Source organism: Neolamprologus multifasciatus, chromosome 3 (genome assembly GCF_963576455.1).
Source record: "Neolamprologus multifasciatus chromosome 3, fNeoMul1.2, whole genome shotgun sequence".
Taxonomy (NCBI): domain Eukaryota; kingdom Metazoa; phylum Chordata; class Actinopteri; order Cichliformes; family Cichlidae; genus Neolamprologus; species Neolamprologus multifasciatus.
In genome coordinates this window covers 35,277,876-35,347,425 of record NC_140441.1, presented here as the reverse complement: position 1 = coordinate 35,347,425, position 69,550 = coordinate 35,277,876, and the positions used below count along the sequence as shown (strand labels likewise).

The following is a 69,550-nucleotide window of genomic DNA, read 5'->3' as shown; positions in this document are numbered from 1 at the left end:
GTTCTTTTGACTAGGTAAGCTGTATTTACTCCTGAGATAGGTTACCTTTTGTTGTTTTGGCCTTGGGTTCACCCCGAAGTTATAATTCTCTCCCTTCCTTTGTTTAAATTCACTCATTGTAAATAAATCACTGTCACAAAGTATTAATTGTGTGAAGTGCTGCTTGGGGTTGGACGGGGATGGATCACCCTTTATGTTGTGGTCTGGCCGCGCCTAGACGCCATAACTCTCTCTCTCTCTCTCTCCCTCTCTCTCTCTCTCTATATATATAGACATATATATGTCTATGTATCTCTCTCTCTCTCTCTCTCTTTTATATATTTCCCTTCAGAAAATGCTGCGTTTTCCTTCAGGGAAATATATAAAATTTAAAAAAAAAAAAAAAAATAAAAAAAAAAATATATATATATATTTATATATTTCCCTGAAGGAAAACACAGCATTTTCTGAAGGCTGATCTGAAGGCAGTTTGGACCACAGTCACTAACAACACCATTGGTAACACACTACACTGTAATGTATTAAAACACTGCCGCTAAAGAAGGCACATGTTCAGGTCCGCCTCGAGTTTGTCAGTGAACGTCTAAATGATTCAGAGAAGGCTTGGGAGAAAGTGCCGAGGTCAGACCAAACTAAAATCAATAAATGTAACATACATAAGCATAAATACATAAAACAGGAAGCAATGAGAAATAATAATAAACTGAACAATGTAGAACCAACCGAACCCACACTCCGTGGCACATGATGAGTGTACCTAACCACACTTTTTAAGCAAGCCAGGAAAAATGGAACTCCCTGACAACATCTGTGCCGCCACCGAGAAGATGTAAATTCACAAAAGGGCTCTTGCCACATCTGAAGGGAATTACTAAACCACCATAAAGGTGAAAAAGAAAACAGTAAATGCTGAAGTACAACGTAATCACAAAAAGGTGTGCAAGTTTTAAATTCCAACACGTTGTCCAATCAGTGTTGAGTTTCAGCTTCAGAAATAATCCATGTTGTTTCAATTTTTAAAAAAAGACAACATTCATGTAATGAAATTAAAAACACGAGTTCAGCCACTACTGTAGGTCACTTATCTAAAATAAGAAATATTATATAAAGTATTTAAAACTATACATTTTCAGAAGTTCACTGAAGGAGTTCCAGCAGGAACGCATCAGATCAACTCGAGTTCAGAATCTTCCCCAAGAATATTTTAGCATGTAGACTGGAGCAGCCAGGGATCGAGTGCTTGTCCTGATTAACCACTGATTAAATGTAGAGTGATGTATAAACACATAGGCTATCTGACATGACCAGTTGGGGATGACTGGATTTTACATGTGAATATAATGTATTCACTTATAAAATATATAAATGTGAAAGTGTATAATTAACACACGTTAATAGAAGAGATATTACAGTTGTAGTCATACATTTGCATACATTTGTCATGGAAATGAATGTCATGGTAATTTGGTGCTTTCTTTGAACTTTATTTTTCAGGGCCATATGCTTGTACAGCGTACATCTTTAATGACCTTTAAACCAAAAGAAATTCATTTTCAGAGTTCTCTTTCCAGTCCCTGAAGAATGATAACCAACAATATCACCATATGTAAACATAGATGGGTTTTTGATGACCTGGACCAGTTTCTTTCTTTGTAACCTGAGAGCAAAACTCTTAATCTCTCACCCACTTAGACTACATTGCCCCTCTGTTCAGCACTTTGGTTGACACTTGATATCTTTTAAACGTACTGTACAAATAAAGCTGACTTGACTTGATTGTTGTGCCTTTGCTAATGTGGGCAGCATGTTTATCAGCAAATGAGAAAAACCACAGACTCAAAACCTTTCTGTTCAACAACTGTGAACTGTTTAAAACTATTTAAGCATTAAAAACTTAACCTTAAGAAGATCCAACAATAAAATACTTTGTATGTAAGCTACAAACCTCAGATATATCAGTCTCAGAGGAGGACATATCTGAGCTGCATGATATAACTTTGCAGGGGTGTAAAGTGGGGTCATGCTAACAGTGTGTTAAAATTTGACTTACATCCACCTTAAGGCTACATCCTTAAGGCTAACTTAATACTTTATTGGCGAAAAGTTGACAAAAAGCCTTAGAATTTAGAAACTATGACTCTTCCAGGTGTGGTGTCTGAAGAGTTGCCAGATGTACAGACACTCTTCATTTAAGTATGAATGCAGATATTGTGTTTAAAAAAAATAACCTAGTGAAGGCTGATGAATTGGAGCAATTTATTTACTTGAGCAAAAGTGAAAATGTACAGACTGTGAAATCGACTCAAAGTATGAAAGTGAAAAGTAGCTCAATGAAGGAAAAATTCTACCATTGATTTTTATGCAAAGGTAACCGGACCTTTTTATTAGGATTCATCTCTTTCATAAACAGGAAAAGATTCTTCTTGGATGATTTTAATAGGAGAAGTGCAATAGCTGCTGATGTATGGGTGAAATACATTTATATCTATACATAAAAAAAGACCTCATTACTGTCAGGGGTTGCTGAGTGGATGAGAGAAGGAGGACCGAAACGCTGGACTCACAGGTAGGTGAAGCCTGGTGATTTATTGTCGATAAAGCGTGAACACACAGAACAGAGGTAGGAAATGGCTGGCTGGCTGGACGACTGACTGAATGAAGGACGGACTGACTGACTGAACACAGGCGGAAGCAACAACATAACATCAATGACACGACAAAGAACTGGTGGAACCGAGGAACTTAAATACACAGGTTGAATGATGACAATGATTGGAAACAGGTGAGTACAGGGCTGAACATAATCTGACTAATGACACAAGCTGACACGGGGAACAAACAGGAAGTGAAACAGGCAGTGGCAAAATAAACTGAACCAGAGTCCAGTTTCAGAGTCCAAAACAGAAACAGTTCAGGTGGGCGGCCACGTGGCTGGCGGCCGAGAGGAGACAGTTCAGGTGGGCGGCCGCGAGGAAGACGGCGGCGGCTGCGAGGAAGACAGCGGCGGCCGCTGAGCTGGTCCGGTGGGCGGCCGCAAGGAAGACGGCGGCGGCCGCGAGGAAGGCTGCGGCGGCCGCTGAGCAGGTCCGGTGGGCGGCCGCGAGGAAGACGGTGGGCGGCCGCGAGGAAGGCGGCGGCGGCGGCCGCGAGGAAGGCGCTGAGCAGGTCCGGTGGGCGGCCGCGAGGAAGGCGGCGGGGGCCGCTGAGCCGGTCCGGTGGGCGGCCGCGAGGAAGGCGGCGGCGGCCGCTGAGCCGGTCCGGTGGGCGGCCGCGAGGAAGGCGGCGGCGGCCGCTGAGCCGGTCCGGTGGGCGGCCGCGCCGGCGATGACGTCCAGAACGTAGCTGGGGCGACGGCGCGGCAGCCGCAGGACCAGGCGAAGCAGAGGCTGACGCTGAGGCTGAGTCTGGACCAGGCGACGGCACGGGAGCCGGGGGTGACGGAGCCACAGCTTTAGGGCCAGCGGGCGCGGAGGCCCCTGGCTGAAGAGCGGGAGGGCTCACAGCTGGCTCTGGGTGCTGTGGCTGCAGGTCCGGGAACTGAACAGGGTGGTGGATGAGTGACTGAACTACAGAAGACTGGACAACAGACTGGAGGACGGGCGACCGGGAGGCAGGAGGCGACTGGACTGACTGGAGAACAGGACACTGAGCTACAGGGGACGACTGGATCGACTGGACTACAGGGGACTGGAGTGAACGCTGAACAGCAGGTGAGGGAACTGACTGGAGTGGGGAAGCTAATGGCTGAGCTAATGACTGGGTTACTGAAGGGGACAAAACTGCAGCCTGGGCTAATAAAGCTGGTGCCTGAGCAGGGGACACCTCAGCTAGCCTAACCAGGGACAGTGCGAGGGCGTGAAAAGCTGGATCAGGAGGTGGATGAAGAGGTGAAGTAGTAGGTGGACCGGTTAGCTCTTCCAAGCCTCTAGGGAGGTCAGGCTGGATTGAGGCTGCCCTCAGCCTGGGCGCTGGGACAGGCACGGGAGGTGGCTGGACACCAGTCACCCCCACCCGGGAAACAAGAGCGGATGTGGAGGTAGGCTGCATCGCAGCTGCCTTCCTCCTGGGAGCTGGCACTGGTGTGGGTGTAGGCCGGGCCCTAGTCATCTGAGGTGGTGAAATGGCTGAGGAGGAAGGCCGAATCTGGGCTGCCGTGCTGGTGGGAAATGGCTGAGTGATGGGTGTGGAAATAGTGACAGGGTGTGTGATACTGGCAGGTTTATCAGGGATTGGTCTGGTTTTTCTGCCACCACGATTTACAGTCTTTGCGGGAGCAGAGCAGAAAAAAATCTTCCCAGTCTACATCCTCCAGGAGGGAAACTCCCCATGAATCGGTGGTGAATCTGTTATGTGTTTTAAGTGAGTCCGATGACGAGTGCGAAAAACAGTTAGTGGAACTCACCACCGGGAGTTGTTGAAAATAGTCCAATTCCTGACGGCGTGTGCGCCGCTTTCTCCGGGAAGAGGAAGCTGGCGGGGTAAACCACTGAGACTCTGGCGCGGGAACCTCCGTTGAGCCGAGGTTGGAGGCATAGCCGCTGTGCCGTGGCGAAGTGAAAGGTCCGGCGAATGAGGCGGCGGGGGTGTATGAGCGAGGAGCGGAGCGGCGAGAGAGGGAGCGGCCGAAGCGCGGCGTGAAACGCCCACTCTCCGCGGCAAATGCTCTGGTACAGGTGAGGCAGCAGGTGGGGGAACGCGGCGTCTCCGAGGCCCGCCCAGAGCCAGGCGAGTGCCCTCGAAGACGTGATCTCGCTCCGCGAAGAGCCGCTGTCTCTCCTTGAGCTTTTCTGCCCACAAGGAGAGCGCTGCCTCCTGCCGCTCAAAAAGGTCCGAGTCCGCTGGGTCCACAACGCGGGGTCGTGTCATTCTGTCAGGGGTTGCTGAGTGGATGAGAGAAGGAGGACCCAAACGCTGGACTCACAGGTAGGTGAAGCCTGGTGATTTATTGTCGATGGAGTGAACACACAGAACAGAGGTAGGAAATGGCTGGCTGGACGACTGACTGAATGTATGAAGGACGGACTGACTGACTGAACAGGCGGAAGCAACAACATAACATCAATGACACGACAAAGAACTGGTGGAACCGAGGAACTTAAATACACAGGTTGAATGATGACAATGATTGGAAACAGGTGAGTACAGGGCTGAACATAATCTGACTAATGACACAAGCTGACACGGGGAACAAACAGGAAGTGAAACAGGCAGTGGCAAAATAAACTGAACATGAACAAAACTGAAAGCACTGGGTCGATGACCCAGGAACCCTGACAATTACTTACCTACCTGAGCTCAGATAGATTTTCCTACAGCAAACCTCACCCTCTCCTTTACATACGACCTTACTGACAATGCCCTGAACCTTTTAAGCCCTGAAGCACAAAACAAAGTAATAAAAAAAATATCTATCTGATTGAGAAACCACTCATCTTTGGAAAAGAGAGTTTATTACACAGAAATGTCTCTTTCCAAAATAAAAGCTATACTATATGCTTCTTCTGGGCTATATTCTCAGCAGCATATTAAACATATCAGATCCCCATAAGGAGAATCATGTGCTAACGGCTGTCTAAATGACTCGGGTAAAGTTTGTAGCATGCGTGCTTGTTGTTTTTGTCTGCTTCCACTTGTCTTTGCACTAGGATGATGTCGGAGTAAACCTCACCCTCTCCTTTACATACGACCTTACTGACAATGCCCTGATCCTTTTAAGCCCTGAAGCTTAAAAAATACAAAAAGCCAACATTTGAGTGACACTCAAGATACAGAGAATGTGGTAGCTGTTGAAATATTCTTGTTGTTGGAACGTGGACCTGCTGCTGGAAGTTTTACCAGTGAGTAACTGGAGCTCTCTAAATGCATGGACTTTTCAGCGTCACTCTGAGACAGGATATTTCAGATTTTAGAGATTTTGCACAAATGGAAGAAAGCAGTCTTACACATTTGTTTAATATGTGCATTGAAGGACATGTCTTGGTCAAAAATGACTCCAAGGTTCCTCACAGCGTTACTGGAGGCCAAGGTAATGCCATCCATAGTAAGAATCTGGTTAGATACCATATTTCTAAGATTTTCAGGGCCGAATACAATAACCTGAATTAAGAAGCAGAAAGTTAGCGGCCATCCAAGTCTTTATGTCTTTAAGACATTCCTGCAGTTTAACTAATTGGTGTGTGTTATCTGTGACATGGGGTTAGATGAGTAATTTTTTTGATAATTTTATTAAATTCATGAAATTTTATTCAGTTAATTAATTTATAAAGCAACAAACTATTTCTCCAGGCTAAATGATGACATACTAAATTTCCAATATGCCATGTCCTCTCCAGCTTATGAGTTATCTGCTGTTCATAAAGTCTGCAGCACGGTGTGGTCAAGCTTTTTAATTACTGCAGGCAGAAATGGAAACAGACATCAAATGTCACAGTTATAAAGTGAGGAGAGCACTCCCCTTGGGATGTCTCAGCTCCTCTTTTATACCCTCAAGCACAACTCAATCCTCTCAGTTACAATACGTGCTTTCCCAGCAACAGCCCGAGGCCTCCCTGGGAATTTTCATACAGTCAGCAGATAACATAGTTAAGCAGGCTCCACCAGTTCATATTGACCCATACGTCCTTCACCTAAGAAATAAAAAGGCTATGTAAAATTCTAACCACCTAAATCTTAGTTTGAAAAAAAAACTAGAATTTTGCCATCACACTGCTTTAGGGTACGTGTTTGAGAATTATACCACAGAGTCAGGTACTCCCGATTTGAGGCCTTAGTTTTCACAGGAGCTACAGTATCCAGAGTCGTACGTAGTGAGGAGGTAAAATTATTAACAAGATAGTCAAAGGAGCTTGCAAAGAAAAGCGTCTGGACTTCTTTAAGTTACTTGAAGACGTTTCACCTCTCATCCGAGAGGCTTCTTCAGTTCTAAGGTCAAATGGTGGAGAGTCCCAGATATAAACCTAGTGGGAGTGTCCCCCCACAGAGGGACAAAAGGACCCCCTGATGATCCTCTAATCGCCTGAGCCAAGGTGTGGAACTGGGTGTGGGTCCCAATCAGCCAGAGTTTCGGGTGAGTTCATTGTGAAACCTGGCCCCACCTTATCATGCGAATTCCTGAGGTCAGATGGTCCAGGGTGTGAGTGGGCGTTAAGGCGTCTGGGAAGGGATCTCAAAACTGGATTATAGATGGCAGAGAGTTGGTGTCGTAAACCACCGCCTCTGTTCAAAGATGGTCGCTCACAGTGGACATAGATGGCTTCTTTCACTCCTCTTTCAAACCATCTGTCCTCTCTGTCCAAAATGTGAACATTGGCATCCTCGAAAGAGTGACCTTTATCCTTAAGATGTAGATGGACAGCTGAGTCTTGTCCTGTGGAGGTGGCTCTTCTGTGTTGTGCCATGCGCTTGTGAAGTGGCTGTTTGGTCTCTCCAATGTAGAGGTCTGGGCATTCCTCGCTGCACTGTACGGCATACACCACATTGTTAAGTCTGTGTTTTGGCGTTTTGTCTTTCGGGTGAACCAGTTTTTGTCTGAGTGTGTTGCTGGGTCTGAAGTACACCGGGATGTCATGCTTGGAGAAAACCCTCCTGAGTTTCTCTGATACACCGGCTACATAGGGGATGACAATGTTGTTGCGCCTGTCCTTCTTATCCTCCCTCGCTGGTGTCTGATCTTCTTTTCTGTGCCTCTTTGCTGACTTTAAAAACGCCCATTTAGGATAGCCGCACGTTTTGAGTGCTTCCTTTACATGTGTGTGTTCCTTCTTTTTCCCTTCAGGCTTAGAGGGAACATGTTCTGCCCGGTGGTGTAGGGTCCTGATTACTCCAAGTTTGTGTTCCAGAGGGTGATGGGAGTCAAACAGGAGGTACTGGTCTGTGTGTGTGGGCTTCCGGTAAACTTCGATGTTGAGGTTGCCATTCTCTTCAATGTGCACAGCGCAGTCCAGGAAAGGCAAACAGTCATCCTTCGTGTCTTCCCTGGTGAACTTGATGTTTTTATCCACAGCGTTGATGTGCGCAGTGAAGGATTCCACTTCTTGTGTCTTGATTTTGACCCAGGTGTCGTCTACATATCTGTACCAAGATATGTATCAAATACAACGAAGGCTATTACAGACAAAAACATGGCTGTGCCATGGGCTCCCCCGTGTCACCTATTGTAGCCAACCTTTACATGAGGAAGTGGAAAGGAAGGCTCTTGGCTCTTTCAAAGGAAGAGTACCCAGCCACTGGTACAGATATGTAGACGACACCTGGGTCAAAATCAAGACACAAGAAGTGGAATCCTTCACTGCGCACATCAACAGTGAAGGATAAAAACATCAAGTTCACCAGGGAAGACACGAAGGATGACTGTTTGCCTTTCCTGGACTGCGCTGTGCACATTGAAGAGAATGGCAACCTCAACATCGAAGTTTACCGGAAGCCCACACACACGGACCAGTACCTCCTGTTTGACTCCCATCACCCTCTGGAACACAAACTTGGAGTAATTAGGACCCTACACCACCGGGCAGAACATGTTCCCTCTAAGCCTGAAGGGAAAAAGAAGGAACACACACATGTAAAGGAAGCACTCAAAACGTGCGGCTATCCTAAATGGGCGTTTTTAAAGTCAGCAAAGAGGCACAGAAAAGAAGATCAGACACCAGCGAGGGAGGATAAGAAGGACAGGCGCAACAACATTGTCATCCCCTATGTAGCCGGTGTATCAGAGAAACTCAGGAGGGTTTTCTCCAAGCATGACATCCCGGTGTACTTCAGACCCAGCAACACACTCAGACAAAAACTGGTTCACCCGAAAGACAAAACGCCAAAACACAGACTTAACAATGTGGTGTATGCTGTACAGTGCAGCGAGGAATGCCCAGACCTCTACATTGGAGAGACCAAACAGCCACTTCACAAGCGCATGGCACAACACAGAAGAGCCACCTCCACAGGACAAGATTCAGCTGTCCATCTGCATCTTAAGGACAAAGGTCACTCTTTCGAGGATGCCAATGTTCACATTTTGGACAGAGAGGACAGATGGTTTGAAAGAGGAGTGAAAGAAGCATCTATGTCCACTGTGAGCGACCATCTTTGAACAGAGGCGGTGGTTTACGACACCAACTCTCTGCCATCTATAATCCAGTTTTGAGATCCCTTCCCAGACGCCTTAAGGCCCACTCACACCCTGGGCCATCTGACCTCAGGAATTCGCATGATAAGGTGGGGCCAGGTTTCACAATGAACTCACCCGAAGCTCTGGCTGATTGGGACCCACACCCAGTTCCACACCTTGGCTCAGGCGATTAGAGGATCATCAGGGGGTCCTTTTGTCCCTCTGTGGGGGGACACTCCCACTAGGGTTATATCTGGGACTCTCCACCATTTGACCTTAGAACTGAAGAAGCCTCTCGGATGAGAGGTGAAACGTCTTCAAGTAACTTAAAGAAGTCCAGACGCTTTTCTTTGCAAGCTCCTTTGACTACGATGACCTGGATGACTGAGAACCTTCACAGACATATTAACAAGATAATCGACCTCTGTTGGGGTAGCGTTCAGATAGCTGCTCTGCTCTGTGTTGGTACAGGGCATTGAAGATGATAACAGTGGGTGGATTATATTCTTAAACATAGTTACAGCGCTTTCAGAGAGACATCTACTGTGATAAAGACTACTCTCCACTGCTGTGTAATCAATTATTGTAAATGTAAATGTTATCAGGAAATGATCAGACAGGAGAGGGTTTTCAGGAAACACTGTTAAATGTTCAGTTTCTATGCCATATGTTAAAACAAGATCTAGAGTGTGATTAAAGTGGTGATGTGGCTCGGCTGCAGGGGATGGGTAGAGCAGCGGGTTCAGGTTGTGGTGCCAGGGAAGGCTGGTTTTCACAGCCGGGCTGGAGAGGAGAGAGAGAGCTGCTGGAGCAGAGAGCCATGTGCAGAGCGTGGACCATTGTGCTCTGCAAAGTGCTGAAGTGCAGAGTTAACCATGAAAAACAACACAGAACACTGTGAATAAAACAAAAGGAAAACGCGAGAATCGGAGTCGCATTGGGTCCTTTGGGTCTACAGGTGATTAGAAAGAAGAGGTAGAAGGTATGTTTTGTGACTATTTGACTGCAGGCCTTATTTGCAGACTCCACGAGACACGGAGGTGGGAAGAATCAGCCTCAAGTGAAACAAAACAACAAAACAAAATGTGCAATCACAATGTGAATTTTTGAAAAAGGCCCCTTCATAGTAAAATATGAAATTTTAAAAACCAAAATAACAGAGACCCAGTCAAGACAATGACACGTTTCAGAAGCATCCAGAAACTTTTCTCCTCACCGTGGAGCGAGTTTTCAAAATAAAAGACCTCATGCAGGCTGAATGTGTCACGGCCCAGTGGATCAGCAGGGGCAGGACTCATTGCGGGTTCAAGCCCCCGGCCCACGCACCTGTGAAGAGTAAACACCTGAGCCTCATTTGCACTGTCAGCATTTAACCTGAGGGATGGCAGGTATTCATTACAGGATCGTTGTGTGACTCGCGTCAGTGTAGCTTGGCTCTCAAAGTATATAGCACTTGTTCCTTCTGTGCCTTTGTTAGCGTGTACGTTCTGCATATAGAGTCCCTGAACCCGTCCCTGTGTTCCCTGAGAGGATTCCTTGTTGTGAGTGATTGGAGAGTGGCTGGCAGCGAGCAGTGAGTGATCGAAGAAGAGCGAGGGTTTTCCCCTTGTCCTCCCCACCTTGGGTCCACTGGAGCCCATACTCCTGTCACCATTGTATACAGCAGTATTTCCTGCTATTAAATCCAGTTCTTTGTATTCTTCACGGCAAAGAAAGAGTCAAGGCTCAAAGTGGTCAAACTCAAAAAATTATCGTTAATTTTACATATTTCAGAATATGGAGACTTAGCACACCCAGCAACGCCAGCTGAAGTCTGAAGCAAAAACAGTAAGCTTGGTCATTTATATTCTTCCTTTTGACCAGCTGTCCCCAACTTTTTTTGCGCCATGGACCGGTTTATGCCTGACAATATTTTCATGGACCGGCCTTTAAGGTGTCGCGGATAAATACAACAAAATAAAACTAGTACCGGTACCGAAAAAAAGAACATTTATTCATAACACACGTGAAAAGACCAAGGAAAACCGAGCAAACGATAAAAACGATAACAAAATAACACTGAAAAATGATAAAAACCCTGAAAACTAAACATTTCACACCCGAGCCTCAACTGTCGCGGCCCGGTACCAAACGACTTACGGACTGGTACCGGTCCGAGGCCCGGGGGTTGGGGACTGCTGCTCTAGACGTCCCACACACTTTAGGTTTTGATCAAACACTCTGCTTAGTCTCACTTTCTGGCTGCAGCTCCTATTTTCCCTGCAAAAGCATGCAGTTTCCTGTCAGTACTTTTTGGCACACACTGTACTCAGAGTTGGGCCTCTCTTATACATAAAACAATATAATCAGCAAATAAGCGCTAAGAATATATATTAAATACATGACAGTTCAGCCCCTTTTCGTCTTTTTTAAAAGATGACATAAACCCTAATTTATCCCATTAAGTTTTACTTTCATGTGACAATAATAGCTAAAATATAACAAACATCAAGCTGTTAGACAGCACCTCACGTTTGCGCCGGGCTGTGAACTGTCCTCCCTTAATTATTACCCCCTTTTTAAGTAAAATCCCACTTCTAAACCCACTGCCTGTACATACACCTGGTGAAACATGTAAAAAATTCCACTGTTATCATCACAAGCTCCAGAGTGCTGCGTGTGAGTCCTCAGCGAACCGTGACAGAATGCTTATGAAACACTCCTGGTGTGATCTGAAGCTGTGAAGAGATGGAAGAAAACAGATGTCAAAGACACACCTGTTTTTTTTTTTGCAAACTTACACTTAACTTAGAAGGCATTGGAATGAAAAATAAAACAACTGGAAAAAAGTAGAGACAATAATAGAGAAATAGCAAGACAACATTTTACTCTGTCCATGAAAATGAAAACTCAGTGAACTCCGGCATTGATGTCCAGTTTAGATATTTCTTCCCTTGCGGGTCCTGTTGAACCAACTTTACTTCTGTTTTAATGTTGACGTAAACGTTTTGACCTCTTTGTGAAGGTTTTTGGGTTGAATCGTCTTTTATAAATAAATTTCTTCCTTCTTCTGATGTTAAATCTAACCTTAAAATTCTAATTTGAGTTTAATGACTCGTGAATTAATGCTGATGTTATTCTTATAATATATATGCTCTTGTGATAGTGGATAGTGACTACTGAATAATGTCTCAAAGTGAAGAGTAACATCACTGATGTTTAAGCAGAAGAAAGACAACAAAATAAGAACAATGAGAAAAGAGGGACGAGGAGGAAGAGGTCAGTGGAGAAGTCTGCAAGATCCTGGAGGGAGGCGGCCACAGCTGGTGTACATCCTGGTAGTGTGTGGTTGGGGTGATGGGAGGTCTTAATCCCATAGAAAACCTCACACTAGAAGAGAAATCTTAAAACAGAGTAATAAGAGTAATAATCATCAAATTCTATGACGTTAAAGTGCAGAGAGACTTTATTGTAAGTGTTCCCTTTTGATGTATCCATAAAAAGGTGACAGAGTGTTTCAAATCCACCATAAAGTTGTTGCCAAACATACGGCCCGGGGTCCAGAACGGTCTCATCAAAGGGTCCAATCCAGCCTGCGGGATGGCTGTGGAGTATTGCCGAGTAGGAGGGTTTAAATTTGGAATTTTTTGGTTATATTTTGACCTTAAGAATGGATCACATCATGAGAGCCTGAACTGTTAATTTCTGTCTGAATTGCCGTCAGCCTTACAGCCTTCCTTCAACCAACAACACCTGCACCAAAGTAAGCACAACATAAATCATTAAGTCATTTTAAATGAGCTGATTTTTCTTTTTTCAGAACGTGGAAAAACTGAGACATATTTTTCATAAAGTATTTCAGACTATTTGTTACTTTCATACATATCAACATTTTAATAATTGATGAAACGGTGTAGTAGTAAAATAGTAGTAATAGTTGTGGTCTGGCATATGGGCTGAGTGGGAAATTATATATGCGGGCAGTTTGCATTCCTTTTGCACCAATTCATGGCGGATGGTGAAAATGAATTTAAATAAATGCTTTTTTAATGTTTTGAATGAATACAAATTAAGATTACGTGTTTTTGAGTATATAGTGTTGTCATAAGTATTGTCACGTTAATACATTAATCCTTAAAACAGACGGTATTTGAACCTTTGCACACGGCACAGTGACATGAATCTGTTTAGATTTGTTGTTCACACAAAAGACAATCTTGTTTTCTTATTTAGATCTAGAAGGTTTATATACAGCACGCTGTGCACCTGCAGGGTCCACCTAATGCAGATAAATCAGCTTTAAATTGACCACAGACCCCTCTGAGGTAATCATCTAAAATATATTTATTTTTATGAGGAGTACTTATGTGTTTAATATTTGTTTATTTTTGAAAGTTACGATGCAGAAGTTAAAGTACTGTGCTGTACACAGAGTCACATATGCACTGTTTTGTCACAGATTGTTAATCCAGCAGCTCTACATGCTCTGGATCTACATCCCTCCCCCCTCTTCCTCCACATCCTGGAGCCCCGGATCACTCTTTCATCCTCAGAGTTTCCAGGAGCACTTTATTCACCCAGCTGTGGGCTGAAGTATTTTAAATGGTTTTCCCACAACAGCTGAACTGACAGGACAAGAAGATCTGTGCAAGCTGAAGAAGAAGAAGGAGCTTGCTGTTGTTTTAAAGGCATCCTGAAAGTTAGTGCTCTGACAAGGTAAGGATAAAAGTCACTACTGCTCCATTCATCCATTCACATGTGAACTCTTTCCTAGGAGGATGTACAAACAGACAAGGCTGCTTAAAAATGGGAAAAAATGTATCAAAGGAGCAAAAAAGAAAAAAAAAAGCAAGAAATAAACCTTGTGTGCTTCTGTAAGGATTTATTGAGTTTTATTGGTTTAAATAAAAAGTATAACTGATGTAATTTTCTCATAGCCTGATATATTCAGACTCTACATTCATATTTTTCTTTTGGAATTTTGTCATCCATCCATTCATTCATCCTCTTCCACTTATCCTTTTCAGGATCGTGGGGCAGCTGCAGCCTATCCCAGCTGTCTTAGGGTGAGAGGCAGGGTGCACCCTGGACAGGTTGACAGTCTGTTGCAGGGCTACAGCTAAAATGATATATTAGCTATATTTGTTCATATTCATTTTTTTTTAGTTTTCTATTTTGATGAACAGCCTTTTAAGATTTTTGCGTCACTTGTTTTGGGACTTTTCCTCTCATGTTGGTGTGTTTCATGCTTTACATCAGCGGTCCCCAACCCCCGGGCCTCACCGGTCCGTGAGTCATTTTGTACCGGGCCGCGAGAGTTGAGGCTCAGGTGTGAAATGTTTAGTTTTCAGGGTTTTTATCGGTTTTCAGCGTTATTTTGTTATCGTTTTTATCATTTTCCTTGGTCTTTTCACGTGTGTTATGGATAAATTTTCTTTGTTTTGGTACCGGTACTGGTTTTATTTTGTTGTAATATCCGCGACACCTTAAAGGCCGGTCCGTGAAAATATTGTCGGGCATAAACCGGTCCGTGGCGCAAAAAAGGTTGGGGACCGCTGCTTTACATGTTTTTGCACATCATCATTGATTTTTTTTTTTTGCATTAATTTGAATAATTTTGGGACTCTAAATAGTCAGCACCTCTTTACAGTCATGTTTCTTTTTTAACAGAGCTACTGTGTCTATTTTTGTTGACTTTGCATGTCTTTGTCCTCTTTTTTGCATCTTATTTCATGTTTACATTTGTGGTGGTTGGTTTGCTTCTGTTTGGCTGTTTTATTTTTTAGGTTTTTGTTGTAGTTGTTTCGTGCCTCACCGTATTTTTTCTTCTGTGTTTTTCATGTGAAGTCATGTCATGTTGTGTGTTTCTAAAGTGTTTCAATTTGATCTCTGTAGTTTTTTCTTTGTTTGCCTCTTTTGCGTCTAATTTGGTTTATTTGCTTCTCTTTTGCCATGTTCAGTAATTTTATAGCTCATTATGCATGTTCATGTGTAATAATAGGTTGATTGGCTCATACGCATTATACTTGTCTTTTTACTTTATCTCTTTATTGTCTTTTGTAATATTTGCACTATATTTGAGCTCTGTATGGGTTTTATGTTGCATTTTTCCAACTTTATTTTGCAGTATCCAGTCTCAGTTTCTGCTAAGCAAAATCTTGTTTGCATCATCTCTCAGTCCATCAAGTGAATTGGTTGAGCTATATAAACTTTGTATTTACCTTTAGCGATGCTGTCCACCCTACACTGTTTGGGTGTGTGTGCGGTCTTATTCTTACTGGCCCCGCCCACCACATCGTTCTCCGGTGGTGCAAGCCACGCCTCTTGTCAGGAAATGATTCCCAGCCACATCCGTGCTCACTCTCAGGACTCGCAGCACAGACAGGTCACCATACGCACGTCTGCCTCTTCCTACCTCCCTGGACAGTTTATAACAGGTACTATCAGCATAATGGGCGACGCTTAACAAACCAACTAAAAACCAACAAACCTGCTGTGATAGTTATTCAAATGTAGTTATTTTAATGTGGTATGTGAGCTGAATGACATTAAAACACCTTCATGATCTGTTTATGTTGGCTACCTTTTGTTTTTTTGACTGTTCAGTAATGGTACGGAGCTCTCGGGACTTCATGGGTTTCCTGCTCCAGGCACGCTGTGCAGAGGGTACCTTCAGCAAATTTGGAGGAAGCTATGGGGTCACGCCGTGGCCCAAAACCAGAGCTGGAAGTGGTGTCAGGAAGTCCAGGAGACGGGGCCCGTTGCTGGTGGGCGGCTCCTGGATCCTCACACCTCCTGGCACCCACACTCTGTGCTGCCTCTCGGAGGGTGACACTGTCACACACTCGGACAAACAGCTGAAGAGAAACCTCTCGTTTGTATGGAGGGCTCCTGATTCACCAGTGGGAGACATACGGTTCTAGTAAGCCTACAAATAATAACAGATTAGTTTTCACAGAATTTCAAGTTTTGTATAAGAAAACACAAAACTGAGTATCCTCTGTTTTCCAGCATCACGGTGGTACAGTCCTACTTTGTTTACTGGGCAGGTATTGAGTCTGGACTGGTGCGTGACGCGGGTCGTAGGCTTTGGAATGGGAGTAACACTACTAGAGTGAATGGAGTGAGTGCAATTTCCGCACTATTGCAAGACAAAGTTACAGCCCTGCCAAGTAAGCTGATTTACATAGTTATTATGTGATGGTAAATTTGGGACAAAATGCAAGCTAGGTGCTTTGAAACAGAACAATTGTCACCTCTCTATTCACTCTTTTCTCTCACCTTGTTGTCTTGCAGCTCTCAGAGCCTTTAAAGCATCAAAGAAAGAAACAAATGCGACAAATAGACCAGATACTACTCTACAACTTATTACGAGAGCAAGAAGTGGACCTTACAACTACAAATCTATGAAAACAACAACAGAAACAACTCATCCAGCCTTGGACAGGAGCAGCTCTGTGACTCTGGCATCCTTTGAAGTCAGTAAAAAGAAGAATATGACTTTAGAATATCATCAAACTGGTTCTCAAACACCTTTAAGATCATTTTCAGGTGTGACTGAAGAGGCACAAATTGACCCCGTTCCTCAACCGAACGACCCCAAGAGCTCAAGTCCTTTGACAGCATCTTTCTTCTCTGCTGAGGCTACAGGGATAAAAACTGCCACCATTTCTTCATTAAACAACACAGTGCAAGCCTCAAGTAGTCCTCTTCCCCTCCTTGTTCCTGTCATCCCTCTGAAGGAAAAGGAACTTCCAAAATTACATTTACCAGATCCAAAAGCGCCTAACAAACCTGAAATAGAAGATGTGACCACCAGAAATCACTCAACTAATCACAGTTTTCATAATATAAAGCTCCCAAGACCCACAACCCAGAATCCAAAAACAGCAATCCAGGAAGAAGAAGGTTCAGCAAAGTTCAAGACCCAGAGTGGTTCAGTCCAGCCTCACAGGACTAGTGTAACTGAGTCCCAAACCAATGCAGTTAAATCAGAAATAGGTATCGGGTCTCAAAATCCTCACTCCCAAACTTCTTCACCCAAGCCTATTAGTTATTTTGAAACTTCCATACTTCTTCTACGGTCCCAAACTAGTAGGAGTTATATTTATCCATTTCCCCCAGCATCTTCATCCAAATTCCTTTCTCGTTCCCAAACCTCGTCTCCACACTCCATTCCACCATCCAAATCTCCCACCATTAAGTCCTTTCTCACACTATCGTCCCTTAGCCAATCTGAAAACAGCCCTTTAGAAACCAAAAGTAGCCCAAAGCAAACCAGTACACCTTTCTCTAAGCTTCAAACTACAGCTACTGTCCTGAGTAGCTCTCCTCACAGTGAGCATATCAGAACATTTCTCCAAGACATGCCAGAAACTACTACAACTAAAAGTCAGGGTAAAACTAGCATTCCTTGGACAGATTACTCCCAGTCTGAGATATCACCTGAAGTTTCAAACAACTCTCCTCAACCACAGAAACAGAAACAAACTCCATCCTCAGAGTCTCTCTTTAACCCACTGCTCTTTACACTGAGGACTGACCAAACTCCCATACTGGAAAAGAGTCACGTGGCTCTTAAGTCTGACGCAAAGATCAGAACTACGCACCCAGTCTTTGCTCTGCCCTCAGCCACTCCTTCCCTTTCCGCTTCATCTTTCTCCTTCTCCAATACTTTGCCCCCTACAGTTAACGATAGGTCTACCAATTCTCCTCATTCTTCTGGAGGTTTACCCCTTGTAACTACGCGTCCATCCATTAGGTCTACATTTGTCATCCCTTCTTCCTTCACGAGAAACCAACTGACAACGTCATCAGCTCGTTTTGCTCTCCCCTCCCCTTCTCCAATCTCCAACCCCCCTTATTTGTCATCTTCTCAACCTACCCCCACTTCCCCACAGCCATCTTCCTTTGCCTCATCTACTATACCCTATTTATATACTTCTAACCATCCATCATCAGATCTCTTGTTTACTCCAGCTCCCTTGCCTACCTTTACCTCTTCCCAGTGCATCACAAATTCAACAAATTCTTCCATTTCTTTTGTTTCTTCTACCACTTCATCAAGCTCAACCTCAGCAACTTCTTCCTCCTATCAAGGTACCTCTTCTGTTTATATCCCATCTGTAACCTCCCCGCCTGCTGCCCAGGCTACCTCCCTTCACTCAGGACCCTCTCCAGCTCCCCGCCGCTCTCTGTACAACCTCTCCATGCCCTCACCTTCCCAGAAACATACTGAAGGTCACACTGCATCATCTGATCCTGATCCAAGTATACACCCACCAACACCAAGAACAGACATTCATCCAAACCCCAAACCCCACCCTAACATCGAGGAAAATCTTGGCCACGAGTTGAAACCAAAGCTTCCAAATAGTGATGCTAAACATCCCTCCAGTCCTCCTGCAACTCCAGACAAGGAAGGGAAATATCCAGACATACGCAGACACAGTGCCTGGGAGCTGGGCATGCTGCTGGGCAGCTCAGCTGGTTTGGGTATGGTACTGGTGGTTGGAATAAGGTACTTGTACCGCCAGGCTTGTGGAAAACGGACAGCGGTGACCCTGAACGATCGGGAGAGAGAGTATGGGAGAGGAGAGATAGGACTGATCCACGTCCAGGAGTGTGGAGATTTGGTTAGAGTCCGAAAAATCAGAGAGAACAGCTTAGTGCTTCTGGCAGAGTATGATGTACTGTCACCACCTGGAGAGAGAAATGCCGGCTGCCAACAAAGATGCTAGATACCAAAACCTTTTAAGGACAAGAAAAAAAATCTTGATTAACTCCTCCAATGTTCGGATTGATTTTTTTCCCTACAACAAACATCAGTGCATAAAGTGCATTGGGGAGACAGGTCAGGCTAGGTAGTAAAAGGAAAAACAGTGAAATGTGTAACACAAAAGGGGTAATTCAGGAGAAAAAGGATGCACAGATATCGTCACACCATAACACAATAAAACACAGACAAGCAACATGGGGGCATATTCCAGTGTGTACAGCTGGGACCGCTGCAATCTTCGATCGTGCCTCCAGCTGATCCGCTGTCCACATCGGATGCGAGCCGAGTTCTGAAATTTTCTTCCTCCTTCCAGATTTTCAGTAACTATTGTTTGAAATTCATTCGCTCAAAAACCAGCAGAACTTTCACTTGTGACAGCACAGCAATGCAGATGGATGCAAACACTGTCGTCTACTGCAGTGCAGGCTCCACCGGGATGACTATGAGAGGATTAAACTGTGGTCAGTCAGTCTGTTGCTGAAAGAGATATTCTGACAGCTTTTTCCGCTTCTTCATTAGTTTTAAACAAGCAGGGTCTCCAGAGGACCTTTCAGGTCCCGTGGAGCCGCGGTCCCTGACAAAACGGAGCTTGGCAGGCTGTCACAAGATTCGCTGTAAATGTTCACGATCATCCACAGATTATTTAAGCCAGCAGAGCACATTAATAGACTCCATAGACAAAAGCACACACTGGTGCACTTTCTAAGAAGAATCAGCAAGAGCAGAAGAAAATATTCCTGGCTAAATCTTTCTGTCTCCAACATAAGTAGAAGAATAAAGCTACAATCTGAGTAGTGAGTTAACAGAGAAGAGTAGGTATGTTTTCTGCATGCATGTCTAAATATACCACAGTATATAGACAATGACAGGAGGGCTGTAAGTCCAGCTCTGATTAGGTTTTATAGGCTGATTTTAACAAGCAGAGTTTTTTGCATCTGTGGAGAAAGAGACTACACTGCTGATCACTAACATCCATATTAAATTGTTAAGTCATGTGAATGCACTAAAAAATAAAAAGTATATTTTCAGTATCATACACTTTTCATTTCTTTATTCAGCTCCTGGAGTTTGAGGCTAAATGCTGGTTTTTAAATTAGGTTTGATTGAGGGTTAAAAACAGCACAAAGCATCTGCGGTCTGCTGGCAGTGCTTTTATTGGTTTATTTTACGACTACTCCTTCCAAATGATGTGACAGAAGAGCCATCTGTCCAGAAAAGGATGGGTCAGTGAAATTAATGAGCTGCCAATACGGCCCATTTGGTCAGAGAACAAATACCAGAATTTATTCTAAAGTGCTTGTGGCTTCAGAGGACGAAGCACTCATTAGGGCTGTTAAGACTTCGTTAAAGAAGTAAGAGAAACACATTCCAGGTACTTCTAACAGCTAGTAGGCTATCGGTGTGTAGAAAATAGTCTCTGCTCAAAATGTGGTACTGTGTTACAAAGAGAAAGCCTTTTTGTGTTTAATTTCCAAAACTTCTTTAATAAAACAAACACAAAATCAGACACATACATATCCCACTCATTGTTTTCTCCCCACAATAAATTACAATGACAAAACAACCACACTGCAAATAGACTGAACAGAGACTCACTGTAAGCTGGACGACATAAGAAATGACATTTGTGCTGTAAAGGCTTCAGAATTGAAGTGAATGTGGTAACATTCTCCGTCAGCGACGCCAAAATGTTCATACAGTATTTTCAACACTATGTTAACATCTTTTTGAAAGGGCAACAATCATGTGAAAGGAGACTGGAGGCTTTACAGTCTTAGGTGGATACAAAAGCTAATTTCTGCTACTGGAAAAAGAAAAAGAAATGCCATCCATAGCTCAAAGTTTTGACTTTCTAACTTCAACTTTCAAACATCTGAGCTAATACTTTGACATGTCAACTTTGCAATCTGTTTCATAGGTGGAGAAGACCAAAACAAGAGATAAAAGAACTTGGTGTCACATGGCGGACATGAGCTCCACTCCAACTAAATATTGGTGTTGTCTGCTGTTAAATCAAGCAACACTTTGCTTAGAAATTTTAATGACACCGACTTGGATTGTGTCACTTTTGTGAAAACAACTTTGTTTGTACTGTTTTCAAGTGGTTTAAAAATATGTATTGCAGGTTTTTGGTCCATCACTTCAACAATATAAGACAGAAACACCATGCTATAATTCATTGTAGGATATTTCCCATTAATGTTGTTATTGCGACTCCACAGGCTATGTTTGCATCCCTGGTGACAATGTAAGCCAGAAGTAACAGGAGTCTCCTGGATATAGATCCCCAACAGATCTATATTCAGGAGTGTGTTTGGAATAAGTTCAAAGGATGGACAATGTGTGGTTTCTTCTTTTTCCAGTGTAAGGTTAGGTACACATGACGACTACAGACTAAAAAAATAGTGTAATGTGGGACTGAAACTGAATACAATCTGCTCACTACTTGATTGGGATTGAGCAGCATGGTGGTGAAAAACAACGGGCATCTGTAGTGACGTACCAACAAAGCAGAGTAGGATTAAAACCTCATGATGCTGCTATCTGTAATTCATCGTTAGAAAGGATAGTGATGGTAATTTAACATGCTAGCACTACTTTAAGCTACAACAGATAAAGAGTTAGCTGTGCACAGAGCTATTGTAAGGCCCTCCAGTGTGTCCTCTGAGGCTTGATGGAGTTGTGCTATTATGTAGCGTGAAAGCCCTTAAAGAAAAATGGAAGTCAGAGTTGTCATAATTTACCAGAAGGATGTAAGGCTAAGTCGTTAGAGCAAAGAACAAAATACTACCAAAGTTCCCCTGAGCAAATTCCCACCCTTTTTCCTCACTGGTGTGCATTTCGGTTTGGTCCACAGAACGAGATGGACTAGAACAACGTTTTAGTGACTAACATGTGCTGCTGTTCTAACTGAGATAACTCATTCGCTGTCATACCCCTGAATAAGGTAAAGCAGCTCCAGACCTCATGTCACAAAATTTTGTTATGCAAATCTAGATTCTAGAGGTCTGAAATCTATTGTTGTATAAATTGCAGCTCTGGAGCTCAGCACTCTAGAGTGTGGAGGAACCTGGACTCTAAGACTCTAGAGTTCTAGAGTTTTCTTCCCAAAAAACATTTACGTGTTTGCTGTAGACTTTGGTTGGTGTGATATACAGATATAAACAACTATATTATTTCCTTAGATAATACCATATTCTACAGCTATGTTCAGAGGTTTATTTAGATCTTTATTCCAGAGCTTGAGTGATGCAGGATTTCTGAGACTGATACTGATATTTGGTGGTTTAAAACTCTGATATTCCACTTTCGCTTTCTTTAACATTTCTTATATCTGGTGATTTATTTACTTGTTCACGGTCTGTCTGCTCCATTGTTTGTGGAATTCTGAGCGCGTGTCAACAGGAACGTTGCAGAGTGCCCCCCAGGAAAAAATCTGCAATGTCAAGACATTGTAAGAAAATTGTCCCCCATCTCTTTACTTTTTAAATTTTGCAATATTAAATGCCAATAACAACAGACTGGCAGGTATCTCGTACCAAACAATAATATCAGCTTTACCCATTCCTGCTTTTTTGTGCTTTGTTACTATTTAACAGGATCCTTACTGAGAGCCCAAAGCTCTCCTTATTGGTCCGAGACATAAATGCCCTTATGGGTGACAGATTTGGTTAGAATCTGAGGGAAGCAGGCCAGGAATTAAACTGAGACAGCCATATAAAAACAAGTGAACCATGTCATTAAATATTAAAAAAAAAAAAAAAAAAAAAAAAAAATTTGACCTGTAAACTTGGACTCACTACTCCAGTATTAATGTAAAAACTACTTGTAAGACAAACGGCATTTTAGAAAGTGTCGTAAATCCAATTGGTTGTTACAATACTGTCTATTAAGTATCAGATAATCCAGATAGTCCATGTAACAAACACTGACGCAGGCAGCGACCGCTAGTGGGAAGGTAGAAAAATGTTGAAAACAACAGAAAAGAGAAAAGACTGGTCCAAATAACTTCATCCTTCTGGCTCCAAAATCCATATAAAAATAGAACTCGCACTTAGTTTAATATAAAACAATATATATGCTGGAAAGAGGAGTCTTTCCTCATCATAGAAAGAAAATGACTGAGGCACGCGGTTCCTCTCGTTCTTTCCGCTAGGCTGAGGTCTTCGTTGATTGGTAGCAATAAGGCACGTGTGACTACTGCAATCCTCCACCATAGTTCCCTTTTGTATGAGACACCAGTAACTTCACAAAAGCCAACATTTTATCCTCGTCAGATGGGCTGCAGCGCTGACAGCTTCACCGCCTGAACAGAGACAAGAGCCATGAGAAAGAAAAGATTGAGAAGAAAAAACATTAGACAAAAGACGAGTCATTTAACAGGACAAAGAAAACTCTGGAATTATTTAATGACCAACAAGATGAAGCCAATTACTCATTTTCCCCATCCTAGCAGCACACTTATAACAGGCAGCTGAAGCTTGTACAAACACAACGTTGAACCGCTCGTCAAACCTGGCTTCATAAACAGAGTGAAGTGAAGCAAAAAGGTCCATTTCCCACCAACAACACAACATCAGTTTGACACCAGAGGGCGCTGTTGCACCCAGAGCGCAGAATTAAAGAGAACATACAAAAGAATTATTCATCTGATAGTGGCACACCAAAGTGTTCAATATTAAATAACTAGATATGTGGATAAAACAGACAATATAACATGGGATAATGTGAATATAATGGAGTTTAATAGAGCTCATTCTTATGGAAGTAGCATGATGACAAACAAAATGCAAGCTATGCATAAAATTTTTTGTAAAAAACAAAACAAAAAAACCCCCAATCATTTAGTTATTAAATAAATTAAATGAACAGAATTCAAAATTGTAGAAACAATGAAAACAATAACTAAAAATAAACAAAAAAGCCCACATTTTTAGATCTAATGACACTTTGATGCTTTATTTTCTTTTTGTTTCTAATGAATTGAATAAAACATGTTTAAAAACATAATTTGTATTTGAATTAGATTTTTAATGACACAGATCTCTTTTTTTTCTCTTGTTTGTTCTTTAGTGACTCATATTCAACAGAGACTATATAATTATTTAGATGCAGTATATTGTTAAATTTAACGGGACTTACACAGCTGACTTTTTTAAATGCCCAAACGAACAATAAACAAAGTAAAAAGACAAAATTTCAAGCTGAAAAAGTTAAAATTGTACAAAATTTATGAAAGGAAAATTGTTTGTCAGTGTGTCAGTAAAGGGCTTTCATAAATCAGAGTATTACTAAGAAAACAACATACCATATTCATGGTTCAGTCACACTTGAATATATTATTATTATTGTTATAATTCATTTTTCTTTAATGTATTTAATATTGAACACTTTGGGCTTCCATATTTTAAATAAAAAGAAAACCCAGGGAAGCCACAGTTGAGATTTTTTTGGAAATTACAGAAAATAACTGAATTTGCTCTTCCATCTGTTCTTACTCACTCGGGTCAGACAGAAGTGTTGGCATGCAGCCTTATCGCAATAACAGACTAGACTGTAAGGGGACAAGGTGTAGAGGTTAGTGTTGGCATGGAGCCGCCACGTCGAGGAGCAGGAGAGTTTGATTTAACATCGTCCTCAAAGTGCGTGTGTGTGTGTGTGTACCTTCTGCCGGCTGGTCATCCAGCTGCGGATGGTCGGCACGAGGACGGAGCCGAGCAGGATCTGAGCCGGATGGTAGATCAGGAGAGGGACTGAGATCAGAGACAGGTGCTCATAGCCTTCAAACACGATCTTCAACATGGGGATACCTGTGATTAAATAAATAAGGAAGACCTCGTGGAGTTAAAGCTAACCCAGCATTTAAAATTAGACTACAGAATGAGATGCAGCGTAGACGAGATGACTTTGTTCACTTCATGCCAGCTCCGACCTGCAGCAGAGCTCACGACCGAGCTCAGAGCTTCACAGGCCTCAGAAGCTCTTTCTAACGCCTCCAGATTTCTCTTCTCTTTACTTTCAAACTTAAAACTCCACAGAGTTCTCAGGAGACACCCGACACTTTATACAGGTTTTTGCGCGCATTCAGGAGCTCTCTTCAAACACAACTTTGATGTGAAGTTTCTCTCTAACACAAAATCTGAGCGTCTAATCTGGCTGTCAGACGCAGCGTGCTAGCATACATGCACCCACCCAGGGTTAGAGACTTGTGTGTGGAGCAGAACATGATGGCAACGGTGTCCGCGGGGCTGAACCTGGAGCCTGGCCTGCAGAGACAAACAGGAAGTTAAAATGTGTCATCCGTTACCCTCCAGACGGTTTGCAGGTGGTGACCTTTAAACCCAGAGAAAAATGTTGGAGCAGTTCTTATTGTTTTAGGGAGCCAATACATGGAATGATAAGAATATGATGAATAAATGAAATGTATAAAAATAAAATGTGTAAATACCAAACTGTGAAAAAAAAGAAATGAAATCTTAAAATTTAAGATATGATCAAAGTTGTTGTTTTTTTGTTTTTTCTTAATTTTGACATTAAGGGTTTAATACCGATTCTTCTGGAAGTAACTTGATGACAAAACCTACAAGAAATAAATGATGAAAGCCACTTAATGCTACTAAGAAAATTAAATAAAAAAATATATATTTAGAAAAACATTTCATTACATTTCTGGGCAGAGCTATGTAAAAATAATCAATATAATGAATATTAAAAAAGGACAGGTTGAGAAGGAGGAAGCTTACCTGGTGGAAAAGGCAAATGTGAGCAGCATGAAGCTGATCTGGATGGAGAAAACTGCAGAGCAAGAAAAAAAGAGGCAAATTTAACTTCTCATTTCATATTAAGCTAAAATCACATTTAGATGGACTTTTAGCAGTTTTTCTTTTTAACATATTATTTTAGATCTTATAATAATAAGAACAATAAAAAACAGTCCATTCATTACTCCAACAGTCTGTGGAGTGACCTCTGTGGTGGAAATCTTCAGTAACTCCTTCAGTAACGATTGATTTGATTAGTTTAGTATTGAGTTCTTCGATTAGCCCTTTTTTGGATTGATTCACCAATATCTGTTCTTCTACACTGCAGCTGCTTTGCAGCTGTTGTGGTTTGTACTAAGCATCTGTAAAAGACGTTGTGTGAGTCATTTGTGATTTATCATGGATTTTTATTCTAAATTAATAAAAATGTATGGATACTGAGATGTATTAGTTCTACACATTGTCTCTGAAAGTTTTCATTTTTAGACCAGCTAGCCCGAGGGGTAAAATGAAACACCACACTGTTTGTGAGGGAATAGTTATACACGTTAATAGTCTATAAATACTGTTTCTATGCTTGTGTTCAGTCAAAACACTGTTTATTTTATCTCAATGTATTTGTGTCCATATTCAGCGATTACTGTATTCTTTCCTTTTAAGTTAGCTTGGCTAGTTACCAAGGTAGAATTTTAGGATTAAATCCAGTTAATGTTGATTTGGAGAAGAGCTGTAGAGATTTTATGGTCATTTGGCGCCCTCTAGTGGCTGATACAAACTAGAGCAGTCAACTGGGAAACATTGACTACTGTTTATTCATTTCTGATATTTTTATTTGTTGATCACACTTAGTCGGATTGTAAATAAAGGGAACCTCAAGTCTTTTTTTAAATCCTTTACCAGATGCTTGCAGTGGCTGTAATTACTTAAACATTCAAAGAAATCAGGTTCTGATGATTATACTCAGTCCTGGCCCCGGGGTCGACAGTGAGCAACATGAACTAACATCATTTTAGAAACTGAGCCTGCTTATCGCTAGCCTCAATAAACAACCTGCTGTGAGCAGGAACACAGAGAGTATAAAAACACTGGACGTGACTTCCAGGTCTGAAAGGTGGGCTTCCTGAAATCTGCATTATTTTTAATGACTAGTAGAAGGAAACACTGGCAAACCTGGCAAACTGCTATATTAACCAACACAATCATTAGGAGTTTTTTGTTTTGCCACTGATTTTAACGAGAGCCAGAAACTTCAAGAAACCAATTACAACCAATCAGGAAGTGCACGTTTCCCTAGCAACCAGAGGTTAAATCATGTCCAACATGGCAAACAACTCTTGAACAATCTTTTGAGATCAGTTGGGTCAGCTTAACGTATGTTTATGGGAAAACGGTCTTTGCAGACAGTTTCCTTTATGGGAAACATAAAAGAACAACTTTACGGCCTCATGGCTGCGAGACATAAAGAAAAGGAAGATTAGTCAGGACTTCGGTCATAAGTCCTGTGGTTGGCTGTTTAAGGATCTGATCAGGATCTCTTCTGGATGCCTCACTTCAGAAAGTGGACGTCAGGGTATATACCCAGAACTCTCTGTAGGGGTTATACATCTCATGTGGCTTAATTACACCAGGGGATGGCTAATGGCTAATGGAAGTGAAGGATTTCATTGGGTGGTGGCCGGTATGCTGGAGCATTTGAAAAAATGTCATCTGAACAGATAGGGGTAGTTTTTGGATGTGAAAAGTGAAGCCAGTGTAGAAGTGTCTTCAACCTGCATTATTTTTAATGACCAGCAGGGGAAGATCGCTGATTTAGCAAAAACTGGCAAACTGCTAGCTTAACCAACACAATCATTGGGTATTTTTGGTGCAGCACATTCTCTGCCACTGATTTTAACGAGAGCCAGAAACGTCCAGAAACCAGTGCCAACCAATCAGGAAGTGTACGCTTCCCTAGCAACCAGAGGTTAAATCGTGGTCAACATAGCAAACAACTCTTGAACAATCTATTGAGATCAGTTGGGTCAGCTCAATGCACGTTGGTGGGAAAACAGCCCTTATCTGCCTTGATCTATGTGCTTAGCAGTTTCCTTGACAACTTTATGAGCTCATGGCTACGGGTCATAAAGAAAAGGAAGATTCAGAACTTCAGTTATAAATTCGGTAGTCGGCAGTTTAAGGACAGGACGATACCTGTGGTTGCAAATCAGCTTCCAGTGTTATAGAAGTCTGTGGGAAAACAGCTGTCTGACCTCGGTAACACTTTCCAGATGAGCTCCTATTCTCAGTCACTGGTTTCAGTTTACAGTGAATATAACATGAAGTCCACTTGAACTTTTGGTAGTTCTCAGAGTAACCGAGGAGAAATGTATTCAGGATGCTTAAAAAGTTGAACTTTACTCAGCTTTTCAGCGCTAAAACACTTCCTCTGATAGTTTAGTTCAAATTTACAATTTACATTTGATTTCCATTAATCTGCCATTGATGACACGCAGAAGGTGTACTGACTGATAAGGCCGACCAGCAGCAGGCTGGTGGGGTCCAGCTCGATGCTAGGGTTACTGAAGGTTTCGCAGAAGGTGGTGTAGATGATCATGAGGAGGACGGCGCTGCTGATGGTGCCGAACGGGGGCTTTTTCCTTTCCAGAAACTCCCTGAGGAAACCGCGACACACCTGCGCACAACCGAGCAAAGCAGCTGATTTAGAGTTCAGACTTTAGACCAAGGCTTCAGGATGTGCGCCGCTTCATACCTGACCCAGGATCAGAGGCACCACCACCGTCATGAAGAGCTGAGAGAAGATGGAGGAGAAGGGAACGGAGGACGAGGAGCCGAGCTGGAGGAGGAAGAGGAAAAAATAAATAAATACAAATATTATCACAAGAAATACACAAATTATTGATCATTTAAAAAAAATTATTAAAAAAAAAAACAAAAAAATGGCCTGATTACTCCCCAATAATCATTAAAAAAAATTGTGCTTAATTTTAGTTCTTTTATGACTACTTTTCATTTTTTATGACCCTTGGTTGCGTAGTGTCTTTTTTTCTTTTAAAAGTAAGGTAAATAAAAACTCTCATCAGTTACTGTGTGTGTTATTTAATTATTCGTACATCTTTTAAAGCTCTTCTGGTTCTAATTTTATTCTGATTTTCATTTTTATTGTTTTGTGACTGTTCGGTTGTGTTTAATGTCCTCGCGGTCATTTCAAATCTCTTTATGGTTGCTTTGTGTGATTATTTTAGCTCATTTGTGGTTTTTCGAGCTCTTTTTGTGTTTAGAGATATTTACTTTGCATGCATACTTATTTATATTCTTATCTGGACATCAAACAAATCGAAAACAAAGTTTAAATTTATCCATTTTTCACTTTCTTCATATTTGGAGCAGGACTGGTTGCCGTTTGGTAACTTGCTTGTAGCGTGTCTGTAATTTAAAAGTGATCATTTTGCTTGTTTTATGTCTCGGTTTGGTTGCCATGGATCTGTTTATGATTGTTTTATGTTCATAACCCGACCAGGACGTCCGCACAAACGTCTAAGCCTCGTAAGGCGTCATGTGGCAGGCGAGACTTACAAAGAGCAGCAGCAGCAGAGGAGTGACGACGATTCCCTGCAGGGAAAAAAAAAAAGGAAAAGAGAAATCAGGATTACAGCTTTGACTCTTTGTTCATTACTGCGGGATCCCTTCATTACAGTCACAATCCTCCAAGGAACGTGAAACAGAAAAAAAACTGTCTTACCAAGAAGCTTCCAAAAGCAGAGTTGAAGATGGCGGCGGCCTGCACAAACACGCACTCAGTTTATCACTTTGGTGACACTGCAGGTTTAATCTGACCTGCTAATCTTTGTGTTTGTGTTACCTCGTTGCCTCCGACAGCCTTGGTGAGAATAACGGCGGAAGAGACCGGAGGGGGCATGCAGCTCACCGTCTGTAACCTAGGCAACCACAACAACCACAGGGTGAAGAAGAAAGAGGAGGATGAGGATGAAACAGATCTGAGTCACTGCCTGCCTCCTCAGAGGAAATTGTGAGGATGGAGGAATGTTTTTCACAAATGAGAAAACAAAACAATGCAATACGATGTCACGCAAACAGGTCTGCAGGTGGGAGGGGCTTGTGTGAGGCTGAGATGACCATATTAGGAATATGTCCCCTCTGTGATGTCATAAAGATCAGAAAAAACTGCCTGAAACATAAAGACTTTAGAGCCGTCTGAAGTCTGGAATTGCTTCCACATAGAAAAAATGTTTACAGATCTTATAAATCTATATTTTATTTACAACTGATGATACAAAATGCACCACATCATCTCTCTCTCCAAGGGCACCTCCTCCATCTCATGCGGGAGGTAGTCCTGATCCCACAGACGAATGGGAACCATGAAGCGGCCGCTAGGAAAGCTGCAACCACCAAATACCTGCAGAGGGTCAGGCAAGTCCTGAGCTGGGTGTTATATATATATATATATATATATATATATATATATATATATATATATATATATATATATATATATATATATATATATATTTATTTATTTTAATTTTATTTTATTTTTTAATTTGATGACTTCACTTGGACGGACCTCAAAACAAAACTGTGAAAGAAAATAAAATATCCTGTTCCTGGTGTTTCTCTGGGTAGCTGGAAAGAGGGAAGTCTCACATTATACACAAACACATGGAACCGGGTCTGTAGTAATCTGTGAATGTGTGTCTGTATGCCAGCCCTCCAGGTACTGTGAGAATAAAGAACAACATTCTCTCTCTCTCTCTCACACACACACACACACACAGGGTCCTACCCTCTCAGCAGCCATTGGTCGATGGCGGTCAGTGCGAGCACCTTGAGCAGCAGCCAAATGGCAAGTGGGAAGAAGATGAGGGTGAAGGACTGAACAAAGAGGTGGAGCCGCACGTGAAGCAGCGCACTGGTCAGCTCCTGCACACAGAGACGGAGACTTTTCCAAACTGCACCTGAATGCAACACTGCATCTTCCATACCTGAGGACAGAAGCAGGATGGGAGCAGCTCACCTCCGTTTTTAGCGACAGGCCGCTGTTGAAGAAGATGAGCGAGACGGCGATGTACGCTACGGTGACCTCCGGCTTTAAAGGACCTGACAGAGAGAAACAGATCAAATTTTCAAATGTGACATAGTCTGTGTAATACAGCAGGGAGAGGAAGCAGTCATCTGCTCTCTGTAGCTCTGCGTGGAGACCTGTTTTTACTGAGTATGGAATAAAAGGGTTTTCACAGAGCAACGTGCATTGAGTGGGATAAATATTAATAATAATATATATTCTATTTATAGTATGTTATTATTATCATTATTATTATGTTTGAACAAAGTTTTTGCAACATCTCCTAATGTGGGAATAGAGGTAATGATCTTCTAATGGCATCCGATGCAGTTTCACCTCAGTGCTGCCTTTGTGACGTTGACATAATAGTTTCCTTAATAAGATCTAGCTTTCGGTCGGTTGGTTCAGCTCTTGACTTGTTTTCCTCTTATTTATCTGTAAGGACCTTCTCTGTTAGGGTGTACAAATTTTCCTCTTACGTTGCTTGTATGACCTGTGAGGTTCCACAAGGTTCACTCCCGGGTTCATTATTTTCTTTTTACCAGCTTCTTTTAGCTAATCATTCAATCTTTTTATGGCATTTCATATCATTTCTGGATAACCAGCTGGAGGCTAGTTAACTGATCATCCCAGATTACGCACTGACTCTTCAATAACTACCTTGTTTTAAACTTCATATATAACCGAACAAAGACTGATTGCACCACAACTTCTGTCTCCAAGTCAGCTGTGTCATCCATGCTCGCAGTTTACAAAAGATGAGAGGTGCATGTCTTTTAGCCGAAACAAGACTAAGGTGCAACTGTTTTCAACACAACAGCAGCAAAGAAACAAAAACACACCACACCTGTGCTGATGTCATACTTCCAAAGCATCAACATTCCATGTTGGGATTTTCCCAACATGCAAATTGGCTGAAAAAACACTGTAGTAATCTGTGAATGTGTTATGAAGTTGAGACTTCAAAATGCATGACGTCACAATGGATTTGACCATCTTTTATATACAGTCAATGGTAACACGTTAAAATAAGAGTCCAGCAAATACGAGCAAGAAAACCCACTGATATTTGAAGCCGGCGTTTACGAGCAGCGCCTAAAGGCACCACACCGATAGTGGCGTCTTATCTAATCCACAGGAAAAATGAGCGGAGGGGTTATCAGCTCCGGTGGCGGCTGATTTGTAGTTATCAATGCTTATGCTTTCTCCTCACTTAGTTTACTGGGAGTACTTAAAGATGCCGATAACGTGCTCGTGGACGCGCACACATGAGCGCGGAGCACGGAGTTGGGTTGACGTGTTGACATTACCTACTGAATGCAACGTGTCACTACAGCGGCACTTCAGGTACGGAGGGAGACACACACAAACACAAGGAACCACTGTGACGTAGAGCCTGGCTGTCCCAGCATGCAGGGGGACCACTGAAAAAAAATCCTGAAATGTACACTTTGTTATAGTCTGACCAAACCTCCATTCATTACATCACTACGTTATAAATAAATAAAACCAACAGTATTTGCACTTTGTTTCGGCTTAGGTCATATTCACAGAATAATGCAACGTTAAGTTGATAGTCCACACTTTTCTTCAAATTTCGGGGAAACAGCGCTAAATAAAGTCTAGAAGTTGTTCATTTATGGAAGATCAAATGTTGCCAGGTAAATCAGCCTTGTGGCGATTTATTTTGTGAATCCTAACGATTGATTTAAGGTGTTAAGTCTTTACCTGAAAGAACACCTTTGGCCCTGAGAGAAAAGTAAAAGGATGGCAAACTCTTTCACAGCCTGGCAGTAAAATGCCCCAAACTGACCACTTAATAAACTGAATATTTGTTAATTTAGAGTCATTCAAAGAGTGAACACATTTGAAAGCCATTGAACTTCAGTGATGAACTTCCGACCCTCTCACCTCCTTTCACTCCGATGCTGGGCTGCAGCTTGGCCGATAAGATGACCAGCACGATCCCGACGATGAACCACTCCTTTCGTATCCTCGCCACGAGGCCCATGTTTCAGCTCGCCGGTGGTCCACCGGCTCTCCCCGCCTGCCCCCCACGGTCACAGCAGCCGGGACAGAAGTTCCCACAACTCCGGCGCTTCTTCTACGAAGCTTTTACTGTCACAAAACACAGGCAGAGGAAGCCGAGGCTGCTTCCGGACACATGGGCCCAAACTAGCCGTAAAAACCAGATTAGAGACGCACCGACTAAATCATTACCGTAACACTACTAAAAGCACCACAACATGCGTGTAACGATCAGAATCTGAAAAATGTCAATAAAAGATTACATGTTAGGATACAGTTTCATTATTTATAGGTTAAAAAAACACAATACAAGTAAAAGTATAAATAATACTGTTATAAATAAAGCTGTGTAAGAAACAGGTAAAGAAACAATGGATGTAAGGGTCAGTATAACATTAACACATTTTAGTAAATATTTAAAAAGTTATTTATTAAAAATATGTGCCATTTATTTAACTACAAACAAATAATCATAGCAAACATTTTAAAAAATGTAAAAAAAATATTTAGAAAATTGTTATAATGAGATATTGTTTTAGGTGAACAAGTCATAAAAATATTTAAAAAAATTGAAGTTTGTACACAACAAAATCGACAAATTTTAATTGACTTTTAATTGGAATTGACTTTAATTGAGAACAACAGTATATAACATGTAAATAAGGCTGAAATCCCAAACCTCATGCTTTGATGTCCATTTCTCTTCTTACCACAGTTTTGTATTCAGTATTTAACGTCTTTTAAAACACTCAAGGTCACTTTTAATAGAAGACTTATGAACAATAACCAATGACAAACAAACTATATATCAAGTCAATAAAACTAAATTTTAACACTGAGTATTAAAACTGACATTAAAACATTACAAGTGCTTGAGTACAGATGAATTGTGTGGTTGTAGTACATTGTTAACTATGCAGAAAAGGGATCTCGTGACGTGCTGTGATTAGACCTGTGTGATAAGGAGCGTCCTTGTAATGACATCATTATGACTGTTGTACATTTCTTTGTGGATGATGGCCTTCAGCTGATGCAATTCAAAAGTAAACCACGGTGCAGAAGGAAAGGAAAGAGAAGGAAAGGTTTCTAAAGGAGCCATCTTTAGTTTAGCGTTTATCATTTTCACTCTTATTTTTAATTGATACTATACGGAGGCGAGATTTGGGTAAACGATCGTAGATGTTCTAGGCTATCCCAGCTATCATATAGCATCTTATAGTCTTTGTTAGCATGCTTCATTACTGTGATCTGTGTTTCCTTCCTTTCAAATGTTTGAATGACAGTAAAAATGAGTCTTAGGCGAGATGCGGGACGCGTTGCTAAACTGTTGCAGGGCTAACACAGACAGACAACCATTCACACCTATAGCAAGTTTACAGGGTCAGCCCTGTAATTACTGACTCTTTGTATAAATTTGATTTGTTTATGAATAAAAGTCTTTTTATGTTATGAAATGCTCATGATTGTTCTCCACTCCATCATATCTGTATGATATCTCGATGCCACATGAAAAAAAAAAAACATCTGAAGAAAAATTTAAACAGTAAATTTGTGCTGCTGCCAAAATGTTTGGCCTCGACAAAGCACACAGCAGATGTTTCAGGGTTTCATCTTTATTCACGGTAACAGGTAACTCTTCTCTTTTCTCTCCCTCATATTGTCAAACGATGGCCTGTTAAAAACAGGCAGGAGAGTAGTAGTCCTCGGAATCCACACTGAGGTCCTCGCGTCCACGTTTCACCTTCCAGGCGAGCAGCGCCTGCAGAGCGGCGGGCGAGGTTGAGGTAAGGTTGGCGCTGTATTTTCCAATCGTGGCGTGGGCGTGAGTGGAGGCCACCAACACCTGATGGAGGAAAAGCAGCGGGGTCACGGCCTTACAGTCGACATCTGGATCCACATAAACTGTGAGGAAATGTCCTCAGACTCTTCAGTCAATTTAACTTCATGACTACTTCCTGAGTCACAGGTCTCAAAGTTCACAGGCTGAAGGAGAGGCAATAGGACTCTAATGAAGGATGCACAAGTGTATCCTTTACTCTATTTTTATCTAGTAACATGTCATCCTTGTTCCCGAGGTATTGCATTCACAAACTGTGTGACAAGGATACCTCATCAGGCTTTTACGGCCGACTGCTAAAGACGTAAAGAAAAGACCGACCTGCGCTCTCTGCAGCCGAGCCACATCTTCTGTGGTGCAGGCCACCTTGTAGCCCTGCAGGTAGTACTCAGCAGCTTTCACATACTGACTCTACAGAGACACACAGAGATGGGGAAGCAAGCCCAGGTGTTTACGAGGCAAAGCTAACATTTTTCAGCTGCTATAAATCAGTGTGATCGGTTATTGATTACTGCACTGAATACTGTGGGGTGTGATTGGTACCCTGCTGAAGTAGATGTTTCCCAGACACAGATGAACGTCGATCAGTCTGTGATGCAGTCCGCTGCTACGAGACATGGCGACTAACTTCTCCAGACACGTGACCGCCTCCTCGAAGTATCCCTCACTGTGCCACAAACACACACACACACACACACACACACACACACACACACACACACACACACACAAAGATGGAAAATGAACATTTGACTACAAGGTTACTTGACTCACATTTGCACAGAGACCTCCAGACAACTTAAACTGTAGAAATTTCCTTTGTGTTTTTTTTAATTAGTTTACATTTGTAAGCAGTTTTTTTTTTTTAACCTAAAGTTAAAGTTTTCTTTACTGTAACTAAAGTAAAAGTTTTTAATTCAGTTTTAGTCACTATAATACACTTTTGTGTGTGTGTGTCTGTGTACCTCTTTAGAGACTTTGCCAAAGCTATGCAGGCCTTCACCGCTCTGTCTGTGCCGTCTAGGCTGTGAAAAATCTCCATGCTGGTGTTAAAGAACTGGACACACAAACACACACACACACACACACACACACACACACACACACACACACACACACACACACACACACACACACACACACACACACACAATTGAATAACTTTTGGGTGGATGTGCGTATGAAATGGGGCTCCACTGAAATCTGTTTAAAACACAGTAAGTGGCTCTTTTGTGTGACTTGTTGCCTGCCTTTTATCAGTTCGCAGAGTCAGAACCAGACACGGAGAAGCTGCATTCAGCTTTTATGCTCCTTATATCTGGAACAAACTCCCAGAAAGCCTCAGATCAGCTGAAACACTCAGTTTATTTAAATCCAGGTTGAAGACTCACCTGTTCTCAGCTGCATCTGAATAAAGCACCAAATCCGCACTTAAGCTTAAATTTCAAAACTTACATTTTAACTACTGATTTTATCTACTGTTCTGATTTTATCTGTTTTGATTTTATATACTGTTTTGTTTGTTTGTTAATTAGTTAGTTAGTTTGTTTGCTTGTTTTAATCCATTTAAAATCATGCTTTTTATTTGTTTTTGTTTCTAATGTATCTGTAAAGCACTTTGAATCACCTTGTTGTTGAATTGTGCTATACAAATAAACTTGCCTTGCCTTACAACACACACATGTGGATTCATCCGCAGCCTAAAATAGTCCCACCTAAACTGCCTTTTTCCTCGGGTTCTGTGTTTTTGAGTTTGATTTTCTGTTCTTGGGTTTTACTATTAACACCTCTTAATCTGTCTCCCTGGTTTCAGTCTTATTCCATTTACTTCAAAGCTGCGTGTGAGACGTCAGGAGTAACATCCCTCCCGAGTTATTGCATTCCAGCAGGAAAGCTGGAAAAGCGTGAAAAACAGGATTTGCTTTTCTAGTTAGTAAACACAGCCACTCATGCATCATTAGTAAAACAGCATAATATTTGTGTTTTTGCACTTAAAAAACGCAGCTGCAGCTTGATCGTGGATGGAGAATGCTCGGTGTCTGCCTATGAAAATTCTGACTGGGAAATTAGAAGTTCCGACTTCCTGGAAACCACCCTTAATCTCATTAACCTCCTGTGTTCCCTTTTTTCTCTGTTACTGTTTAGTCCCTCTTCTTTTCTGTTTAATGTTTGCATTTGCTTTCTTCCTATTTTACTTTGAAAGTCCATTTTCTTCACTGTCCTTTGTGAGTTTTACTTCCTATCTGTCTTCCTGATTCCCAGCTTGTTTGTTCTGCTCTCTCCTCTTCCTTATCAGGGTATAAATCATCCTGTCCTCCTATTTATCGAGTCGTGTCTTCCCCTCTCTCCCTGAGCCCTTGATTTTCTCTACCTGGTTGAAGCTTACCTTTTGCTCCAACGTTTATGACACTTTGTTCACGTCTTTGATAAAACTTTACTAACCAGCTGTTCAAAGAGTAATATCTTCAGCAGAGTGGTCTGAACACAGAGGTGATGAAGTTTGGGTTTCTTCGTAGCGTTCAGAAGTCAAACACAATCTTTGGTACCTTTTTGGCTGTGCTGTGGTCTCCTGCTCTCTGATAGGCCAGGCCTACTTGGAAAGCCGCCTCCCCCTTCATGTGTTTGTCTTCAGCTGAAAGACGTAAAAATAAAAACTACGTTATAAAAACTAATCTTCTGTGATCAGATGAAAGCTTCACTTTAAAGGGTCTTTTAAGCAGAGTCGGTCTGATGTCTGTTTAGCAGGCCTGACTTCTATTGAGGAATTTATCCATATACAGGTTTTAGTTTTCGAATTCAAAGATCTTCCTGTGATTTTCAAAGTAAAATCATCAGGATTTTTGTAAAAAAAATACTTATAATAATAATAATCATAGATGTTTGTTTATCAAATGCCCAGCAATAACCCCCAACCTTGTAGTAGATCCATGGTATCAACTGAAAATCCTTGTCTCGCATTCACAAGATTTTCAGACCTTTCTGACCTTTGACCTTTAGGTCACTGAGTGTGGTGTTATTGATGTTTATATCGAACCACAAAACTTTCAACATAAATTATATATTTGTTAATTTCTTTGGTGTAGCACGAATGGGAGACATCAATATCAATAAATAATCAATTATCAATAGATAAACAATAAACATAAAGCTATAAAACTTATAAAAACACAGTTAAAAATCCAAACTTCAAGCCTTCCTTTGTGTTTTCTAAAACTGTCCAGTGGGGCCAAAGTGGAGTCTTTTGTGGGCCAGTTTTTGCCCCCCAGGCCTTATGTTTGCACCCCTGATTTAGATGGATAACAGCACTATAGGCTGGTTTAGAGGTGAATAACAAACTGTACTAAATGAACGTAACGTAAATGAACTCTTTATAGTGTATATACTATATATAGTGTCTCGGCTCGATTCTTCTGATGCATCACAAATGAAATTCTTTTTGGCGACTGAGTTGAGGCTTTCGCTTGGATTATGGTTAAAAAAAATCCTGTAATTTAATTTAATAAACAGAATAAATAAACAGACAAATCTCCTCCTTCTTCAGAAGAATAAACATTTCAAACTCTGTAGCTATCAGGACCAGTTCTTAACCCCCTCTGAAAACGTGGTACTCATTGTTTTGCTGAATATTTCTCTGCTCCTGCCTTCACTGTGATCCTCTCAGCACAAACACCTCCTCCTTGGTCTATTTTTAATCTAAATGTTACACATGTGTGTGTTTCCGTGCATAGATTACTCCGATGCGCTGCCTCCCACTGTGTTTTTAGCCCTGGTTCCACCTACACTCCGCGGCCCTGCTGTTGCCTTCGTGCAGCAGCGTCAGGGCCTTGTTGTGGTCCTCGGCGGCCAGCGGCGCCTCCGCGAGCTCTCTGTAGATCTTCCACAGATCCCGGCATGCCCGGAGCTTCAGGGGCTGACCATCTGAGTCCAGCCAGCCGCCGTCCTCCGCTTGTTTGCGGCATAGCTCTCCCTGCTGCCTCGCCTCCTCCAGCTCACCTGAGAGAGGTGGCATTTTTATAAGAGTCGGTGCAACATGAATTCAACCGTCACAGGAAAATAAAGAGAAAAAACAGCAACAAAACTAAATCAAATAAAAATACCAAACATCTAGCTGGTTTTGAAGGAATAAGCTTGAGTTTTAGATCATCTGAGTGAAGAAATGTTTAATTTTTTGAGTGCTGATTTAGCTCACAGGGTCAATCAGGTGACCTATACGCCTTAAGACTAACACAGAGGGCTGCATTCAGGTCAGTGTGTCTTCCATCTTTCATGTCTTCTCTGCACCACCCTGTCACAATAAATTATTAATTTGAGTTAGAGTTATTTTTAATCTCAGGCTTTATTCCACAGTGTGTTCTTTGTCTTGTCTTCTTCTCGTCACCCCCAACCAGCTTCCTCTGCCGGAGGTTTTTTCATGTTAAAAGGGAGTTTTTTCTTCCCACCGTCTCCAAATGCTTGCTCATAGAGGGATGTCCGATGGTTGGGGTGTTGTATGTTGTAATTTATCACGAGGACCAATAACAGCACAAGCAAGAGGGGATCTTATGTTTTCAACACTGCCCCCTGGTGACTCTACACAGCTACAACACTCACAAAGGACCAACACACAACTGCCCTCTTTAGGTAAGAGACTAATGCATCAGTGTCAGTGAAGGACTGTGTGTACATCTGCGGGTCTCCACTTACACACAGAGCAGAGCACTAGACACTCCCACAGTGCGGGCAACAGTGGTCCTAAAACGTATTACAGACGGACTGCAAGGTTGGCTGGTATTTTACAATAATTCAAATGTTTAAGTTTAAGATTAATATTTACAATGAACTTTTCAGGATCAAACTGAAAGGAGAAGCCACACCTTCCACTGCAAATGCAAGTTAAATAAGGTGACAAAAGGAAAAGTTTTAACTTATACTCAGGCTACGTCCACACGTACACGGGTATTTTTGAAAACTGAGATTTTCCGTTTTCGTTTTAAAAAATAATCCCGTCCACACGTAAATGCAGAAATGAAGGAAAACGCTGCTAGGAACATGCCAAAGCAACAGGTGGCGATATATTCCTAACCGTGTAGAAATGTTGAAGTCAATCAGAAGTCTAGAAGCCTCGGTGGGAAAAAGTAAACAAAGCTGGGGCATAGAAGCAGAGCCGAGTCGTATGTGTGGAGGGACAGTAACTGTGTGTGTATATGTAAGCATTTAAACACTGCAGAGAGTACAATTAACAGTAACAGTATTGTAGAAATTCATTTCACTGAAACAATAACGTGGCGCACAGTGTGACGTCAAAAAAGGCGCACACCTTTGACGCTGCGTTTTCTCCGTTTTTTCTCGTCCACACGTAAATGCAAAAACTGAGTTTTCGAAAATATCCACCCTGGCTGGAGTTTTAAAAAATCTCAGTTTTCAGTGACCGAAAACGCCGTTTACGTGTGGACGAAAGGTGCAAACGCATAGAAGAATCTCAATTTTCAAAAATACCCGGGTACGTGTGGACGTAGCCTCAGTCTCACATAAAAATAAAACACACAGAAGAAAACAAAACTTCATGTTCAGCTTTGACTTTCTTTTAATCTTAATAAGGTTTTACTGGCTGCAGTTTTTAGTGCTGCTCATCTGAATCACCTCGACCTTGGCACTGCGCTCACCAGAAATAAACCAGGCAAGTTTGAGGCTGAATGGATGCTTGGACGTTAAGGCTAAGAGCAGACAGTCAGAGAGTTTCATTATTCACTGTCATCGTTAGTAATTCAGATTAGTCAGTTACTGTTTCTACTGTCTTGGAGCAACTGTGACTACATACTTTCCTCAGGGATTAATAAAGTGCTGTGATTCTGATCATTCACTGTCTCTATACTCGGTGTGTGCACCTTGATCCAGGTACAGCTCAGTCAGGCAGGCCCGGGCCTCGGTGGCTGCTCTGGAGAACCTCCCTTTCTCTCTGTCAGTACAGCTGTGGTAGAAGTAGAAGCGGAGCCAGAGGTCCTCGGGGTCTGAGAAGATCTGACCCAAAAGGAGACGCTCCTCGCAGACGGTGGACCAGGTACCTGCAACAGAAGTCACCTGGTCCTGAACCATGGATGCAGTCTTGTTCTGTGTTCTACCAACAATAACTTTACACTCATTATATCACTGACACACAAACCCACTAATCACTAAATGAAGCCTTACTGGAATCAGAAGGATTGAATCGAGGCTCTGTGTGCGTGTGTGTGTGTACCGGTCCTTTCAGCCTCCTCAGCCAAGCTCAGGTGCTGGCTAATGGTCTCCATTTTGTGTCTTTGTTCCACCAGAGGAGGAGCACGAAGCCTGAGTAATCCCAGTTCAGCCGTCGCCCTCCAGTCCTGATCAGAGCGCAGCAGAGAGACGAGCTCAGAGAACGACCTGAATGACAGAAAGACATTTTTGGGGGATCTTTTTAACTTTGTGTAATTTTGAAATCTAAGGAGATATCACCAAATAAAAAGTCGAATGACCACCTGAGAAAAGCAGGCCACTACCAAAGCACGTCAGAGCACCAGTCCACTGTTTGTTAGAAATGTGCTGCACTGAAGCTAAACATCAACTGTGGAAGCCTCCATCTTCCATGAATTCTTTTTTATTTATAATGCGGTTGTTTGTTGTTGTACAGTCTATTTCTAATGATCCTGTCAAAGGGAAACTGGAGTTTGCTGCAGCCAGTAATTATTCCAAGTCGGATTTTCTTTGATAGCAATAACTTCAAATGCTCACCGCGCCTGCATCAGCCATGAACCGTCAAACAGAGATTCAATATAACACGGGAGGAATCACAGCAGTGAGATGAGTCTGGTGTGGGGGAGAAACAAAACATAAAATGCATTTTGGAGGTTTCTCCAGAGTACCGGCTCTTTTCCCCCTGTGTCATAGACATTAAATGAATGCAGTTGCTGTTGAAACTGAGACGTACACCATGAGAAGGTTTTATCTTTGGTTGCAGATTTTAACAAAGCCTGAAAATCTCACACACCTGTCTCCAGCACTAACAAACTTAAGAGAGGTCAGAGCTGCTGTCAAAATAAGATGACTTAAAAAGTGCCACTCTGTGCAGTTTGTAGTGTTGGGGAGTAACGGAATACATGTACCGCCGTTACGCATTTAAAATACAAAATATGAGTAACTGTATTCCGTTACAGTTACCGTTTAAAAAGGTGGTATTTAGAATACAGTTACTTTGTTGAAATAAATGGATTACACGGCGGTACTTCCCTGTTTCATATTGTGGCGGGTCAGGACTGTTTGGGTTTTGTTTGACAGCTATGTTCTGTTGTTCCAGGTGGCAGCGTTACGGTTGCCATGGTTACAGGGTGACGCTCTCTCTCTGCGTGTTTCCTGGGTGAGAGAGGCCTTTTTGTTGTTGTTGTGCTAAGCTAATAGGCAGAATGCTACAGGTATAGCTCTAAAGAATGTAGCATCATAGGCAGTGTAGTCCGTGCTGCAGGGAGAATGCTGCCATACACGTTATGTGTCTGTGAGCGAGGGAGGGAGAAAAAGGAAAAGTACGAGCTGTCATCGAGCAAAAACGGGAGCTGGAAGCATGTAAATATAATAATAACCACTGCAGCCAAGAAGAGTGCCTGACGAGCCCAGTTGTAAGTAAGCTATTAAGACTCGACTGTACACCGTGTTCGTGTTTTCCTCCAAAAACAATAAGTTCCGTTGGAGCAGCCTTTCAACGCCTCTCTGTCTCTTGCTAGCAAAGTGACCCAGACAACAAAGTAAAGCTAGTTTTCAGCTACAAGCCCGACACAGAACCCACCGTATTAGCCAGAGGTCCCTTTACTACGGTTCGGAGCCGCGGACCTTCAGTAACAGTAATAAATCACAGCAATAGTACATTCATGTAGTTGTAAACAGCATGATAATATATTAAGTAATCCAAAGTATTTAGAATACGTTACTCTCATTGTGTAACGTAACGGAATACGTTACAGAATACATTTTGGGGCATGTATTCTGTATTCTGTAATGGAATACATTTTAAAAGTAACCTTCCCAACACTGACAGTTTGGGGGTCTCTAACTCAGAAAGTGTTGATGGCATGAAGGAAAAGCTCAGCTAGATATTTAACATCACTGTACAGTGGAAAACAGCTGGCTCTGAGGCGTTTGGGTGCTGTAGGAAAATAGGAAACAAGCAGTGTTGGTTGGGTTCTGTGTGAAATAATGAAATGTGTTGCATGTCTGATGGACAATCAGTTCTTCATTATAAAAAACATGTATTTCATGTCTGTGAGTGTTTGATCACACTGATGGTAATTTTGTTTTTGTACATCAGCAAAACTGTGCAACAATCAGCTTGATCATCTTGTTTTTGAGTCAGACATTAAACATTTATCTTGCTGACAGAGAAACAGATACCTGTGGAAACCTTCCTGCAGCAGCTGCACACAGATGCTCTGCTTCGGACTGCTTCTGAACCTGATGTGAGAGACGGAGGAGAAGGAGTAAAGATTACAGATGTGAGAGAGGAGGAAGATGATGTTAGGCAGCTCAGCGTGGGCATGTCACAGGAGAAAAATCAGTCTGCAGCCCCTCTCTTTGCAGCAGGGGGCACTCACACCACTCAGATTCCACGGTCACGATTGCTGAGCAGTGCATCTCTAACTCCTTAAACTAACTGCTGACTGGCACCTGTACACCTGAGAGCTGTGCTGTGGGTTTTTTTTGTGTTAGTTGTATTATTGTAGGGTCTTTACCTTACAATAAGCGCCTTGAGGCAACTGTTGTTGTGATTTGGCGTTATATAGATAAAAGTGATTTGGACTTACTCCACAAAATATCAAACCACAGTCAGAGATCACAGGGACTACAATGGTGGTTATAAACTTTCACTACTAAGCTGGGCTCTCAGCTGCAGGCTCTGAGCGCGCTCGCATAAAATGATCCCTATGAGTGCCCACTTCTCCAACCAGAGACATTATCAAATATGATAAAATGGTGATTAAAGTGGTGGTGCCTGTGTTAAAATCCACCCAGTGACACTGAGGATGAACTCACAGAGCGATTTCTTTCCTGGTCAGACTCTCTGCTGGTCGAGCCGGGCCCAGTCTGGCTCTGAGGGACTCCTTCGTCTGCTTCATCCTGCTAAAATACACACACACACACACGGGAAGTTGAGTTCCCATCATTACTTCAGAGGCTGATACCCTGCTGCTATGTCACTGCACTCTCCAGCACATTGAGTGCTGCTCTAAACAAAGAAGCCTTAAGTGCAAATTACTTCCAAAGACCTGCAGTTAGCACCAGTGCTGCTTTCTAAGCACACTCTGTAGGTGGAGCGCTTTGGTTATGCTGAGGAAACACTGTTTGAATACTTCAGGACTGCGTCAGTCATCACTGAAGGAAATCAAATATTCTTTAATAGTGCCACAGTTCATCTGTTAATAGTAAGTGGAAATGAATGACACTGAAACACAATAGATGCACATGGAGTAAGTGATGACTGTAATAAATCTGATAGCGGGGTAAATTGCCACATATTCTGATTACAACTTCCTGTTTCTGTCCATAAAAAGGCAAGGGCGTATTTCAGTTCCACCCTGTCTTTAAGAGACCAACCAGCAGCTGTAAGAGCTGCACCGAACACTGAAAGTGAGGTTAAAGTTTACTCTGAGGGTTACTTCTGTCCTCACGCTAATGCCATGCTGTCAAAGATGTAAAGCATATCAACAGGTTATGGCATGACACAGAAAACACATCAGTAATACAACAACCTGTCAGCTATGTGGTGCTTGTTTTCATTACCTGAGCACTATGAAATATCTTTGATAAAGAAAGCAGTGGAATACTTTGCCCTAGTATTTAGCGAATACACAGATAAGATGTTGATGAAGAAGTAAAGACAAGGTCACAAGAATGTCTGTGTGGGTGTTCCAGGAAAGAAAAAGGAGGAAAAGAGGAAGATTTGTGGATGTAATAACAGAGGACATGCAGAGAGATGATGTGACAGGAGGTGATAGGGATAGGGTGAGATATCCTCCTTGCTCTCTGCCCTTTCCTGCCCTGCAGCCGGTCCTTACCTGTAGTAAGTGCTGCTCCTCTGTTTGCTTTTGTTGGTATTAATTTCAGGGAGAAACCCAACCGCTGTGTTCATCTTCACCTGCAGGTCAACCTGGTGGAGAGAGAGAGAGAGGACCCCACCCCACAGAAAACTTTATGTATGAACTTCAATCAGTTTAACACTGATGCCTCTTCTAAAATCACAGGGTTTGTCTTTCCCGCTATTCTATTTTTATCTTGATTTGAACAGTTTTGCTGCATCTAACAGGGTCACCAAAGAGCGCAGGTTGTTTAAATACAATTACAATAATTTAAGTGAGAATAAGTTAGGCAGACTATTCTGGAGTTTAATTGTGATATTTACAGCTGCACTTTTTAAAAACACACGCAGAGCTCCTGAATTACCGAAAGAAAGACACAACCAGCTGCTCGTGACGGTGAAGCGGGTGAGGTGCACCCGAAAAGCTCCGGAATGAAGCTAGAACGTGAAGCTAATGTCATTAAACCGGAATAACAAAAATAAAATAAAATAAAATAACAGTAACCCTGCTAAGATTTCAAATGTAACACACGGAGAAAGAAGCACAAAAACACGAACTCACCGCCAGTTTAATTAAAGAAAAACTTTCCACGCTGCCAGCAAACTCAACTTCGTCACTATGACAACACCGAACCAAGCGTGAGTCGACCAGAGCAACGAGCTGAACTGCTTCCGGTCAGGTGGTCCCATTAAAAACAATCATTTTTTGTGTGTGCATATTAATTTTATTTATTCCATGGGTTTGTTATTATTGCATTCGTGGTGACTACATGTGCATCTTGTAAAAACTGTTTAACAAAAACTTCATAAAGTCCTTTTTTTTTCTCTTTTCTTTCTCTTCTAACAGATAAGTTTCTTTTCTTTTTTTGCATTAATCCCAGAATGAAGAGGAATAAAGTCTGACAGTATTTTCCCTGTAAATTTACACCTTTATCTCCGAGAGTGCTTAATTTTTAAGAAGCTTCATTGACTTTAAATAAAGCTTCTTTCCACCACAAAAAAAATGAAAAATATTTTTTTTATCCATGTGTCAAAATTTCATATCATCCCACAATTTTAACGTAATAAATTTCAGATAATCTTGTCAAATGTTTGAATTAGAAAGTTAAACATTTGACATATCAAAATTTGTTGTTGTTTTTATATGAGAAAAACACTCATGTGAAAAAGCATGAAAGTAATGGCGAAAGATTTCAATTTGATATGTTGACGTGCCCTTAGCTGTAATAAAAGAGCAAATGGGTTGATACTTCATTTACTTATTTATCATTTATTTATCTAGTTAGGGTGTTTTCCAAACTCAGAGTCAGCCTGTGGGAGGTGGCATACAATGACTTTGTGCTTTTTGATCAAAATCTGATCAAAACCTTTCCAAATATTTAATATATTATAATAAGCCAATTTTATTTATAAAGCACTTTTAAAAAACGATAGTGGCTCCAGCAGATCCCAGGAACGACATCCAAGATCTCTGTCCAGAAGAGCGCAGTCCTAGGGTGGTGGAGAATGGCCGAGCTAAGATCCTGTGTGACTTCCAGACGGAAAAAACGGTGGTGGCTAACCAACCGGACATAGTGGTGGTAGACAAACAGAAGAAAGCGGCTGTAGTGAGAGATGTAGCGATACTGAATGAAAGCAACAGCAGAAAGAAGCATCGGGAGAAGCTTGAGAAGTACCAGAGAAGAAGATGTGGAGGGTGAAGGTGGTCCCAGTGGTAATCGGAGCACTAGGTGCAGTGACTCCCAAGCTAGGTGGTGGCTCCAGCAGATCCCAGGAACAACATCAGAGATCTCTGTCCAGAAGAGCGCAGTCCTAGGAACAACTAAGATACTGCGCAGGACACTCAAGATCCCAGGCCTCTAGGGACCTGAGCTTGAAGGATAGACCACCTGAAGGGGCGAGGGGGGAATTTTTTTTTTTTTTAAATATTAGTTATATATCAGTTATTAGCAGTTTTATCAGTAATTCGTAAGACCTGCATATGACAGAGGTTCATGAGGAGCTTGTAAATAGTAGCATTACACACCAGAGGATGCTGCAGAGAGGTGTTCATTCATTTCATTAAATTTATTTTTCATTAATTTGTTCTTCATAAATCAGTTTAGTTATTGCACGTGAGCACAAATGGTTGCAGAAATCTTGCAGACAGAGTTTTAAACCACAGCCAGTCACAAAAATGTCCGGATAAAACAACAAAAGCCAAGAATGATTTTGACTGTGGGCGCTGACAGAGCAAAAAGACACAGTAAAACTGCAGCAGTGGAGTCAGCGGGGGTTGAGTAAAGCTTTTAAAGGAGCCATTTCAAAAAGATGCACAAATTTTTCTTATTAACACTGCATTAAATCCTCTCCTCCTCACGATTCATCTGCTTCTTTCCCTGTTTGCACTCTGCACACATCAGATGTTCGGGTTCCCGCAGTGAGACTTTTCCATTCAGCCTCACCACAGCTGGATGGAAATTGTGTGGCACTGCGTGTTCTTTGCGGTTCTTCAGAGCTTTATAATAAAGTTTCACGTTCAGGGTGGAAATCATCAGCAGCTGAGGGGACGTAGAGGCTGTTTCCTGTCTGCCTCAGTGGGCTTGATTCGCTTGTTTAAATTAACTTGTTTGTTCTCGTCGCTCTAATTAGCTGCGAGTGTAATTTATCTTTTTATCAGCGGCACTTCAAGACAAAAGTGAGAACGAAACCTGCGCTCACTGAAGATAAAGTGCAGCACTCGGTCCTGGTGGTCCTGTACATGCTTCTGCTTCAAATGAAAAGCATTTGTTGTTCACAGACACAGCACATCTTTTTCATCTCTGCAGTTAAGCCGTGCCATAAAACTGATAACATTTATAAAATTAGTCTTGGCATGTGGCCTGTCAAGCTCTTTGCTCCTCATGGGTGCAGTTTACTGTGATAAGAGCAGCACATTACCTCGCAGGTTATCTCCGACAGAGGGGTCACTGATTTCACACAGTGATGCAAATCCACGCTACTCATTGCTGCCTGACTATGCTGGCTTTTTGAGGACTTCTTCTAAAAGGGCACGCTCGTAAAATACAACAGTATAAAAATATTTAAAGTACACAATCTGGGGACAGGGGCACCTCCAGACTTTTTTCAAAGGGTTGCTCTAAAAATAATAATAAAACAGCATTTCCCGTTTTATTATGTTGTTGTTAAATATAGATTACTTGAAGAATATGGCAAAAAAGAGAGAACAAACATGCCTTAGTAATTTCCTGCTATTAAAGTTGATATGAAAATATGGATCCGTGAAAACCAAATATGATTTCGTGATCAATATTAATCTGCTTCATTAGATGAAGTTATTGATTGATTGAACGTCCCAGCCATTAGTTTAATTGGTAAAATTATCACACACACAAACACATGTGTAAATTGTTTTAGCGACTCTCACGATTTATTTGAAGAGCATAAACAGAGCTGAGTGAGAGTGGATACTGGACTTGGATGAGTCAAGTTGGCCAAAAACCAAAAGCCAGATAAATGCTAATGTTGTTCTACGGGCTGCAACTGCTTAAACTGCAAAATCCAGTCTTTAATGTGGACAGGGGTAAGAAAGTCAGGGAAAGATCCACACATGAGAAACTCCAACACTGACCAAGAACATCAGGGAAGAAAGAGCAGTAAAAAAAAAAAAAAAAGTAAGTAATGTCTGAGATATGAACAGCTGTAGATACTGAAGAGGCTAACTGAACACAGGCATTGAAACAGAACAAAGGAGGCAAAGAAAGTACCAAAGCCAAATATCAATACTATTGATTAGGGATGCGCCGATACCGATACTGGTATCGGGTATCGGGGCCGATACTGTAAAATGTGTGTGTACTCATACTCGTAAAAGTTAACCGATACCATGAACCGATACCAACTTATTTCATTAATCAGAGGGTGGCTTGTCATTTCTGTTGTAGTTTTTTAGATTGGTCACTAGGGGGCCAATTATTATTTATTTTATAATTTTTTTTCTTTTATTTCTTTTATTTTTTATTTAATAATAATTATTTTGTTTGTTTGTTTACAATATGGACACTCTGCAATAATTTAAAAGTTTAATTTATTTGCAAACCTAATTTGCATTTATTTTATTCCAAACAGAAGTGTTTATTTATTATTCTGAAAGCTCGAGACAGTGCCAATAGTTCAGTGATATTTTGGAGACTGCAATAATTTAACAGAAGTGCTTATTTTTCACTTGAAATTTTTTTGTGGTCATTTTTATTAAGATTTTATTTTTTATCGGCAGGGAATATAATAAAACCTGTCTTCCAATTCATTGTATTTGTGTGTGTGTGTGTGGTAGAAGTATCGTTTTTTGTACTCTGTATCGGCAAGTACTCAGATCCAAGTATCGGTATCGTATCGGTTTGAAAAAATTGGTATCGTTGCATCCCTACTATTGATACCAAAGTTGGTACTGATAGTATTGGATCAATTTTGTAATTTAAACGTAAGCTGAATTATAAGAATGCTCCACGGTAGTAAGTCTCAAAAATGATAAATATGCTCATACGTAAAAAGATATTTTCTGACTTTTAATTCAAGCACCACATGGAGCCTCTGTTTGTGTTAGCTTGTCATACGTGTTCAATTCGCCTTGAAATTCGAATTAAAAAAATCTTTGACTGAAAATTAATCAACAGTTTTTAAAAAAAAATTTGTGTTTTTGCGAAATTGGCACTGCTTTTCCTTTACAATGGGGCTTTAATTCCCATTTTGATTATAAGAATGAGCAGTGAAATTTTTAGGTTTTTAGCTTTAATAATTTTTTAATAATTCTTTGAGCAAATGCTGTCTCAAAATGTAAAGTACAAATGCCTGAATGTGGGTCAACAGACAATTAAAATAAATATATATTGTGGTGGAGGTGTGGTCCCTGGCTCAGCTGTGCAGTGCTCAAGAGGCAGTGCCAGTCAGGTTGGTGGTACAGGTATGTGGTGTTTTATTAATGAGCTCTCTCTCTCTTCCCTGTTGATTTAGTGAGGCTGCAGCAGAGTGTGTAGGAGTGTAGCGGAGAAGCTGCACGCGTGGGTGCAAAACCGAAAGCCCAAAGAACTGTCATATATATATATGTGTGTGTGTGTGTGTGAGTGTGTAATGTCTCAGGGTAATAATTTATAAATGTCTCCCTACGATAATAATCTTGTGGACACAAACATGTCCTTCTGTGCTGCATGCAGAGAATAAAGGAGAGGGCCATCCTCTGATGTAGGTCACAGGTCTACGAGCTCCTTCCCTGGGCTTTGAGCCAGGCAGTAATATGTGTGTATTTGTTCCAGAGAAAAAGAGTTATTATCTGGCTGCATGCTTCGAGTCACGTAGAGCTTTGATGTGTTTATCTCTGAGTTTACTGTCACAAATAAACAAAACACACGCACACACTCACACACACTGGGCTGCATATCTCGCTGAGACTCAGATAACACGGACTTCTCGTAAAGGCGCACTTAGCCCCGACATCAACTTTCTGAGGTCAAAGGTCACGCTGAGCGGAGCCAAATCAAACTCATACAGACAAAAAAAGACAGACAGATGACCGGAAGACTGACACACGTGTGTCACAGATGTTTAACCATGCATGCTCCCACAAACATGTTCCAGTCAGGAATAACACGGGCTGTGTGCTTCTGCCAGATGTTTAAACGTTTCCATGGTCACAGGAGATCCAGAGTTTTTTCTCATTTCCTGTTATTGCTGAACATAATGACAGTATAACGGTAAACAGTGAGAAACGTTTTTTTAAGCCAGAGTATTATCACTTTTCTCTAGGCACTCCAAAAACTGTAAACAACAACAAATGATACACTGCCTTGACAAGACATTACTTGTTGCTTTTAGTGCGATGAGATCTCAAAAGCCTTTATGTAGTTTAAAAAGTACTTTTTTTATTGGAAGATGGGGAACACATTATTGACTCTAAGAGGTAGACTAAAATTTTCATGTGCACACCCTGTGTCAGTGTTAGATTTCAAACAGATGGATGATGGTCAAGATTCATACTGGATTGATCCGGGCCCAGTCTCTGATGCTGCTGGCCAACAGGGTATCAGTGGAATCTGTGCTACTGTTGGGCGAAGGACAAAGGAAAAGGAAAAGACTATGTTTGCATATGACACTCTAATCTGTAGTGAAAGTTGGGAGGAGGTGCAAAAAGAGCCTGCAGCAGTGGAGGTGTTCTGCCTTTCATTCTTCTTTCCAGTGCACAAAGAAGATTGAAAGGCAGTGGAAGAAAAACAGAATACATGTGTGTGAATGAGGGGAAGACAGGTGGAAACATGAACATGCAAGGAGCAGAGGCAGTCAAGGTTGATGAGTTAAAATACCTGCGTCCAACCACTATGTGCACATGAGAGGTCGAGAAGAGAGTGCAGGTAGTGGGTGGAGTGGGTGGAGATGAGTGTCAGGGGTGATTTGTAGCAGAAGGATAGGAGCAAGAGTGAAAGGGAAGCTTTACAAGATGGTAGTGAGACCTGCTGTGATGTTTGGCTTGGAGGTGGCGGCACTGACAACTAGACAGGAAGCTGTTAGAGCTGAAAAGAGGAACACCACGGAGAAGGTTCATGGATGTAGTGAACAAGGACAGACGGAGGGTTGGTGTGACAGGGATGGAGGCAGATGATCTCCGGTGGAGACCTATAAAGGGAGCAGCTAAAAGAAGAAGAAAAATCCACCTTGAAAAATAAACATGACCAAATGTTTGGAAGGCTGTCACACTTTTTTCTGTAATTATGTCGGGAGATCGACAGACGGATTGGTGCTTGAGAGACTATGGTGCTGTTTGTTTGTATATTATGTTGTAGATAGCAACTGATAATTAGCAATAGCTATAAACTTATGTGCGTTAAACCAGTTTCATTTTGTACCTGGACTATGTTAAACAGCACTGTCCCTTTTAAATACATAAATTCAAATTCAAATAGAGCTTCTATTGGATCTTTGGTTTATAGCAATCACTTTGGCCAGGTCTCCCTTGTGAAAGAGATTTGAGATTAATGGTACTTCATGATTAAAAAATCTATTCCATTTTTATTAAAATCATAAATAGGAACTCTTTTATCCCCTGAGTGTTTCCTTGGTTAATAATATTTCAGCTGTGTGCTTATCATGTCTGGACGTCAGTAGAGATCCATGGTCACCCTGATTGGTGCCTTACAGAAACCAGGTTTGAACCTTTGGTGACAGTTTTGTAATGAGAAAAAAAATAACATTTTAAGGTGCAGAATTAGGCATGTTGTTATGAAGGAATGAAGGCTCAGGGTTTAAGTAATCAGCATCATGGGCTCATCCGATTAGAATAAGAATAAGCAGTCATCTAATCATTCACAGGGTTCTCCTTTTATTCTCAAATCAATAAAGCAAAGAAGGAAGGAAGGAAAGACACATGGACTGCCAATGCTGAAAGAAAACAGAGATTTAAGTTACTCATCACCTTAAACAATACATAAAATCAAAAACCCAAACAGAACCTCAGCTCTGCTGCCACCCCGTGTGGGAGTGAAGAAAGAGTGAGCCAAAAGTGAATGCAGTCCTAATATAATGTGTGACAGGTGAGCGCAATTAAGGACAAGCACCACACCCAATCAAAGGTGAGAGAACTAAACAAGGTGCATCTGGTGAAGTGAGTGGGTGTGCTGGGATGTGCTAAAAGGTGGGTCTTTACAACACGTGTTGATTCATTTGGGCATTTGTGTAGCAATTTTCTGGTCTATCTGTATTTATAACTGTAGGTGGAAACAATGGGAACAAAGGCGCAGGGAAGGTTCAAATCCAGGACAGCTGCACCGCTTTCTTCTAAATTCACGTGTGCAGTCTGAGCACTGAGCTGAATAATTTCCATTTAATAAATCAGTTAATTAATTTGTGACCACCATGAATGTTCAAGCTTTGAGTTAAACACAGTTTACTTTGTGTTTCTCACTCATAAAAATAAAAAACTCCATAAACTGTCCTGATATGTTTTCAGCATGTTCCTGTGATGGCTGTGAAGACTGGGGCTGGAGTGGAGCTTTGTTGAATTACTGTTTGAATCAGTCAGTAAAATGAGTTCAGGGATTAACGCTGAGCTCCGTGTGCAGTAATAAACCGACTCTTGAGTCTGGAATTGCTCGTGTTCAAACGCTCGTGACGCAGTCGTAAATTTTTACAGCTTCAATTTCCAAAACATTGTTTTATCAACAAGCTCTCAAGTGGGAAATCTGGCTCGGTTTCAGTTACGCTCACTGACGGTAAAAGTCTTCATGTCTTCTTTATGAGATGTTCCACTGAGACCTGAAAAGAAGAGAGGAGGGGAGGAGGACAGCAAGTGAACAAGGAGACGAGAAGGAAGGAGGGAGGGAGGAGGGGGACGCCCGAGCATTTACAGCAATCAGAGTGAGAGAGAGATAAAGAGGGAGCGAGGAAGTGAAAACTGAACTCAGTTTGATTTTAGTCAGTTTAGTCTGGACTGAGCAGAAGGAACTAATCTTCTTCTTCTTCGTTGAGTTTGGAAGGATTTATTTCAAGAGGAAGTGACAGACAAAGACAGAAAAACTCAAACAGGTGAGATTTTTAAACTTCTTTTCATATTTCATACATTTATACAGATGTAAATTTGAATTGTGAGCCAGCAGTGTATTCTGAAAAGTTCACACCTCTGATCTGTCTTTAATTTTTTATGTCTTATTGACACCAGCTGACTGTTCTGTCCTTCAAACACGTCTCTGTTATGTCTGTGGTTTAGGAGTAAAGTGCGAGTTCACTGAGCCCAGTCTGATCTGAGGTGGCCCAAACAAGTAAAACCAGATAAAGTGTCAAGAAGTATATTCTAAAACAATAAAATTCAGTACGTGGTGTGTGTATAGTTGTCTGCGTTTATAACTCCAGTGTTTTCCCTGCGGTTTGAAATTTTGTGTGATCTTGTGAATTTCATGAGCCCAGGCAACTAACCACTCATACTAGCTTGCATCCTGTCATCTCAACAGGAATAAATTAAGTTGTTGAATTTCATACATATACTACATGATTTAATTAGGTTCACCATAAACATTAAATTATTTTGTACAAATTACAAGTTACATTTTTGTAAATGTAAAACCACCAATTTCCTTTTTTGAGTGCAGCAGACTTTAGTCAGCTCCTTACTCCAGTATTCAGATAGGTGAGTTATTTAAAAAAATGTAATGCTGTAAAGTTGCTGTAAAACATTTTACCACGGGAGTCTATGGGGCTTTACTCACTACTGAAGTCAGCCTCAAGAGGACATCAGAAGAACTGGAATTTGCAACTTCACGGGCTTCATTTTCCAGTCCTGGAGGGATTACCTCTGCAAGCCCTGTGAATTATCTCAATGTAGAAATATCTAGCCAAATATTAACATCTTATAGGATTAATATCTTTAAATATATAACTAAAAACCTCAAAAGTGGCCTTTACTAACCAGTCACCTGTCACTTTCGTTCTACCCTCTCCACAGACCAAAAACAGCAGATTCATCTGAGGACCTCGATCACTTTCACGTCCCCTTTCAGCCCAGCTTCACAAAGAGCAACAAAGATTCTGGAGTCCCAGAATTCAGGACTTTTGAACAAGTTTCTGAATCTGAGCAGCCAAACAGGGATCTTCTGGAATCAGTTTTGAAGCTACAGAAAGTTTTAGAAATACCACTACCTCCAGATTTTTCTCTAAATTTGGGAAGTGGTTTAGAAGTAGCAGTCCATAAGAATTTTTGGAGTCGCAGTAGCAGATTCAGTGAAGGGTTCCAGGATGGGACACAGAATTTCCTCCATGCCCTTTGGGTTCATCCTGCTGCTGATTGTCTGGTGTTTGTCATTTATTGATCCAGCTGTGTGCCAACATATCCCCACATCAGAGCCATCTTTCTCAAATCTGGTGATATCTGATCAGCCAGGCTTCCACAGCACTGACCAACCTCTAGACCCAGGCTTGCATCATTTGCAAAATAATGTGAAGAAGAGTGGTCACGGAAAGCAACACTTCCAAAAGCTGAAGCAACACAAAGAACAACAACCGTCCACCAATACATCTACGGTGGTTAGGTGCTCAGTGAATGTGAAAATGAAAGCAACTTTCAGGTACATCAATGCCATGCTTTCCTGTTTGATCTTTATTGTGGGAATCATTGGCAACGCCACCCTGCTGAGGATTATCTCCCAAAACAAAAGCATGAGGAATGGACCCAACGCTCTCATAGCCAGCCTCGCCCTCGGGGACCTGATATACATCGCAATAGTCATGCCGATCCATGTCTATAAGGTACCGGACTTAAGTTTATATGTATTAATCCTTTAAACATGTCAATAGCTTTCATAATCTACTGACTTGAAAATCCCAAAAGGTAGCATTTAAGAAACATGTGACCTTTAATAAGTTTTTACCTAAAGTCCTGAAGAAAATTTAAGTGCAAGAAGCTCAAAAGAGTAGAAGAGTTAAAAGGCTCTGATCAGATAGTGGGAGAGGTCAACTGTTGGAACGAGGTCTCAGTGGATCTGGGATATCAGCGGGAGTCTGAGATTTACTGGAAGCCAAAGAATCTTTTTCTGAATAGTTGCCAGTTTAGCATGTGGCTAAAATAACATCAAAGCCTAACTCTTAGAGTACATTTGACAATATCAGGAGGTTTAATATTTATGACTTGTGTAGCACTAACATGTGCAATATGATGGGGAACAAAACCACTTCCTAGCTGTAGCTGAGTGTCTCTATCAGGAAGTTGAGTGTCGTACTGATAACAACCCAAAAATATCCTGCTGACTGTGATTGCTCACACACTGTTTTAAAGCTCTCTCGGTTTGTCCGTGTGTGTGTGTGTGTGTGTGTGTGCAGCCCTTGGCGATGAGGTGGCCCTTTGCTGAGAATGACTTTGGGCTGTTCCTCTGCAAGCTGGTTCCCTTTGTGCAGAAAGCTTCAGCCGGCATCACCGTCCTCAGCCTGTGTGCTCTGAGTGTGGACAGGTAATACAAATTTTACTATGCTGATGATTTTCTTGATGCATTCTCAATCATCCAGGAAATTAAATCTACAAAGGTTGATTCTGTTCATCTGGACGTAGCGTTTTGTGGGAGAAACGTTTCGTCACTCATCCAAGTGACTTCTTCAGTCTCAGCTGACTGCAGGTTTCCTCAACATTATAAACAGTACATTACAATAACTATACATTATTATTACATTATTATAAACAATACATTTGCATAGTGACTGAAACCAGCCCACTGAAGGAACAATGGGCTGATGATCGTATCCAGATATGCCTTTTATCAAAAAATATCACAACTACATGTCTAAAAAAACAGACTCTGTCATCAGCCTCTAGTCTTAGCCTTAAACCTCAAATGGTGGCGCTTGTTGTTTTAAAAAGGCTACTGTTTGTCAAAGCTGCCGTAGTCTAAAGAGACCAGCATGGCCTTGTGATGCTTGTATGCAGAGCTGGAGTAAATTCAAAATGCACATTTTGAATGAGGATTTCATTCATTGAGGGAAAAAATCCAAACCTACCTACCTAGTAAAAAAAACACACAAAAACCCCTATTAATCGTCCACCCTTGTTAAATCACAAATCAACTGTGATTATCCAAATATTTTGGAAAGCTCATTTTAATTTTTACTAGTCACACCCAGGTCTGATTACTGTCAGACCAGCTGAATTAAGAAATCACTTAAATAGAACCTGTCTGATAAAGTAAAGCAAGTAAAAAGATATCAAAAGACAGCACATCATGCTACAGTCTAAAGAGACAGCTGAGAAACAGAGTCAGTGACATCTGTCAATCTGAAAAGGGTTAAAAAGTGATTTCTAAGGATTTTTGGACTCAACTGGACCACGCTGAAGGCAATTATCCACAAATAGAGAAAACTTGGAACATTGACGACTCGTCGAGGAGGTCACAAAATAGTCCAGAACAACATCCAAAGAACTGCAGGCCTCACATGCCTCAGTTAAGGTCAGAGTTCATGATTCAACAATAAAGAAACTGGGCAAAAATGGCATCCATTGGAGAGTCCAGGAGAAAACCCCTGCTGACCAAAAACAACAAAAAGCCTTCTACTAATGATCGCCAAAACCTCTGGGAAAATATTCTGTGACCTGATGAGGTGAAATCTTTTGGAAGGTTTGAGTTAGATCAGGCATAAAACTAACTTCACAACTTATGTTTCTACCAGAAAATACTGTATACTAGGAGACAAGTATACTTGGGTTAAGTGCACCTCAAAAAATAAATAAAAAGAAGAAGAAGGAGAGGTTTTTGGGGTGGTTTAGTCAAAGTCTGGACTTAGATTAGATTGAGATGTGTTGACATGACCTTAAACCTTCATGCTTGTAAACTCTCCAATGTGACCAAATTAAATGAATTCTAGAAAGAACAGTGGGCCAGAGTTCCTGTACAGTGATTAGAAAGACTCATTGCTAGTTATCTAGCTAGATTCTGTTGCCAACGGAGGCCCAACCAGTATTACGTTTAGGAGGGCTGGGTAGGTTTGGATTACTTTCATCCTTATTAAATTAAATCATCATTTAAAAGCTGAATTTTGCATTTACTGGGGTATCTTTATCTTTGACATTAACTTTGGTTTGATGATGTGAGACATGTAAGTGTGAGAAATATGCAAAAAACTAAAAAAATCAGGAGGTTTATCTACTTTATAAGTGTGAAAATATGAAAAGGAAACAAGATCAGCATCAGATTAGATTTAAATCTGTCATTGTGCTAAAACTATGTGTGAAACTACCATTTGTGGAATGAATATTTTTCATGAACATTAACAGAAGACGTATTTTTGAAACTGTTCCACCTTACTTCCAGGTACCGAGCTGTGGCATCCTGGTCACGGGTGCAGGGCACGGGTCTCCCCACGGTAACAGCGGTGGAGATTATGGTGATCTGGGTGCTGTCGGTGGTGCTGGCTGTGCCGGATGCTGTCACCTTCACTATGGTCCCTTCCACATACAACAACCATAGCTTCAATGTCTGCATGTTGTCACACAGGAACACACCCTTCCTGAAAGTGAGTCTGCACTCTGAGAGCTTGCGTATGTGGGCGTGTGTGTGTTTATGGGAACATCTGATAAATATTTAACCCTCAAAACTGACTAGTAGCTGCTACAACAGTTTCTTCACATCCTCCACAGCTCTCACGTGTCTCTTAATAGTTTTTTCACCTGTAAGAAAGCTTTTATAAGTGGTATGTCAAATAGAAAATTGCAGGTAAAACAATAAGAGAATGAGAGAATAAGCTGTTAGGGAGTGGTAAAGAGAGTCATTTATCAATTCTTAGCTATCCCAGTCTGCATGCCAAAGTATCCTTGGGAAACATACTGAACCAGAGGCACCAGTGTGAGTGTTTGCACAAACATTAGACATGGCACTTTGGTACTTTGTGCTACAGTTTAACAGATATCAGGTAAAAACAAGAAGCCGTGTGTCAGGTTTGATCATGATGCCACTTTAAGATGAATGGTCTCCACGGACGGGAAATAAGTGGCCACTTTCGTCCATTTCCATGGACTCGTGGTTGTTACGTCTCTGGGCGAGGCCTCTTTAACTCAGACGTTTAGGACAACATTTCCTGTTTATGTCTCCAGGTCATGAGTAGCACAAACAAACAGCACAGGCACTTGAATCTGACCCTGGGTCAGCTGACCTGCTATCAGTCTTTGGACTGAATCGGTGTTGTGTTTGCATATTAAAACTGAATCTTTGACGTAACAAAGCAGCTGGGTTCAAGTACAAGCTACCAGCTCCAAACACAGATCACAATCGTGGTCATAAACAAAAAGCATAGTTTAGAAAGACGAACATGTTCACATGGGCTTATTAAAGGATAATTTGGGTTTATTTTAACCCAGTTCATTTCCCATTAGTGTGGCTGTGGGCTCAGTTCACTCTAATGTTGCACTCTCCTACATGGAAAAGTTTTGATTCACGATGGTAATGGCAGCTTCCTGCAGCATTCAAGGAACATGGATTAATTAATGAGTCATTTCCAACATGTTTTGGATCTGACACAGAAGGGAGCTGAAATCAAATCACCAGCATATTTATCCACACACGCTAATTTGATTTATCAGCCTGCTGGTGTTTGCTGTGCTCCTCCTTTTCCTGAATCTCTGGAAAACATGTGCAAAGTTAGTATAACCAACAGAAAACCAAACACACCCTCGCAAACTGTCAGCCTATTTAATTTCCCATCTCTTCCTCCAACATGTCAATGCACCATGTCAGCGATTGCTGTTTCAACCCCTCCACCTACACCAACATCCAGCTGCCAATTACAGTATGCTGCAGATTTTCAGGAGCCTATCACAGTAGTCTTAGGGTGACAGGTGGTGTACACCTGGACAGGAAGCCAGAACATCATGGTGCCAACACAGAGAGATAGACAACTGTTCACACTCACATGCATACCTACAGCCAATTTGGAATAATCAGTTAACCTACCAAGCACATCTATGTACAGTCAGGAGAGATTTACGCAAGGAGGGGGGGGAGGGGGGGGGGTTTAAATTGCTAACATAAAGGTCCCAGCTGAACTCAAATCCAGGATCAATTTTATATAGTATACAGAACCGCAAACAATACCCTAGAGGTGATTTATAATGTAAGATAAAAAGCCTAAGAGCTGATACATGCCCCCTTGAGGCCCATACGGAGGCCCAAAAGGACAACAGCTATGGGGCCCACATGTTTTCTTTGGACAAGCCCATAGTGGGTATGTCTATAGAAAACCCAAAGGGGCTAAACTGCTGTCGACTCTGTGTATGTGCACTCATTTGGGGATCACAGGAGATAAACGTGGGTTTGTCCTGCCCACACTGCTGCAGTCTGTGGATTTTACAGACTGTGTGGATAGTGAAACTGAGGATCCAGATGCAGATGTGTGGAGGCAGCAAGAATTAAACAGAAAAAACCCACCTTTATTGGCAGATAAATATTATGCAAAATCCATAAACAAAGTAAAAAAAAAAAAGGACGCATAACTATCAAAATAAAGCAGGAAGTGAAATCTAAATAGCAGCATGCAGAAACAAATTAACTTAATACTAGGAAACTAACAGGAGAGGATGGAACAAATACACTGAGGGTAACTAAACTGTAATACAACCAGAAACTAAGAATGAGACTAAACACTCTAAAGAAAACACATGAAGAATATTTAAACAAAAAGCAAACTCAGAAACAAGCAAAATACTTAAATAAACAAAACCTGAAAGCCCCCAAACTCAAAAACACTACCCGCAGCTACCCATGGTGGGCCAACACGGGCACGTTTATGGGGAACAACCAGACAGTTGCCTGTGAGGAGGGTTTTATGACGGCTAACCATCTGCTGAGAGAAAAAAACGAGAGAACATAGAGATGGGTATAAAACACCTGCAGGATGCTATGTAGTAAAGCTGTTTCAGGTCTGTGCTGCATGTGTCAGCTGTTGGCTCTAGAACACTGTGATGTGAACAAACAGATTCTAGAAAGTTTTTACATCCAGAAAAAATCTGTGAATACAGGCTAGCATTGAAATATGGTCACTCGTGTCTCCAAAAAAACAAGACGATGGCGGCCAGAATGTTAAAGCTGAAGTTTCCAAAACCAACATTACTGTGTCCATCCTTTATGCACAGTCTGTGGGTGTAATGTGGTTGTTTCTGTGTTTTTCAGCACTACATCGAAGCCAAGGACTGGTGGTTTTTTGGTTTCTACTTCTGCATCCCTCTGGCCTGCTCAGCCATTTTCTACAGCCTCATGACCTGCGAGATGATCCAACACGAGAAAGAAAGTCTGAAGATCTCGCTGACCGAGCACCTCAAGCAGGTGATCACCAACACAGAAAAAAAAGGCTGTTTATCTTTAACACACAAACAAGCTTCTTATGCAAAGTCCTCTCTGCAGCGGAGAGAAGTCGCTAAGGTCGTGTTCTGCCTGGTGTTGATCTTCGCCTTGTGCTGGTTTCCTCTCCATCTGGGTCGCCTGCTGAAGAAGATCATCTATGATCGAGACCTCAGTGAGCAGCGATGTGAACTCCTGAAGTAGGCCAACCATCATGCACTGCTGGGAAAACAACTTCTGTTTGTTTTTTTCTGGCTGTTTACACGTGTCTACATTTTCTAGTTTCCTGCTGGTCCTCGACTACATCGGCATCAACATGGCCACCATCAACTCCTGCATCAATCCCATAATCCTCTTCTTTGTGTCCAAGAAGTTCAAAAACTGCTTCAAGGTAAACACTGAACATGGCTGCGCTGTGTGAGAGCGAGTTTTTAATCTAGACTGCCAAGAATCTGCTTGTTTCTGTGCCAGCGTAGCATCGCAGCAAGGTCACAGGGTCAAAGGGCGTGAGATAGATATAACAGAGAAAAAGAGACTTATCAGATGCTCCCAGAATGGAATTATCTAGAGGACAGAATGAGAGGGGAGATGTATAAACATGGAAAGGTCGTGACCTTTGATAGGAGACTTATGGGAAGTTAGTTCTGTAGGGTTAAAGAGGCACTCCACCGAATTAGCACGTAAAGGTCATCATGGTCAAACTTGTAGTGATGTTTGTGTTTAAGCTGATGACTTTTAGGACAAATGCAGATCTCATACAGAGCTGATGATGTTCATGTCAGAGCGCTCTCGTGTGCAAACCTTTTTGGTTTTCTGTTTGGACTGACTATTTTTGACCAGTTAGCATCTAAATAAGCAGCACATGCGCCTAAAAGAACAGCACGTCATACTGATACTTAACTTTTGTTCACTTAATTTAGCAAATGAGCAAAGAGACATTCGGACATTTAATTTCTAAAACAATGATTAGGTCCAATCCTAGACAGTAAACACTTTTTACAGTGGAGATTTTTAAACCTTGGGTAATAAAACGTTATGCTGATGTTTTTTGGTTCTTGTCATTCTGTCTGTAAACATGTCAGCTTGAAAAGTTTTGAATGAATTCCAATAAAACCTTGTAGGGGTGTGAGTGAGGTCATGTTAACAATCCATTAAATTTTAGCTCACATCCACCAACACCTTCAAGGTCAACTCAACGAATTAATGGTTGAATTAAAGCCTTATAACTTAAGAACTATGATCCCTACACGTGTGGTGTGTATGCAACACATACAGGAGAAAATACCCTATAAAGACTTAAAATATCATGCCACATTTGACCACTGACCTCCTCTTCAAGGTCAATAGATTGATCTGAAGGTCAAGCTGATGATAATGCTATATCAGGATACTAAAGGTGCTGAGGTGGTTCTCTGCTCTTTCAACAATGTGTCTCCTGTGAGTCGCCCACCTGAAAGAGGTACGCCTTTAACCTGACTCCCCTCTGTCTGTCTGTCTCTCTGCAGTCCTGTCTGTGCTGCTGGTGTTACTCTGGCTCTCTCTCTAACAGCATGCTGCCTCTCCACCACGGGACGAGTCTGCAGTACAAACACACTGACCACTGAGCGAGCAGGACACTCGCCTCCATCTGCAGCTCTGAGCGCTGAACCAGCAGCCACACAGAGACACTGACTATGTGTGAAATACAGCACAGAGTACACCAGCGCTTTCATGTGTAGTCTTTACCTTTATTAGTACATTTATTCAATTCTGTATTATATTATGTGTATTATATGTGATATAGTTATACTATGTGTCAGACCTTATAGCTGCAGTGTAGTGACGTTTAAATGTTTTGACAAGTAGAGAGTTCCTTCGAAAAAAAGAAAAGAAAAAGGTTTTCCTCAAACCTCGAGCTCCGAATTCAACCTCATCCAACACCTTTGGGATGAATTTGAAAGCCAAATGAGCCAGACCTCATCACCCAAGGTCTGTGTTGGGCCTCTTGTGGCTAAACAAAGTATTACATTAATTATGATAACAAAAATAATGTGTTTTTGTTCCCTTTAACAGACAAAATACACCTTTTTTTTTTTATAGGAAAACGTTTCTTTCACTTTCATTTTAAAGATAGAAAACAATATTTCCTCTGTTGTCTTTACTGCAGATAAGCTGTTAAATGACAGCAAATCTTTGTTTTTACTAAAGAAAAGAAAATTAACAAAATTTTATTTCATCAGATCAATTTGAAATAGCAATATTTTTTCATGATAGAAAAACCATCTAAAACAAGAGAGAATTTCTTGTTTTATTTTCATACTTGATAAAAAAACCCATCTTGTTTTGATCTTTTTTTCTGTGGATTTTGAAGTGCGTCCACAAAAACAGTGCATTTTCTCTGAATTGACAGAAACGTTTCATTTTTCTAGATCTTAGATGTGTCTGAGTTGCACGCAGCCATTTTTTTCTTTTTTCTTTTATGCATCCTATTTATTGTTGTTTAAATATGTAAAATAATATTCAGTTAGTGCAAACAGAAACAATTGTGATGTCAAATGGTACAATAGCATCCTCTAGAGGCTGAAATTTTGCATCACATTGCACAAAATTAAACGTCACACATGATGGTAAATGCAAACGTCAGGGTCTTTCTGCTTTCGCAGCTGAAGCTGAAATTTAAATGAAGTGAAATATAAAACCTGTGTGTGCTGTGGAGCAGCGATCAGACCAACGATCTGACTTCCACCAAAGTCTCTAAACATGTCAGCACATGGACTGAAATTACTAGTGTTGAACTATTCATCTGTTTTATAGCTATACTTACTGTGACTTGTTTAATAAGCATTACACGTTTTTGTTAATAAAAGTATATTCTCCACATGCTCATGAAGCTCTGCTTTGGTTTTTATATGTGTGTGTGAGCGCTACATGTCTGATTTGATTCGTTTTCCAGTGCACTGCAGTTAAGAGCTGCTGTAAATGCACTCAGTCCTTTGGTTCCCAGATGGGGCTTTCAGAAGGACACGCATCACGCTGTCAGCTCTGTGAGGCAATTTTATTTTACATATTTCAGATTATAAATTGAAATTTTACAAAAATATTTAATCTGATGATTTTATGTTCTATAAATTAGTTTAGCTTTGTATCTCATACATTTTCTTTGTCTCATAACTTTATTGTTTTCAGATACTTTTATTATTTTACTCTGCTATTTTGTAACCTAGTTTCTAATTTCATAATTTGTCTCATAGTTTGAATTACTTGATTCATAATTCTGACTTTTAATCTCATAATTGTAATTTATCATTTTGATTTTTTCTGCATTGTTACTAATAATGTTTACAATATTGTTTAAGTTTTTTTTATTGGCATCAACGAGCTTCCATACCTTACGAAAAACAACATGTCCTTGAACAGAGGTAATTTAATTTGAAAGTTCACGCCCTGTTTGTGGCGCTTTTCCGCTGACCACGTGACTGACGGACAGCGGGGAGCTGGGTGAGGTCCCAGCCTATGACGTGCGCGCGTAAACACGGGAAAGGGCCAACACGGACATCGGTGTGTGTGGTCGATCGATCCGGATCAGTCCGGTGGTCTGACAGTGATCTGGGGTCTACTGAAAACATCAAAGGGGATCAGCTGGGCTTCATTTTGCAGTGTGTGGTTGGGCGGAGGAAGGATGCGTTGCCTGGTAACAGAGACCGGAGTGAGGATGAAAGCAGGCCAACCGTCGCTCTGAGTGAACGTCTTCCGCCGTAACGGTCCACATTTTCTTTTTTTAACAGTTCGGTTTAAATCTATTGTATCGAACCAGCAGCCTTTTAACTGAAAAGGTGGTGATGCCTGAAGAATACACCGTGTACTGACCTCATTACACGCTGGACATTTAAGATGTTTACGACATTTTAAAGCTGTAATACGCCTTTAAGAGGCTATATGAGGGATGCTTTAACCCCAGCGGTCATTTTAACACGTTTAAGGCTAATATACCTAATTAATATGGATGGATACAGTGGTGGTCCCTAAAGCCCTTAAGATATTAAACTTATGTGTTTTTGGTATAATAGGGATCACATAGTGCACTGTTTACCAAAATATTACCCACAGATTGCAGTTTATTTGAGTTTTAGTGCTATAAATCAGTCTAACTTCAAGAGTAGGACCCATAAATAATTACTTTTTACTTATTTAAACATAAGCTAGATTTTTTTTAATGTATTCTATCATTTCTAATTTGGCAAAATACAAACTTTGTATGCAGTTAGTGGAGATTTTAAGTCCAAGGTTGCGTTTTACAAAGTTTTATTTATATTTTATTGGCTTTTACTGACAGAATAAATAAATATAAGGCAGTTTTCTCCGCTCAGCACTAGTGTCATACTTTAGTTTGTTTATGGGCTAATTAACAGGTGTTTTAAATACTAAAAACTCCAACTGCCATGAGATAAAAGTTGTGTCTGTAACAAGTGTGTCCATACTTTCAAATGTGTGTTTTCACATTTGAAAGATTGTGTGGAGGGTTTTTCACAGAGATATTCTCCAGAAATGTCTGTTTATCTGGTTTGAATCAGTGCCAGCTTGCAGAGTGTTAAGTTGTTAAGTAAGCACAAGTCAAATTACACATCCTTTTGTCATTATTAATCGAGACAAATGCCATCATAAATTAAATCTGTGCTCTTTTTGTGCAGTTTGCTAAGATTTTTATGCAATCATTTGCACAAAATTGTGATTTTCAGGTCAAATGAAGAGTGTGTCATGAAATGAACAGGTTAATTACACATGCTGCAGCAATTTTAATGTCTCTGCCTTAACAACCTGCCTGTGGTCTGTGGTTTAGGATGCGTGCCTGTAGTCCGCGTTGAGGGTGAAGCTGCCGTCATGCCGTGTACGTGTGCAGAGTGGAGGAGGTGGATCCGCCCGCTGGTTCTGGTGCTTTATGCCCTCCTGCTGATCGCCGTGCTGCCGCTCTGCATCTGGGAGCTGCAGAAGGACAAAGTACTGACACCTCCACCTGTGCTCATATGTGGACCAAACATAGTCGCATGATCTCATAGCCCCCTGTTCATGCTGTAATAAGCAGACTGTATATAAAAGATGGACTCATCATTAGTAGTTTATCTGTTTTTTATCTTTAATGTATAAAAAGGGTGGAGTTTTATTTATGCAGTGTTCTCACTGCACAAAAAAACACAACAGTCCTGCAGTGACTAACTGTGATGTTGCAGGAAGGATGTTGGATACACTTTAAAGCCTGCGGTCTGTGTCTGCGTGCAGGTCGGCACTCACAGTAAAGCCTGGTTCATCGCTGGCGTCTTTGTGTTTCTGACCATCCCGATCTCGCTGTGGGGGATCCTGCAGCACATGGTGCACTACACACAGCCTGAGCTGCAGAAGCCCATCATCAGGTAAACACACACACACACACACACACACACTTTATTTCTGTCTTCAAACACTCTAAATGTCTCCACACATACACTGAAGCAGGTCTGACAGAGTCTGACTTTAGGACTGCTGTATTTGACGTCAGCTACGAGTCATCAGGTGTAAAAATGAAATAAGCTGCAGATTTTAAGCTGGATGCTGAAGTTGAAGGAAAAAGCAGAAAGTGGGTATTTTGTGCCTAAAAGCCTACTCTTGTTGGTAGCTATTAAATTGAATCTAATTTGAAAAGTCTAAAATTAGCTTCAGCGGAGAAGCTCTGAGGATGTTTTCCTCCATCTGTTATGCTGGGAACACTTCAGAAAGGCCAATGTGAGCAGCAGGGATGATTACAGCAAGATAAACCTGCCTCAGCATTTGATTTTTAATTAAAACAAACTTGGAACATTTATGAGTCTGTCTTTCAAAATAAAAGTCTAAATCCAAATGTATCAGTTGATGTGAAATTGTTATAATTACTTATACCACACTATATTAAGATTGTTTTAGTCAAACAGGAGTTTGAAAAAAATGATAAGAACAACTCTGAGCAGAGCTGCTGGTCTCCAGAGCTTGCAGTGGTTTGACTATGTGGCATAACTTACACAGACTGTATATAAACGTTGGATGTAGCCACTTTGACTTCACCTACTATTTTTTAATCTCTTGTTCTGAAGCGTTAACTTTAGCATTATGGTTGTCGCCATGTTGTTTTTGGGACTATAAGTGGCTGTGTGATGTTTAGTGGAGTGCTAACTTATGAGCTAAAGTTAGCTTGCTTTGTTAGCATGGTGCATCCATAAACTGTACAGGTGTAAATGCACACACTAATAAAATACTAGAATTATACTCATAGCATAAACCTTTTAGATGAACTGTTAATGAAACTGGATATCAACATGATAACAATTCATTTTTACCCTGAGGGTCACAGAATGATAACTTGCTGCATAATTGGGTAAACTTGTTGTTTACCAGTCCAACCAGTCCATTTAGGACCCTCTCTGTCTCTTTTCAACAGGATACTGTGGATGGTGCCGATCTACAGTTTGGACAGTGTGAGTCATTGTTACACACAAACGAACACAGACATCCAGCGACACAGACCCTTCAGTATTTTCTTCCTTTGCCGTGTTTATAACTCTTTTACACTTAATGAAATTCATTAAATTCTTTCCCTCATGTGACCTTTATGATTTCTGCTTGTTGAACGTCTTTCAGTGGCTGGCCCTGCGATATCCCAACCTGGCCATCTACGTGGACACGTGCAGGGAGTGCTACGAGGCCTACGTCATTTACAACTTCCTGGTTTTCCTGCTGAACTTCCTGAGTAACCAGTACCCCAGCCTGGTGCTCATGCTGGAGGTCCAGCAGCAGCAGTCACATCTGCCCCCGCTGTGCTGCTGCCCACCATGGCCCATGGGAGAGTAAGAAGAGGGAGGTCACAGAGAGGGAGTTCAAAGTGTGTGATGAATGGATGCATGTTAAGTTTTTTCTCTCTCTGTCAGGGTGCTGCTGTTCAGGTGTAAGCTGGGAGTCCTGCAGTACACTGTGGTCAGACCAGTTACCACAGTGATAGCGCTGTGAGTTTCGTGCTATAACTGTAATGTTTTATAGCCTAATGTTTGTAACTGTAGCAGTAATACTTGATGTTGATTCCAGCTATTGGCTAGAGTCTTTCTGTTAGCTGTTGAAATATATCTGTTTTTTCCAACATGCAGGATGAAACCTCTCCTTGTGTTTAGTGTGATAATTCAATCACTGCTAACCTACTTAGAGCAGCCGTGGCCCATTTTATCACCTAAAACTCTCCTGTGGTCCAAACAGACCTTTACTCAGAGCTGTGCTCATCACATGAGCCTAACAGGAAGTATTTTCTTTACTGCGTTTTCACTGATCTTCTGCTTGTTAAGGCTGTACAGAATCCTGCTGTTAGCAACCATGACATTTTTATTCAAACCTCATTCAACAGTTTTGATTTATAAGTGAAACAAAATGTTTTCATTATATATTATTTTATAAACATCACTGTCTTGATATTTTTACTTGATCTAGAAAGTAATGTTCAAAATCAACTAACATCAGTAATATTTAAAAAACAGCAGAATGAAAATCACCTCTGACTTGACTGAAAATAAAAGCCGTTTTTTCTACTGTAAAAATTTACAGTAACTTGTTTTTCCCAAGTATGTATTCACAGCGATATCCACATGGAACAGTAGAGTACTGTACACCATTTTCTTTATTTTTCTACCTCAGTTTGGGAAAGTGTAGATGTTTTCATATGTTTTGTAATCTGAGAGCAAACTGAAAAAACAGTGAAGTTTGTGACCTGCTAAAGTGACTGATTGCTTTTGTGTGCAGCATCTGTCAGCTCTGTGGGGTTTATGATGAAGCAAACTTCAGCTTCAGAAACGCCTGGTCCTACCTGGTCATAATCAACAACATATCACAGCTGGTAAAGACTCAGCGTCATCATCACAGAGCAGCAGTTTCACATTCCCAGTGTGTCAAATACCCCTGTTTCTGGTTGTTAGCACACCTGGTTACATCTGGATTATTGTGGGATGAGACTGCATTACATCAGAGCATGTAGTACAAACATTAGCCCCCAGCCCGAAACTTATCTGAACCCTGTTTAACCTTTACACAGGTTTTCTTTAAGCCAGTATCCTTCAGAAAAAGTGAAAACTGGTCTGCTGAGGCTTTTTTTAGGTTATCTCAGTTAATACTAAATTTAAAATCTATGATTTCTGTGAACAAGAGATCAAGTAAAATTCCAAAATTATATTTTTGTTTCTTTCTCTGCAGTTTGCCATGTATTGTCTGGTGTTGCTCTATCGAGCTCTCAGGGAGGAGCTGATGCCCATCAGGCCTGTGGGGAAGTTCCTCTGTGTCAAACTGGTCGTGTTCGTCTCCTTCTGGTAAGGATGGGAGTGTGATTGTAATAGCTTTGGGTTTTGAGCCGTTTCATTTTTCCCTTTAAACAGTAGCAGTGCTGATACATTCATTTTGTCTCCAGGCAGGCGGTTTTAATAGCACTGCTGGTGAAAGTTGGTGTGATCTCTGACAAACACACCTGGGACTGGGACAGCGTGGAGGCCGTGGCTACTGGTCTGCAGGTACAGATCATACTGCTGCATCACAGTCAGCTGACCTTTGATTTATTTGTCTTCATGTTTAGATAACAGGTGAGATTTCCTGGACTTTTAGCAGAGATTAAAATTTAGCAACATTCAGCTTTCTGTACAGATTAGAAGACAAATGAACTAAAAACAGTAAAAGTGATGAAAATAAATGCCACAGTGTTCAGATAAAGCATGAAAACTGAGTAGCAGAATAAAAAGAGGACTTTAATGACACTTGCTGATGGGTGCTGCAGAAAAACTGACAAGAAACCAACAATAGCCCAAACATTAAGGAGTCAAACTAAAAATGCAAAAAATTAAGTATCACACCAAAAACAGAAGCAAAGTCACAAAATAATATGGAGAATTAGGTGAAATGAAGTACTGTAAACATCATTAGTGTGATATTAGGATCACACTCAGCAGCAGTGCAGTGTTTCCTAAGGCACTTTGTGAAAACAGTAAGGTACACTGATAACTTTGAGGGTCCAGGAAGAAGAAGACTGAGCAGCAGGGAGGGATTTAAACAGGTACATCCTCAAAATATGACAGAAAAGCTGCCTGATATCAGACAG

General features: G+C 41.3%; 6 protein-coding genes across 13 annotated transcripts in view; 3 read left to right on the top strand and 3 right to left on the bottom strand.

Moving 5' to 3' along the window:
- Positions 1 to 4,866, bottom strand: part of LOC146522826 (uncharacterized) — a 12,269-nt gene extending 7,403 nt beyond the window's left edge. Inside the window, exons 1-2 of the mRNA XM_085154160.1 lie at positions 4,796 to 4,866; positions 4,403 to 4,664 (exon numbers count right to left, since the gene is read on the bottom strand). Of these exons, the coding sequence (XP_085010286.1) occupies positions 4,403 to 4,664; positions 4,796 to 4,866 (333 nt within the window). The remainder of the gene's footprint in view (positions 1 to 4,402; positions 4,665 to 4,795) is intronic.
- Positions 4,867 to 13,947: 9,081 nt separating this feature from the next.
- reeld1 (reeler domain containing 1) lies at positions 13,948 to 20,638 on the top strand. Its single transcript, XM_085154159.1, has 4 exons — positions 13,948 to 15,519; positions 15,689 to 16,004; positions 16,094 to 16,271; positions 16,327 to 20,638. The coding sequence occupies exons 1-4, from the start codon at positions 15,312 to 15,314 to the stop codon at positions 18,820 to 18,822; spliced, it is 3,198 nt and encodes a 1,065-aa protein (XP_085010285.1). The 5' UTR covers positions 13,948 to 15,311; the 3' UTR covers positions 18,823 to 20,638.
- Positions 20,639 to 22,350: 1,712 nt separating this feature from the next.
- On the bottom strand, positions 22,351 to 32,902 carry slc10a7 (solute carrier family 10 member 7). 2 transcript variants are annotated; one of them, XM_085153753.1, is made up of 13 exons: positions 32,616 to 32,902; positions 30,657 to 30,739; positions 30,426 to 30,562; positions 29,481 to 29,556; positions 29,361 to 29,399; positions 29,195 to 29,230; positions 28,371 to 28,454; positions 28,127 to 28,292; positions 25,604 to 25,655; positions 25,053 to 25,126; positions 24,525 to 24,670; positions 24,363 to 24,414; positions 22,351 to 23,166 (listed from the first exon to the last, which is right to left on the bottom strand). In XM_085153753.1, exons 1-12 carry the CDS (start codon positions 32,713 to 32,715, stop codon positions 24,394 to 24,396), a joined length of 1,014 nt encoding a protein of 337 aa, XP_085009879.1. In that variant the 5' UTR covers positions 32,716 to 32,902; the 3' UTR covers positions 22,351 to 23,166; positions 24,363 to 24,393. The 2 variants fall into 2 exon arrangements, with proteins under 2 accessions (XP_085009879.1, XP_085009878.1); XM_085153752.1 differs by lacking the exon at positions 24,363 to 24,414.
- A 462-nt stretch (positions 32,903 to 33,364) lies between these two features.
- Positions 33,365 to 45,300, bottom strand: ttc29 (tetratricopeptide repeat domain 29). 4 transcript variants are annotated; one of them, XM_085153751.1, is made up of 12 exons: positions 45,186 to 45,300; positions 44,604 to 44,695; positions 43,582 to 43,665; positions 42,943 to 43,002; positions 40,784 to 40,947; positions 40,434 to 40,610; positions 38,350 to 38,562; positions 37,116 to 37,201; positions 35,535 to 35,626; positions 35,113 to 35,236; positions 34,891 to 34,980; positions 33,365 to 34,575 (listed from the first exon to the last, which is right to left on the bottom strand). In XM_085153751.1, the coding sequence occupies exons 2-12, from the start codon at positions 44,675 to 44,677 to the stop codon at positions 34,408 to 34,410; spliced, it is 1,332 nt and encodes a 443-aa protein (XP_085009877.1). In that variant the 5' UTR covers positions 44,678 to 44,695; positions 45,186 to 45,300; the 3' UTR covers positions 33,365 to 34,407. The 4 variants fall into 4 exon arrangements, with proteins under 4 accessions (XP_085009877.1, XP_085009875.1, XP_085009876.1 ...); XM_085153749.1 differs by lacking the exon at positions 45,186 to 45,300 and adding an exon at positions 44,989 to 45,132; XM_085153750.1 differs by having other exon boundaries at positions 33,367 to 34,575; positions 43,582 to 43,668.
- Positions 45,301 to 52,599: 7,299 nt separating this feature from the next.
- On the top strand, positions 52,600 to 63,316 carry LOC146522822 (endothelin receptor type B-like). Its single transcript, XM_085153738.1, has 8 exons — positions 52,600 to 53,170; positions 54,084 to 54,883; positions 55,454 to 55,581; positions 57,430 to 57,631; positions 60,280 to 60,432; positions 60,511 to 60,647; positions 60,730 to 60,838; positions 61,953 to 63,316. The coding sequence occupies exons 2-8, from the start codon at positions 54,374 to 54,376 to the stop codon at positions 62,049 to 62,051; spliced, it is 1,338 nt and encodes a 445-aa protein (XP_085009864.1). The 5' UTR covers positions 52,600 to 53,170; positions 54,084 to 54,373; the 3' UTR covers positions 62,052 to 63,316.
- Positions 63,317 to 63,930: 614 nt separating this feature from the next.
- Positions 63,931 to 69,550, top strand: part of LOC146522821 (transmembrane protein 184C-like) — a 7,090-nt gene continuing 1,470 nt past the window's right edge. The window contains exons 1-9 of one of the 4 annotated variants that reach the window (XM_085153742.1): positions 63,931 to 64,181; positions 65,264 to 65,421; positions 65,701 to 65,831; positions 66,869 to 66,905; positions 67,069 to 67,274; positions 67,356 to 67,430; positions 68,212 to 68,305; positions 68,659 to 68,771; positions 68,870 to 68,969. In XM_085153742.1, coding sequence (XP_085009868.1) covers positions 65,305 to 65,421; positions 65,701 to 65,831; positions 66,869 to 66,905; positions 67,069 to 67,274; positions 67,356 to 67,430; positions 68,212 to 68,305; positions 68,659 to 68,771; positions 68,870 to 68,969 — 873 coding nt within the window. In that variant the 5' untranslated portion in view covers positions 63,931 to 64,181; positions 65,264 to 65,304. Of the gene's footprint in view, positions 64,260 to 65,263; positions 65,422 to 65,700; positions 65,832 to 66,868; positions 66,906 to 67,068; positions 67,275 to 67,355; positions 67,431 to 68,211; positions 68,306 to 68,658; positions 68,772 to 68,869; positions 68,970 to 69,550 lie in introns of all 4 variants that reach the window. The other 3 variants (XM_085153740.1, XM_085153743.1, XM_085153741.1) reach the window with 3 other exon arrangements.

What these genes read in the sequence shown, in the direction of transcription:
- reeld1 (XM_085154159.1), top strand. Translation starts at nt 15,312, where the DNA reads ATGCTGTCCACCCTACACTGTTTGGGTGTGTGTGCGGTCTTATTCTTA. An exon ending in GTGGGAGACATACGGTTCTA is followed by an intron (nt 16,005 to 16,093) that starts GTAAGCCTACAA and finishes TCTGTTTTCCAG; the next exon opens with CATCACGGTGGTACAGTCCT. An exon ending in CAAGTAAGCTGATTTACATA is followed by an intron (nt 16,272 to 16,326) that starts GTTATTATGTGA and finishes GCTTTGAAACAG; the next exon opens with AACAATTGTCACCTCTCTAT.
- slc10a7 (XM_085153752.1), bottom strand. Translation starts at nt 32,715, where the DNA reads ATGGGCCTCGTGGCGAGGATACGAAAGGAGTGGTTCATCGTCGGGATC. An exon ending in CAGCATCGGAGTGAAAGGAG is followed by an intron (nt 30,740 to 32,615) that starts GTGAGAGGGTCG and finishes TCTCTCTGTCAG; the next exon opens with GTCCTTTAAAGCCGGAGGTC. An exon ending in GACCAATGGCTGCTGAGAGG is followed by an intron (nt 29,557 to 30,425) that starts GTAGGACCCTGT and finishes GTGGTTGCCTAG; the next exon opens with GTTACAGACGGTGAGCTGCA.
- ttc29 (XM_085153748.1), bottom strand. Translation starts at nt 45,084, where the DNA reads ATGACATTAGCTTCACGTTCTAGCTTCATTCCGGAGCTTTTCGGGTGC. An exon ending in CTGGTTGTGTCTTTCTTTCG is followed by an intron (nt 44,696 to 44,988) that starts GTAATTCAGGAG and finishes TCTCTCCACCAG; the next exon opens with GTTGACCTGCAGGTGAAGAT. An exon ending in CAACAGCAGGGCCGCGGAGT is followed by an intron (nt 37,202 to 38,349) that starts GTAGGTGGAACC and finishes TACGTCTTTCAG; the next exon opens with CTGAAGACAAACACATGAAG.
- LOC146522822 (XM_085153738.1), top strand. Translation starts at nt 54,374, where the DNA reads ATGGGACACAGAATTTCCTCCATGCCCTTTGGGTTCATCCTGCTGCTG. An exon ending in GGAACACACCCTTCCTGAAA is followed by an intron (nt 57,632 to 60,279) that starts GTGAGTCTGCAC and finishes TGTGTTTTTCAG; the next exon opens with CACTACATCGAAGCCAAGGA. An exon ending in TGACCGAGCACCTCAAGCAG is followed by an intron (nt 60,433 to 60,510) that starts GTGATCACCAAC and finishes TCCTCTCTGCAG; the next exon opens with CGGAGAGAAGTCGCTAAGGT.